The sequence below is a fragment of the Miscanthus floridulus genome, chromosome 14 (genome assembly GCF_019320115.1).
Source record: "Miscanthus floridulus cultivar M001 chromosome 14, ASM1932011v1, whole genome shotgun sequence".
In the NCBI taxonomy this organism is placed as follows: Eukaryota; Viridiplantae; Streptophyta; class Magnoliopsida; order Poales; family Poaceae; genus Miscanthus; species Miscanthus floridulus.
The window spans coordinates 46834504-46898250 of NC_089593.1; the positions used below are offsets into that span (position 1 = coordinate 46834504).

General features: G+C 43.0%; 1 protein-coding gene across 8 annotated transcripts; it reads left to right on the forward strand.

Moving 5' to 3' along the window:
• Positions 1-29622: 29622 nt before the first annotated feature.
• On the forward strand, positions 29623-59840 carry LOC136502607 (SAGA-associated factor 29 homolog A-like). 8 transcript variants are annotated; one of them, XM_066497853.1, is made up of 9 exons: positions 29624-29937; positions 38226-38319; positions 42011-42087; positions 42164-42294; positions 45797-45879; positions 47563-47622; positions 51208-51358; positions 59043-59056; positions 59516-59840. In XM_066497853.1, the coding sequence occupies exons 1-9, from the start codon at positions 29787-29789 to the stop codon at positions 59616-59618; spliced, it is 864 nt and encodes a 287-aa protein (XP_066353950.1). In that variant the 5' UTR covers positions 29624-29786; the 3' UTR covers positions 59619-59840. The 8 variants fall into 8 exon arrangements, with proteins under 8 accessions (XP_066353951.1, XP_066353950.1, XP_066353952.1 ...); XM_066497855.1 differs by having other exon boundaries at positions 47563-47613; XM_066497859.1 differs by having other exon boundaries at positions 42185-42294; positions 47563-47613.
• The last annotated feature ends 3907 nt before the right edge of the window (positions 59841-63747 follow it).

Consider the following 63747-nt stretch of genomic DNA (forward strand, 5'->3'; position numbering starts at 1 on the left):
GGGAGCTCTTCTGGCATCTGCTCCTCTTCTTCAGGAGCTACATCTTGAGGAGTCTCCTTCTGATCCCCTTCCTCTTCTTCGTTGAATTCCAGCAATGTTATCTCCTCGGTCGATCCTATATGCATGAATATGGCATAAGATATCACGAATGCATGTATGACGACACGTATAATATGGTGAAATGGAATGAATGCATCCTAGTAAGTATTTTCAATAGCATGGTGTCAAAGTAATAACAAGTGCATCCAATTTTACTGAGTAGGTGCATCTCTCTTTTCTATTACTTAAGCAAATACTTCAGCAAATTATTTATCGAACTACAAAATAGCAGCTACTTGTTTTAACCATAACTGGAGTTATATACATCAAAATCATATGGTTGTTGACATTCTGGAAATCTTATAAAATTGTCTACAACTTTCTTTTAATACTCTTAAGGTGATTCAATAGTTATCTAGGTGAAACAATTGAGTCAATCAAATCTGTCCAGAAAGTAAATATTTTGGACAGTAACTTCTAACAACCAAAATGCCTAAACCCTAAGGTCTATGACCTATGAAAATTTAACACAAGGTAGATTAGTAAGTTATCTACAACTTTGTTATTAACAAGTTTTACAGCAAAGATCATTATCAACATGGAATCATCCACAGAACCGAAATTATACATGCTACCATCTATTTGAATTCAAAATAACAATTAATTAGTTGCATACAACCAATTGCTTATAAGCCTTACTATGAACATCAACAGTTACAATGCATCACAAGAACCATAGAAAACATCATGGTCAAGCACAATTTAATTATCTAAACGCCTTTATTAATTTAATTAGATAATCAGGGAAATAACAAACCTATACCAAATTTGCACAATAAATTCTCATAAAATTATAGTAGCTTCCTAGTGCTTACAGTAGGCTACTATGAAAATTTCATACCATTTGGACATGTATAACATCCTATGCAAAAATGACAAGCTAGCAAGGGTTATTTTAGTGAAAATAGTAAACCCTATAGAAAAGTGTCAAACAATAGATTATATAATTTTTCTAGCTTCATACTAGTGCCATACCACTGTACAAATATGTGCATATCAATATGTTACATATTTTTATCCCTACAATTTTCCTCAGAAAATGCCATTTATTAATAAATAAATAGAAAGATCATATTTCAATCAAGTTTACTGCAAATTTAATATTTTTGATAGCTAGAGCATGTCAACACAAGACCAACAAAATTGGAATCACAATTTTATCATTTTTCTAGCTCAAGATATCTAATTTACAAGTTTACTAACATTCAAAAAGCACTTATATAAATACATTTTAATCACCAAGAAAAATATGATAAACTATACATCTCATATTTTTACAAAACACTACACTTCATGAGGATCACAATAAAATTTGGTTCACAAGAATTGGACCTCTAGAACTCCACTTATGATTTTTCCAAGTTGCATACAAATCTGAAAATAAATGAACTAGCTTTTAAAACTGAGCCCCTAATCAGCCACGAATAAGATAGGCCCACGTGTTAGCGACACAAAATAGAGCAACGGCGCGGGACGGCTAGAGTTTGCCGACGGCGAGCTTCTCCTGGTGATGGCGCCGGTACTATGGTAATCCCCATGACATCCCTGCACCCACTGAGCTAGCAGTAAGATCTATTGTCGGAGCGAACAACGACGGCGGCGTTCATGGCGGGGCGGCGGAGCGGGTCAATGGCGAGGCGCCGGAGCTGGCCGAGATAGCTCAATTGAGGGTTTAGCCAAGCTTCTATAGTCTATGGCAATGCTAGCGCACCTACTAGCATGACCCACGGTGGTCGGAGATGGCCCGCCCATGGTGATGGGACATGTCGGTAAAACACCAGCGAGGACGAACGTGGCACGGAGGCCTTACCGTGCACGGCTAGCGAGCAATGCGGGCGCGTTGAGACAGTGGGATCATGACGAAGCTGTTATGGTGGCGGAGAAGTGATGCGGTGCAAGCTATGTGCCGGCAAGGGCAATAGTGGCAAGCTCAGCGCTGTGGCAGACGGAGGCGAGAGCGAAGGAGAAGGAAAGCAGGGGAAATGAGAGCGCATGGGAGAGCGGGCGAGTGTGTGGTGTAAAGTCAAGCGATGTGGCCCGACGTGGCCTAGCTGGTCAGGCCATTGGCGACGAGCGGCCTCCACATTGTGGCCAAGACCTAAGCCGGTCAGCCACTGATGGTCAGCCCGATTTGGCCATTAGAAGCCCCGCGCCCGGCCTAACAACGAGTTTTGGCAATGATAAATCTCCTAATCCATAGCCCATCAGTGCAAACAATCTTAACAAAAGGGGTAGACCTACATACCATCTACAATTTCTCTTAAAATACCATAGTCTAATTCTCAATGAGCAAAGAGTAAAATCATCCCAAAGTTGGGCCAATCAAACTATAAATGCACCAAGACTTAGAAAAATTTCTAAGTGTTGAAAAATAGTGAAATGTGGATTTTTGTGAGATAAAAAAGACCAAGCTATGCACTGAATTAGCTCATGACCCAAAAATAAAAGTTGGTGCTCTACTCAAATACTACAACTTTGCTTTAGTGAACACATTCATACAAAGTATCTATGACATAATTCAAACTAGGTCAAACATACTACTTTCAAATGATGGCTTACACTAGAACTATGACTTTGTGGCCAAACTAGCCCTAGTCATGAATACCAAAGTTGTTCATAATGACATTCTAAACATGTTTAATGTATTTCTAAGGTCACACAAGCATTTCATACATTGTTTACATAGTTGACTAGTTTACATTATCTTAGTGATCTATTTCCTAAGTAGTCATTATGCTTTATTCCTATCATTACATTCACCCCTACTTTAGCTGTGCTAGTATGTTGATTAGTAGACATTCCTTTGTTATCCTATAAATCTTAACTCTATTGTTTCCCTATGGTAAAATATAAATAACTGATACCTAGAATACTCCCAGTAAAATGCTACAATGGTTTTCTATGCGCTTGCGGAATCCTTCATATTCTATTTGCATTAATAAATACCAACAAGGACTCTATTCTTGAGTAATATCAGGTTATCCTTTGGTAATTCCATGCTTTCTATTTGACTAAGTTCAAGTCCTACTTCACTTTACTTATGGGAACTCCGCTCAACCGAGTGCTCTAGTTATCACATCAGACTAGAGTTGTAATCGATAGTGTAGACGTGGTGTCTATAGTATAGGTTGCCTAAGTTTGCGCTGAACCCTATGGATAGTTGTGGTAGCCTCGGAGGTGACAGCTTGAACCAGGCCTTTGTAGTCCACCATGTTCGGGTTGGTGTTTCCATAGAGCTTTTTGGTAGCCTGACCCCGATCACCTCTTCCTAGTCTTTTCGAGGATCGGAAAGGTACTATTGCTATGAAGTAAGTGAGTTTAGTAAGCCTGAGTCTTGGTTATCTAGCTTGTCTTGGGAAAACCTTAGAGAACCCCTCTCTGCCCACAAAAACACTTTTTCCTTAGACAACCTTGACCTTTTCTAGTTCACTTCTTGTTCCTCCTGGAAATCAATACCTAGGAATACTCCAGACTGAAAGCTACAACGGTATGCGTGCACTTGTGGATTTATCTGTTAGTAGTTAACAAATACCAACAAGCTTTCTAGTGCCGTTGCTGGGGAATAGTAGCTGTTCTAGAATTGAACCAAGTTGTCCGTGTATCTTTGTTTTTTCTTCTACCACCACAATCATCACCCACCATATGGATTCCACTCCTATTCATAAATTCTTAGCTCCAAAGGGCGAGTTCTTAGAGCCACCACAATCGTCGAAACCAATCATAGCTTCTAGCTTTGAACTCTGTCCTGGCTTTATAGCCCTATTCGGGAGCAATCCTTCTCTAAGCAAGAAGATTGAAAATCCTTATACCCACCTTTAGGAATTTGAGAAACTATGTTCTTGCCAACATATTTCTGTAATGACACATGAGACCATTAAATGAAAATTATTTCTATTCTCCCTTTTGGAAAGAGCAAAACAATGGTATGCTCATACCGTAGGAGGTGTTCATGGAAATTGGGATGAACTTTGAGACAAATTTTGTCTTGCTTTGTTCTCTCTTTCACAGTATTGCTACCCTTCGAATAGAAATTCTTACCTTTCAACAGAAGGAGAAGGAGACTCTAGGAGTAGCCTAGGCTAGGTTCACAAACCTCATCAATGCTGGCCCAAACCTTTCTTTGCCTAACCACATCCTCCTACATCACTTCCATCTTGGTCTTAGCAAGGAATCTGCTCTCCAACTTCACCTATCTTCAAGAGGCTTGTTCACACACAACTCCATTAGTGAGGGGAAAGCCATTCTTGAGAAAATCCTTGAAAACACCCCTTACATTGGCATTTACGATGAGTTTCTAGAAGAAATAATTGAGTCAGGCCCCAACCAACAAAAGGAGGCATATGCAAGCTGAACCCAAAATTTGTTCAAATCCTTCCTATGATTTGGTTGCCAAAGAACCTCCCATTCAGGGGACACATTAGACTTCTAGGGATGATGAATCCCATCCTTTTACATGTCCCTTTGAATTCGAGGATGATCTTTTCCTTGATGCTGATCTTGGGAACACTTTAGAGCCTCCCAATTTGGCACCATCTTATGCCTCGAATTCCTATATGAGACATCAGGAACACTCCAAAGATGGAATATCAAGCGAAACCCATAGAAGAAGAATCAATTCATATAGAAGCCATTTCTATCCTCTCCCCCTCTATGCCTGCATTCAATGTCTCAGCAAAATCTATTCTTAGGGGTGAGCTTATGTCCATCTCCTGTAATAGCCATGAGTCATGAGAAAGAAAATGCTTCCCCTAGAATAGAAGATTTTTTTCTGAGCATGGAAGTTATTTTCTAACCATCCCATCAATTCCATGCTCATATGAAAAATTTCCCAAATCATTCTGTATCTCAGCCATCACCTCCAAAGTCTACAACCCCTACATGCTCCTGGTCCATAAAAACTTTGAAAGGGTTGTTGTAGATGCTTTTGTCTATCATAAATTTTGCAAATTTCGTGGTGTCTTGGCATGAGTTTTACAGATAGGCCAACAAAGGTTTGTGTTGGAGGGGAAACCACATCACCAACATAAGATGCATTTCAAAAAAGGTTTCCCAAGGACGAGCTTTTGTCCTAAAACAAGCTCTTTCAGGAAGATAACCCATCCTTTTGTCATTTCCTTTAATAAAATTATTCTTTTGGTAAAAAAAAGATTAAAATTATAATAATACCTTTTAATAAAAAATAATAATAGTTAATAACATGACTTTTTGAAAATGAGCTTAAGGACATATTTGTGAATTCGCTCCTTCGGGTATTTTTTGTCACTAACCTTTTAGGTTTGAGCAAAAAAACGAAGGGTTGAAATGCAAGGTAAATTCAACCAAACATCGATCAACAATGAAGCACATTCACCAGAGAGTGCTACCATCCAAACTTCATTTTGCATACTACAAAATTCAAGTGTGGGGGAGAACTTCTCTAAAAACATCTCATGACATACTTCACTCACTGATTCTGTTAGGTTGTCTCTACTTTGTTTCACCTTTATGCCTTGCTCATTATGCTAAAGTCACTAAAAAATATTATAAAACATGCTTCTTTGTTTCTTTTTCAGTTACTAGAACTTTTCGATAAAAATAAAAAATAATAATAAAACAAATATATTTTAGTTTTGAATAATAAACTTAGCTTAGTCTTGTTTTCTTTTTAAGAATAGAGCTATGACCTCCCTTTCTCCCATAATAAATTAAAAAAACTAGGTGCTAGACATGTTCCCTTTGGGTATTCTTTGTCACTAATAATTACATAAATGAAGGATGAATGATGTCTAGGAACATGGGTGCTGCAATACACACTAAGGGATGCCCCAACATTCACACATGGCTTTTAGTGTCGAAGGACACAAAAGTCCAAGTGTGGTGGACCCGAACCTACCATACTTTTTCTCGGGCACACTAGGTTTGCACTCCATCTTCCTCACCCATGCTTTGCACCTACAAGTTTGATTGTGTTTGAAAATGCCATACATGTTAATCAAACTTAAAATATGAAGCACCAAACCACATCATGAGCTAGTGGAGAAGCCTGTACACAACTCGGTTTGATTCTTTCCCACTTATTCTTATGCTTGCTCCTGGTTCTACACTCATTTAAACATGCAATTTAAAAAGACCAAGTTTCACACTTAGACTCAAATTTTGAAAGTGAACTTGAATATAGCTCTTTGAGATTGGCCTACATAATCTTTATTCCTTACATACACTCAGTGATTGTGGGAAAATATCTTATAGGAAAAACATATTTACTAAGTTGTTGTGAAGTGAGATATGGCATTGACATGGAAATCCTAGCCTTTTCTATTCAAAGGACTTGGAGAATTTTGTTTTTATAAAATGTCAAATTCCATAGTTTCTCACATACTCCTCAATGGTAAAGAAATTCCTACCAAGGCCAAATATCATGATAAAACCTTCTACATATGCTACTTGTTTTTGTGATGAGCTTTGTCCAACTTTGTTGACTTGTGTTGAGAAAGTTATCATGCTTTTAAAATCAAGATCACATACATGCCACCAAATAAAGCACTACTTCTACACTGGGAGTAGGTGCAAAAACAAGCCTTTCACCTAGACCCATCCAAAAATGTTCTACTCCTACACTGGGAGTGAACAAAAATATGTTTGTTAGGTTCTATCAAAATAAATAATCTAAATTATTGTTGATATCTCTCAAGAGTTTTGTTGCAAAAAGAGGCACGAGGCTATCACCAAAAAGAAAAAAAAAGAGAAAGAAAGAAAAAAGAAGAGAAAGAAAAAATGAATAGAAGAAAAAGAAAAAAAAGATGAAAAGAATAAAAGAAAGATGAGAATATAGATAGCCCATGTTCTCACAAAAATTTCCCAATAAAGAGAGAGATATGTTTTAAAGAGCATAATAGAATTAGATTAGCCACCATATAAATGTTTCATACACATGCACATCTTGATTTGATTGTATGACATCTTTCTCCTTGGATCCATTGTTTGACTTCACAAAATATGCAAATGCAAGTATGCCTTCACACTTTTTCCTACCCAAACTCCATGTAAGCTTTTTAGAAGTAGGAAGAAAAAGACAGCATTGCTATGCTGTGCCTTGGTGAGGAACCAAAACACCATTGAGCAATTCGAGAGTACCATTCGAGGAGTACATGTGAACTATGATTTATTTCAAAAAGTTTACAAAAACCTCCAAGTTACTAAGATAAGAAAATGGGATGAGATGACTTTGTTTCAGAGCCGTTCCACTTTTCAACCACTCAAGAAGATATGTTAGCCACTCCACATAACCCAAAGGTATGAGGTAAAGTTTTTGGAATAAGACTTATTCTAGCTCATATCTTGAATAACTATGTTTATGTTTACCTTATTCAAAAACCTTTGCTCGGGATGAGCAAAGAACTAAGTGTGGGGGAGTTTGTTGGTGGTCCTTAATTGCCTACTTTTAGCCACCAACATTCTAATAAAATAAACACCAAACTTACTAATAGGGTTTATATACTAATAAATTCCACAAGTTTTGGTGATTTATCATGTGTAGGAAAAATAGATGAAAAGCATGGAAATGTAATAAAAATGCACAAACACACAAAAGCGTATTCCATTGTGTGTAGGCACAAGGTGAAAAAGGGCCCATGAAGCATACCCCACCTAGATCAAACAATGGGCCAAAATCAACATAGACACAGTCCAGGCCCAACATGCAACTGCCATATGGAAGGCAGTCATGGGGAGGATATACCTAGGGTGCAGCCACACCCTAGGGTGTGCCCAGTACCCCTACATGGGCCAACCGCCTCCTCCTTCGACTGTGACATCTCCTGGTGGCTCCTCCATGATGGTTGGATGCAGGATCTCTTGGGAATATTCCCCCAAAACCTGACCAACAAGCAGCTATAAATAGATGGGAGAGGCCTCCTCAGTTTCCACACCTACACTTGTGCTCCATTCTTCATCTATATTTAGTAGTAGTGTCCCTCTAGGTGCATGACACTTAGTTGTAAAAGAAAATAGAGAGAGGAGACGAAGGGAGCGGCGGAGGAGCCAAGTCTGTCGGATCCTCATCAACTTTATACCTCTATGGAGCCAACTCTATTCTTGAGTAATATCTAGGTTATACTTTGGTAATTCCAAACATTCTATTTGATTAAGTTCAAGTCTTACTTCACTTTACTTATGGGAAACCCACTCAACTGAGTGCTCTAGTTATCATGTGAGACTATAGTAGTAATCGATAGTGAAGACGTGGTGTCTAGACTATCGGTTGATTGAGTTTGCGCCCAGCCCTATGGATAGTTGTGGTAGTCCTAGAGGTGATAGCTCTGACTAGGCCTTGGTAGTACACCATGTTTGGGTTGGTGTTTCCATAGAGCTTTTTGGCAGCCCAACCCCGATCACCGCTTCCCAGTCTTTTCGAGGATCAGAAAGGTACTGTTGCTCCAAAGTGAGTTAAGTAAGTTTGAGTCTTGGTTATCTTGCTTGTCTTGGGAAAACCTTAGAGAACACCTCTCTACCCACAAAAACACTTTTTCCTTGGACGACCTTGATCTTTTCTAGTTCACTTCTCGTACCTCGTGGAAATTGATACCTAGGAATACTCCGAGTAAAGCTACAGCGGTATCCGTACGCTTGTAGATTTATTTGTTAGCATTAACAAATACCAACAAGGTCCCACAGGTACAAGTCAGATATAGAATGGTCACATAGGTACACTGTCGGATAGAGAAAGGACTGAGCGGGCCACTTTATGACGAATTACAAGCATCACGGATGAGTAACTTCCGGTCCCACAGGCACACGTCGGATGGAGAAAGGACCATGTGGAGATTTATGATGAGGTTCTATTCCTTATAGATCGAAAACTTCATCACTAGATGTGTAATTAGTTCAATGACGAAGCCCTGGTCATCACAGTTCTAAAGAGGATCATCATAGATAAGCAGGAACAGTCGCGTGAGGGTTTTTGGTGATGAACCTCATGCTGCTCTATGACATTTTCATGTGATGTGCCTAATTTCATCATAAATAGGGAGTGTTGGAGGATTGTCACCATTGATCTATGATGAAACATAAATATTCATCATAAAAAGCGATATTCTATGATATTTCTGGATTCGTTATTAAGATTTTCGTCATAGAAGCGGATATTTCAAGTAGTGTTCCTGAGAGTGTGTCCACCATAGGCCATGGGCCCAAGTCTCCTAGGGTGGAGGACCTAGTCTATTGCTGAACACGGATGTGGGCGCTGGCCCTTCAGCGCTAATGAACTCGGAGTCCCCATGGCAAATGCGACTACTGTGTGTAATGACCCGAGTTTGTTACACCCTAGGCTCTCATGTTTGGTTACCCTAGGTACGACCAGCCGAGCTTCAAGGAAATTCCTAGTGACCCAAACCAAAGGAATGCCACACCTTATCAAATTACTATATGATGATCGGCCAGGTTAACTACCAGTCAACTAGAGTCAACCGGAACGACCATCGAATAAAAATATCACTTAAAGAACCCAACTCAAGGTCTTTGTATTCACTAAAGGGTTAGTAAGGCCATTGAAAACTCTAATATGAATTCAAAGTTAGAGAGATCAGATTTTAAGCTTGGATAGTCAAAATCAGAATCTACTAGACAGTCCGCCACTTCTACCTGGACCATCCAATAAGTATGTAGAGATAACAGATTGGATGGGAAATAAGCTATCATCCATTAAGGGCTATGGCCCACATGTCAGCATAAAGTAGAGGCACTTCTCAACAACTGACCCTTATCTCCACTCACTCTCCCACTCTCCTCATTTCCCTCATCCTCTCTCTCTCTCTAGAATGAAGAGCAATAGGGAGAAAGCAAGAACTAGAGTGAGAAAGTGAAGAAAAGAAGATAGATCAAGCTTACCAAGGGCAACAAGATCAGCTATGGACCAAGATCAAGGACCTCAATCACATCATATCCCATGGTTAGCTTAAGGAACCTTCTCTTCTAATTAATTGATCAATCCCCAAACCCTAACTCAAGTCTCCTCTTTGCATGGATGGATCATGAGGATTACTTGGTGGGAAGCAATCCAAGGGTAAGGATCAAGTATGCTACCACTCAATCCTCTTAAGATTTGGTTTAGATTTCCTCCCATATGGATTATTGGATATTTTTGCAAGACAAGATGAAATCCCTCTGTTTAGCTTGGAAGCAAGGATGACAAGTGTTGGATCTCCAACCTCATCAAAAGCCCAAGCTAAGCTGCCTTGCTCAATCTCTCTTTATCTTTAGGATTTTCTCTTGATTTAGTAAGTCACTAAGTTACACTAGTTAACCAAAGCCAAACCATAAGTAACCTAAGCCTAGTTACCTACCTAAGTTACACTAGGAATATCTGGCACATGTATGAAGGCCTCAACCCAAGATCTAGGCATGAACCCTAAGACTTTCACCTAAGAACCTAAGAGCATAGGTTCTGTCGCCAATCTGATGGAGTGTTCGGCACTTGGATGGAGTGTTCGTCAATCCCGAGTCTAGTCACCAATAGCCTAAGTTCTCTTCTGAGCGACACAACAGAGTGTTCACCACTCATGGTAGAACGTCCGTTGAACTGTAGAGGTGCACAGCTAAAGAACCTGAGAGCACTCACCCCACATTGGAGCATCCGTCACTCATGGCGGAGTGTCCTAGTGAATTATAAAGAATAGTCACCTAGTTACCCAAGAGTACCCTATTCATACTGGAGTGTCCTGCTAGCTGGTTGGACCATCTGATGTTAATAGTGAACCATAGGAATGATAGTCCTAACCTACCAGAGTCTCTGTGACCTCACACAGGAGTATCCACCACCCTCAATAGAGCCAAAACAGAGGCACTACACCTCAGAGCCCTGCATAGCGGAGCATCCATCACATAGGATGGAGTATCTTCCTAGTCACTGAGAATGTGAACTTGCTTAGGTAACCTACCTAAGGGGACAACCAGCTACCTGAGGAGCCTAGCTAATAATAATGCAATAGTAGAGCCATAGTTAGATGTCTCTTCCCAAGTTCCTAATCAACTCTGAATCCCTCCATCTATCATGCAACCGTCTCCAATCCTTGGATCCTCTCTTTCTAGGTTCGCTTATCTCGACTAGTGAGGATCGTGTGCGAGTCATCACCGCTAACTTGGAATCGTCGAGACTGATAGCATTATCAGGCAGGAACTCCAATACAAGTTATGCATTCCATGTAGATTTGGTTAATCAACTTAATGATGTTTCATTAAGTTAGAACTACTCACTAATTAATTAGAGCCTTCATTTAATCAATGGCTTGGCAACACTTAATTGCTTATTGCTTATGTAACACCCTAGGTGTTAAGCATGCATTTAACCTTGACCTTGCAAGAGCACAAGCATCATTGAGCATTCATGAGCCTAAGCATCTCAAATAGTATCTCTATGTTGGCTTATATTGCATGTGTTGTCACTTAATTGCCTTACATATGCTAGGGTTTACTTGTAACCAATGTATAAATGATTATGGAACCCTAGGAGTACCTTAAACATGTTTATAATATCACATGGAATAACTTTGGTATTCATGACTAAGGCTAGTTTGGTCTCTAAGTCAGTTATAGTGTAAGTCATCATTTTCAAGTGGTATGTTCGACCTAGGTTGAACTATGTCATAGAGTGTTTACTTGGTAGTGCACCCTTACACAAAGTTGTAGTATTTGATTAGAGCAACAACTTTTATTTTTGGGTCTTGAGCTAATTCAGTGCCTAGCTTGGTCATTTTGAGCTCACAAAAATTAGCAAAACACTATTTTGGCACTTAGGAAAATTTCTAAGTCCTAACAGGTTTTTCATTTCGATGTACCTGACTTGGTGATGTTGTAACTTGCTATACGTTGTGAATTATCCTTGATCATTTAAGAAATGTTGGAGCTGGTACGTAGATCTACAACTTTTGTTAAAGAGTTTTAGCTAATTAGACGTGGATTAGGAGCTTGAGCATCGTCTTTTGGCGTAGTCAGACACGAACATGGGGCTCCGATGACACCATCACCTCGCCATGGGTGGACGACTACATCAGGCCGTTGATGCCGCGTGGCGGCCGTACAACACCGATGGCCCGACTGGTCAGGCCATGATGGGCAAAAATGTGCCCCTGTGCTCGCCCATTCATGCCCATGCTCTCATTTCCTCTCTGTGCCTCCTCCTTCGCTCGCTAGCACATTCGCCCGTAGCAACGCCCTCACCACCAACACCATTGCCAGCCGCTCGGCACCTCACCACTCTCGCACCGCTCCTTCGTCATAGTCGTAGCTCCGTCGTGTTTCCACCACCTCACAAAACCCTTTGTGCAGCTAGCAGTGCATGGTAAGTCCCCTATGCAGCGCCGCGGCCATCGTTGTCGTTCTTGCCGTCGTGCCACACCACACATGGCCGGGCCGCCTCCGACCACTGTTTCTTGTACTTGTGTGTGCGCTAGGTTCACCGTAGGGTGTAGAAGCTCAGCCGAACCCTAATTTGTGCCATCTCGGCCAACTCTGGCGGCACACCATTGACCCCCCGCCCGCCGTGCCATCACTAGCGCTGTCGTCGCCCTTAGCTTCAGTAATTGACCCAAGTTGCTACCCTAGTGCGTGCGGAAGGTTGTGGGGAACCTTGTGGTACCAGTGCCATCATCGGAGAGCTCGTCATTGGCGAACTCTGGCCGGTCAGCTCCAATGCTCTATTTTGTGCCACTGACAGCGCGGGCCCGGCTGACTCATGGGCCCCAAGCTGTCAGCGGTTGTAGATCTAAATTCTAATGCATTTATTTCTGAAATGTATGCCAACTTTGAAAAATCATAAGTTGAGTTGTAGATGTCCAATTTTGGTGAACCAAATTTTGTTGTATTCCACATGAAGTGTAGTATTTTATAAAAATATGAAATGTATAGTTTCTAGTATTTTTATAAGTGAATAAAATATGTCTAGATAAGTGCTTTTTGAATGTTTGTTATATTGTAAAATGTATATCTTGAGCTAGAAAAGTGATAAAATTGTGATTCCAATTTTTCTAGTCTTGTGTTGACATGCTCTATCTAGAAAAAATAATAAACTTGCTATAAACTTGTTTGGAGTAAGGTTTTTCTATTTATCTATTAATAAATGGTAATTTCTAAGGAAAATTATAGGGATAAAAATAAGTAACATATGGCCATGCAAATTTTTGTACAGCATTATGGCACTAGGATGAAGCTAAGAAAAATATATAATCGGTTGTTTGACACCTTTCTATAGGGTTAACTATTTTCACTAAAATAGACCTTGCTAGCTTGTCATTTCTATAGAGGTTATTATACATGTTAAAATGGTATCAAATTTTTATAGTAGTCTATTAGGAGCACTTAGAAGCCACTATAATTTTCTGAGAATTTATTGTGCATATTTGTTATATGTTTGTTATTTCACCTAATTATCTAATTAAATTAATAAAGGTGTTTAAATAGATTGGGCTTGACCATTATGTTTTCTTGAGTGTATTTGATATTCCTAAACTGTTGGTATACTTGGTGATGTCCAATTTTGAATGCTTATATGCAATGAAAATATTATTACTCTATAATTCAATTTAGAGTTTCTTCTGGACAGATTCTGTTGTTGGGTGTGTTGCATAGCTAAAATGAAGTTTACTGTAGAAATGGTTAATAAGAAAGTTGTATAAAAATTCTTCATCTATCTTGTGTCAAAATTTTAGGGCAATAGGCCAAATGGTTTAGGAGTTATAGCGCTTTAAAGTTGGTCTCCCGAAATGCTTGTTCTTTGGAATTTCTGGATAGAACTGGAAAGATTGCCTATTTTGGTTAAGATAGAGTTTGAATTAGCTTTTGGTGATTAAATAAGAGTTGTAGGACATTTTATAATATTTCCATAAAGTCCAAGATCATGGAATTTGGATAAGTAGAACTACAGTTATGATGTAAACTTGTAGCTGTTATGTGTAGCTCTGAAATTGTCTTGTGTAGAATATCAGAAATCAATAGAGAAGAGATATGCACCAACTCAATAAACAAGGAGTTAGCATTGTTATAATTGTGTAACTTAACATCATTATGCACAGCATGTGCATTCCCCTATCACATCATCCATGATCCTTCTTATGCATTCATGGGACTTACTTATCCATATGCATGCAATAGGTGCAACCGAGGAGATCACATTGGTGGAACTTGACGTCGATCCATAGGAGGAGAACAAAGAGGTGCACCACCAGGTGGTTCCTGGAGAAGGAGAGCCTGAAAGCCAATCACCTTCCTGAGTGCCCGGATCACTATCCTAAAACGTTCGTGAAAGGCAAGCCCCTAGAGCATTATAAGTCTCCCTACTTTATTAATGTCACCTAAAGTTATTCGTATTGATCCATTACGTGATAGGAGTTGTTTGGAAACACTTGCTATATATTACCTTTCCTTGTCCAAAAATATCTACCATGAATCCTATTTAAGTTTAGGAATGCTTATTATGCTTAGCTATGCTTAGACCAGTAGAAGTCAGGTGATTTCCTGTCACCTACGCGCTATAGGTGATAACTGGATAACGGTTGGCTATATTGTGCTATCATGGAACATAATCTGATGTGTTGAATAATTGGAGACCGGGCAGAGTCATATGTTGTGGTAACTATAGTGATTCTGTCTATGTCATTTAAGGATCGGTCGTTGGAGGTCATCTTGTCATGTTGAATGCATACCTCTCACATAGTTGGCCAGAATAAGTCGTTCTGACCGCGAAGCCATGTAGCTCAACTCAGGCCGGGGACACGAGCAGTTAAAGTGCACACCCTAGAGGTTGTAAGGATGTATAGAGAGTTAATGGCGTAAGCCCAAGGGCGGGTTAGAGTCCTGAGCCTCCTTGTAGATTTGTTATATCATTGAGGGTGCGGCGCTGGTCTTACCCGCGATTGTACTTGAGTTGTCCTAGAGGTGACCTGATGCAACCCCGATGGGGAAGTATGGATGTGTGTTAGAAATAATTCCCCAGCTAGGTAGGAATCGATTCGAATCGTCGTCTCTCCCGGATAGTAAGAACTTGATAGGAGTATGCTTCATCGTAGTAATTGATGGAGGTGTTGGTTATGAGATTATGCAAGAACTCAACTGGATATGGTTATTATTATGATGACTTAATGGTACCAATATGTTTGGCATAGGATAGTTGCTAATGTAGTATGAGATTGGATTAATAACTGGTGATTCATAGTTTGAAAGATATTGGACAACTTATGCTTTTATGCAAATAAAGTCTACTAGCTCTACTGATAAAGCCTTGCATACTCCTTGGTGTCTTAGTATTTTAGTTGGACAGGTAAGTCTAGCTGAGTACCTTCTCATACTTAGGGTTTTATTCCCATTATTGTAGATAATATTATGTACCACAGCTACTGCAAGAACTGCTTTGCTCCTGCAGTGGATGAGGAATAGGACCATGGGCATGGTCATTCTGTATATCATCTCACCCTTATTCTTTTGGTTGGAGATGACTATGAAACGGGCTTTGTATTAAACTATGTGTGATGTTGATGTTAAACTACTTCGCTTCCACTACTTTAAATTTGGTTTGTAATGACTATGGGAACTCTAATGTATGTGAGACATTTGTGAACTGTGATGTAACATGTGACTGGTTATGTTGAATCATGTATGATCTTGGCTTGTATGTTGGTTGAATTGAGATCCTTCATGATACTCGATGGACTACCGGATTTATATTGGCTCAAGTGTGATGGTTTGACTACCTTGGTGGTTGCTATTGTACTTGTGATCTTATAAATTGTATGGTTCTATGACAGCTGGCATCAGAGCAAGGTTCAACTTTAAACTTGTCATATGTGTATTTAAAACAATGGTTTTATGTTATAAAAAAATCTAAAGTGTGCTAGTGGTCATCTCCTTTATGCTCAGTTAAGGACTTTTATGTTGCTATTTAAGTACTAACATGGGGGTTTTGGTTTTGACTTTTGTCGTCCATACGCCGTGCTATTGTATGGATACCATTCACTTGAGTGGTAATGTACGGATCAAATGCCTCTACGCCAAGATAAGAAGGTAAGTTGATGAGTGACATGACCGCAAGAAGTGAGCATGCGGTTATGGTATGTATTTAATTGTGGGTAATAAATTGTCATTGGGTAACTTTGATACGGAAAGTATATGTATGGGTATACATATATGGAAGTATTTAGTTGCAACGTAGAGCCTAGATTTACATTTCTATACTTATAACTGTTGGGTTGGGCTGAAATGCATTTTCTATAGGTACACTAACAACAAAACATGTAGCTCGCTTAGTTACGATTATATTGAGAGAACATATGTATGCCACCACGTATGTCATTAGGATTTATTTTTCTAAGTTTGTGAGGACATACGGAACAAGCATACATCATGATACATCATTTATTCTTGTTATTGCATTGTTTTCCTCCCCTAAAAAGATCTTATTGTTAAGTAACTCGTTTCTATAATCATGTTGTCTCACTTAACTGTAACCTTTTGATATAGATGGCAGCCCTAGGAGCCCCTATTGCTAGCGACACCTTTTTGGCATTGTTTGGGACTCCCACCTTACTATGGAGGGTACTGAACTCTATCGGGTATGCTGAACTACCTCGCTACTTTTGGAGCAAAGTGGTAACTGAGGTACAAAGGTGGTACGACGTGTGGGTCACTGTCGCAGCCCGTGTGGACAATCCTTAGTGGCAAGGATGGAGTGTTGAGTCAGATGGACAGACCCCTTGGGAAGGTGCCCAAGTGGCCGCTTTTGAGGTTCTCAGCGAAATCTGTCAGGAATTCAGTGATGAACTTGTCAATGGGCCTGTTGGATCTTTCCCCCGAGTGGATGCATCATAGACCGCTTGGACCCAGCCCAGCAGTAATGCTTTGGTAAGGGATAGGGATGAAAGAGTAGGAAGTAGTAATGCTGCAATGAGTGACATGTATGCAGTCATGAAGATGTTTTACTCACGCCAAGATTGCTACATCACCTGTATATAAAGAGCTCAAAAGAGCACAGGCTACACAACGTAGGTTGCGAGGACATGTGCGTAGGCACCAAAGGGCAGTTAGGGCAGCCCATAATGAAATAGGTAATTTTATGATAGCCTTAGACGCTCGTCGAGGGCAGTTTGTTCATGTCGTTGTAGAAAGAGATGCAGCTAGGGCTGAATTACAGGGCGTCCATGCTGAGAGGGATGAGGTCATTCATCTTGCTGAAACCAGGGAGGCAGCTAGGATCAGGACTGTGTTTTAGGCTGCTAGGCAGGCAACAGAGTTCGATCGCAGGGAGCAGGAACTCATACGCCAAATTGAGGAGCTTCAGATTGATGTTCATCATCTCAACAACATAGTGAACCCAATTATTCCTCCAGCTCTAGCGGTGAAAGAAGGTCCTAATGTGTTAATTGCTAAGGATGATGGCATGGAGATGGATGCTGAGGAGGAGCCCAAAGATGAAGAGGTGGAGCCTTTTGAGGATGACCACGGTGATGGTGTGTCCGACATCGACAACGACCACCCCGAGGAGTAGCTTAGCTATAGTAGCTAGCTAGATGTAGTAGCTCTTTATCTTCAATCTTCATGTAATGAACTCGTGTTGTAGGTCTCAATTTCATGATGTACCCCTTTCGATGTTATTGGAACTATGCATGTACTACATGTGGTGATGGTACTTTTTAATGAATTTCTAGTTGTTTTTGGCATAAAAAAATTTGGCATGTATGGAACACGTTGCGAGTACGTTAAGTGATCCATTTGGTGATGTTATGTTGTGGAAATGAATTATTGTGCCTCTGTGTTATTGTATGAATTTACGATTCCCTCTAGTAATTATAGTATGGCATGGTTATACAATTCTTCTACAATCTCTTGACATCATCCAATAATCACTTGTTGTTGCAACTTTGTAGATGACTCGCACTTACGGAGGGGCTAGTACTAGTTGGAATGGTGATGACGATCTTCCACCACCACCACATCCTACACCAGCAGAGATGATGGCCCAACTCATGGAGACCCAATGTTCCATGGGAGAAGTGTTGCGCGGTCTCACACAGAATGTTGGCCAGGGACGAGGAAGAGACCAGCACTAAGGATCTGAACCTAACTAGTTCAGCACTTTCAAGGAGTTTCTTAACACCAAGCCTCCTATTTTTAAGAAAGTAGAAGAGCCATTACATGCAGATGAATGGTTGAATACAATCAAACAGAAGTTTCGTTTGCTAAGGTTCACCAAGCAACTAAAGACAGAATATGCGTTGCACCAGTTACATGGACCTGTAGGCATATGGTGGAGTCACCATCGATCCACTTTGCCTGAGAATGCTCAAATCACCTGGAACCAATTTAAGGTTGCATTTAGGGGACATTATATTCCCCCAGGTCTGATGAGTATGAAGCATACATAATTCATGAGGCTGACGCAAGGTACCAAGAGTCTAACTGAGTATTTGCATGCCTTTAACAATTTGTTAAGGTATGCCATAGAGTTTATGGATACTGATGCAAAGAAGATTGCTAGTTTCAAGAGGGGGCTTAGCCCAAAGTTGATGAAGACACTAGCTAACAACAAATGTGCTACTTTCAATGAGTTCGTTAGTGATGCTTTAACTCAAGAGAATCATAATAATATGTATGCTGCATCTAAGAGTCATAAGACAGCTTATGAAGTAGGTGTATCTCAGCCAAAAGCTCCTACTACGGTGAGACCTCAGTTATGCCCTCCCACTCCAAAGTATAGACCACCTTAGAAGAAGGCACATACCAGTCAAAACTAGAAAGTGTACCGCAAGGCCTACTCTATTGCCCTACCAAAGGGTAGTAATGGACAAGGAAGCTCCAACGTTCCACCTAGCAGTATGCCATGCTAGAATTGCAACAAGACTGGCCATTGGTTAAGAAATTGCCCTTATCACAAGAAGAACAACAACTAGAAGCAGGGCAACTCAAATGGACATCTAGGCACACAAGCACTATACCATCATGGAAGAGATTCCCTCTGGTGAGGTTATCATAGCTGGTATGTTTCTTGTGAATCATCAGTCCTACAGTCGTTTTATTTGATTCTAGAGTTTCGCATTCAATCATGAGTCCAACTTTTGCATACAAGTATGATCAGAAAATATTTGTAGTAGACAAAGGTGGTTATTGTATAAGTGCTGCTGGGAGTAACATTTCCACCAATCAGATAGTTAAAGATGTACATATCCAAATAAGTGAACGAGAGTATACTACTAATTTAGTGATATTACTAGGATTGGGTATAGATGTGATCTTGGGTATGAATGGGATGAAGAACCAAGGTGTTCTTATTGATACTTCAACTAGAACCATTATGTTGAGGGACCCCAAGAATAATGATGCTTTTCTAGTACCCCTCCCTAGGGAGTTTGATCTCCATAATGTGGCCAATGCTATCCAGCCTGTGGCCCTTGCTGATATTCCTATAGTATGTGAATTTCCAGATGTCTTTCCTGATGAATTGTCGGGGTTACCACTAGACAGAGAGATAGAGTTCAAGATAGAATTGTTACTGGGTACCGCACCCATTTCCTGAAGATTGTATAGAATGTCGCCTAATGAGTTAGCAAAATTGAAGATCCAGTTGCAAGAACTCTTAGAAAAGGGTCTCATTCACCCCAGTTCATCACCATGGGGTTGTCCAACCATATTTGTGAAGAAGAAGGACAAGTCTCTGTGGATGTGTGTGGACTATCGACCACTCAATGCTATTTCTATCAAGAACAAATATCCTTTGCCTCGCATTGATATCTTGTTTAATCAATTGGTGAAAGCAAAAGTGTTCTGCTGAGATTGATTTGAGGTCAGGTTATCACCAAATCAAGATTAGGCCGGAAGACATACCTAAGATGGCTTTTTCCACTAGGTATGGCCTTTATGAGTACTTAGTCATATCCTTTGGATTGATGAATGCTCATGCCTATTTCATGTATTTGATGAACTCAGTGTTCATGCCCGAACTTGACAAGTTCATGGTTGTGTTCATCGATGATATCTTGATTTATTCTAAGATGGCAGAAGAGCATGAGGAGCACTTGAGAGTGGTATTGTTGAGACTAAGAGAGCATAAATTGTATACAAAGTTTAGTAAATGTGAGTTTTGGTTGAAGAAGGTACCTTTCCTAGGTCAAGTATTATCTGACGATGGAATTTCTGTAGACCCATGCAAAGTGCAAGAAGTGATGGATTGGAAAGCTCCCACCTCAGTGCATGAAGTTCGAAGTTTTCTTGGTCTAGCTGGATACTATCGTTGGTTTATCCTAGATTTCTCCAAGATATCCAAGACTATGATGAGGTTACTTCAGAAGGATGAAAAGTTTGTATGGACACTAGAGTGTGAAGTAGCTTTACACACCTTGCAGACTTTGCTAACTACTGCTCCTATTTTAGCATAGCCTAACATTGAGAAACCGTTTGATGTATTTTGTGATGCCTCAGGTACCTGATTTAGGGTGTGTTTTAATGCAGGAAGGCCGTGTCATTGCTTATGCCTCGTGCCAATTGAGAAAGCATGAAGTCAACTATCCAACGCATGATTGAGAGCTTTGCAGCAGTTGTCCATGCTATAAAAATTTGGTGACATTACCTGCTTGGTAATGTTTGCCACATCTACACTGATCACAAAAGCCTTAAGTACATTTTCACTCAACCTAAGTTGAACATGAGGCAGTGCAGATGGTTAGAATTGATCAAGGATTACAACTTAGAGGTACATTATTATCTGGGAAAGGCCAATGTGGTTGCCGATGCCTTAAGTCAGAAGTATCATGGTATTTCTTTGTTGGAAGATGGTTTTAACTTATTGCATCCAGCAGTCCTACACAATATCACTGTTAGTTGTTCTCTAGAGTCAAAAATCATAGAGCTCCAAAAGACTGATGTTGGTATATTCCATATCAAGAGAAAGATGAAAGAAAAAGAAAGTAAGCATTTTGGATTGGATGAGAATGGTGTTCTGTGGTTTAAAGATCGACTTGTAGTGCTGAAATATAGGGAGTTGAGAAACCAAATTCTAGAGGAAGCTCATTCTTCCAAGCTATCCATTCACCCGGGTAGCAGCAAGATGTACCAAGACTTGAAAACTAGATTTTGGTGGACAAAAATGAAGAAAGAAATTGCAGCATACGTTGCTAGATGTGATAAGTGTTGCCGAGTTAAGGCCATTCATATGAAACCAACAGGGTTACTTTAGCCACTATCTATTCCAAGTTGGAAATGGGAGGACATTAGTATGGATTTTATTGTTGGACTTTGAAACACCCAAAAGGGTCATAATTCTATATGGGTAATTGTTGACCATCTCACCAAGTCTACACATTTTATTCCTATCAATGTCAAGTATCGACCTCATCAATATGCAAAGTTATACATTGAATAAATTGTGAGATTGCATGGAGTACCTAAGAGTATTGTATCAGATCGAGGGCCCTAGTTTGTTAATCATTTTTGGGAACACCTACACAAGTGCTTAGGTACCACATTGATTCGTAGCTCTACTTATCATCACCAGACAGCAGGTCAAACTAAACATGTGAATCAAATATTGGAAGATATGTTCAGAGCATGTGTGATTTCTTCCAAGGGTTCATGGGAGGATTGGTTACCTTTGGTTGAATTCTCCAATAATAATAGCTTTCAAGAGAGCATTAAGATGGCTCCATTTGAAGCTTTATATGGTCGCAAGTGTAGGACCCCTCTAAATTGGATTGAGCCTGGTGAAAGAAGATATTATGGAATTGACTTTGTCAAAGAAGCTGAAGAGCGAGTTCAAATCATTCAACAATATATAGAAGCCGCTCAATCAATACAAAAGAGTTATGCAGATAAAAGGAGAAGTCCTATTATGTTCCAAATTGGAGATTATGTGATTCTGAAGGTATCCCCAATGAAGAAAGTACAAAGGTTTGGAGTGAGATGAAAACTTGCTCCTAGGTATATCGGACCATATCAGATCATTGTACAAAAAGGACCAGTAGCCTACAAACTCCAGTTATCTCCGGAAATGAAAGCTATATTCAATGTTTTCCATGTCACCCAACTCAAGAAATGTCTTTGTGTGTCCGAAGAAGCTATTGAACCCTCTAGTGTCAAAATTCAGTCAGACTTGACCTATGAAGAAAGACCTATTCATGTGCTTGAAGAAATGGAAAGAGTGACCCATAGCAAAGTCATTAAGTTCTACAAGATGATTTGGAATAATCATAGTGAGCAAAATGCAATGTGGAAGCATGAGGACTATCTTCGTGAGGTTTATCCGAGTTTCTACGAGGAAAGGTAGGTCGTACAAGCTCAGGATGAGATTTCTTTAAGGGGGGAATGGCTATAACACCCTAGGTGTTAAGCATGCATTTAACCTTGACCTTGCATGAGCACAAGCATCATTGAGCATTCATGAGCATGAGCATCTCAAATAGTATCTCTATGTTGGCTTATATTGCATGTGTTGTCACTTAATTGCCTTACATATGCTAGGGTTTATATGTAACCAATGTATAAATGATGGTGGAACCCTAGGAGTACCTTAAACATGTTTATAATATCACATGGAACAACTTTGGTATTCATGACTAAGGCTAGTTTGTCTCTAAGTCATAGTTATAGTGTAAGTCATCATTTTCAACTAGTATGTTTGACCTAGGTTGAACTATGTCATAGAGTGTTTACATGCTAGTGCACCCTTATGCAAAGTTGTAGTATTTGATTAGAGCAACAACTTTTATTTTTGTGTCTTGAGCTAATTCAGTGCCTAGTTTGGTCATTTTGAGCTCACAAAAATCAGCAAAACACTATTTTTGGCACTTCAGAAATTTTCTAAGTCCTAACTGGTTTTTTAGTTCGTTGTACCTAACTTGGTGATGTTGTAAATTGCTATCCATTGTGAATTAGACCTTGATCATTTAAGAAATGTTGGAGCTGGTGTGCAGATCTACAACTTTTGTTAAGAGAGTTTTAGCTAATTAGCCATGGATTCGGAGCTTGAGCATCGTCTTTTAGCGCTGTCAAACACGAACACGGGGCTCTGATGACGCCGTCGCCTCACCATGGGTGATCGACCGCGTCAGGCCACTGATGCCACGTGGCGGCTATACAACAGCGATGGCCTAGCCGGTCGGGCCATGACGGGCATAAATGTGCCCCGCGCTCGCCCATTCATGCCCACGCTCTCATTTCCTCTATGTGCCTCCTTCGCTCGCTAGCACATGCACCCGTAGCAACGCCCTTGCCGCCATTGCCATTGCCGGCCGCTCAGCACCTCACCGCGTTCGCACCACTCCTTCGTCATAGTCGTAGCTCCGCCGTGTTCCCACCACCTCACCGAACCCTTCGTGCAGCTAGCAGTGCACGGTAAGGCCCCTTCTGCAGCGCCACAGCCATCGTCGTCGTTCTCGCCGCCTGCCATGTCGTACATGGCCGGACTACCTCTGACCACCGTTTGCTATACTTGTGTGTGCGCTAGGTTCACCGTAGGGTATAGAAGCTCGGTCAAACCCTAATTTGTGCTATCTCGGCCAACTTTGGTGACCATTGGCTCCACCATCACCCTTAGCTTTAGTAATCAACCCAACTTGCTACCCCAGTGCATGCGGAAGGTTATGGGGAACCTTGTGGTGCTGGTGCCATCATCGGAGAGCTCACCATCGGCGAACTCCGACCGGTCAACACCAGTGCTCTATTTTGTGCCACTGGCCCGACTGATTCATGGGCCCCAGCTGTCAGTGGCTGTAGATCTAAATTCTAATGCATTTATTTCTAAAATGTGTGACAAATTTAAAAAATCATAAGTTGAGTTCTAGAAGTCCAATTTTGGTGAACCAAAGTTTGTTGTATCCCTCATGAAGTGTAGCATTTTATAAAAATATGAAATGTATAGTTTCTAGTATTTTTATAGGTGAATAAAATATGGCTAGATAAGTGCTTTTTGAATGTTTGCTATATTGTAAAATGTATATCTTGAGCTAGAAAAGTGATAAAATTGTGATTCTAATTTTGCTGGTCTTGTGTTGATATGCTTTATCTAGGAAACATAATAAACTTGCTGTAAACTTGTTTGGAGTAAGGTTTTTCTATTTATCTATTAATAAATGGTAATTTCTGAGGAAAATTATAGGGATAAAAATAAGTACATATGGCCATGCAAATTTTTATACAGTAGTATGGTACTAGGATGAAGCTAGGAAAAATATATAATCTGTTGTTTGACACTTTTCTATAGGGTTAACTATTTTCTCTAAAATAGACCTTGCTAGCTTGTCATTTTTGTAGATGATGTAATACATGTTCAAATGGTATGAAATTTTTGCAGTAGTCTATTGGGAGCACTTGGAAGCCACAGTAATTTTCTGAGAATTTATTGTGCACATTTGGTATATGTTTGTTATTTCACCTAATTATCTAATTAAATTAATAAAGTCATTTAAATAAATAGATTGGGCTTGACCATTATGTTTTCTTGAGTGTATTTGATATTCTTGAACTGTTGGTATACTTGGTGATGTCCAATTTTGAATGCTTATATGCAATGAAAATATTATTACTCTATAATTCAATTTAGAGATGCTTTTGGACAGATTCTGTCGTTAGGTATGTTGCATAGTTAAAATGATGTTACTGTAGAAATGGTTAGTAACAAAGTTGTATTTAACTTCTTCATCTATCTTGTGTCAAAATTTCAGGGCAATAGGCCAAAGGTTTAGGAGTTATAGTTGTTTAAAGTTTGTCTCCCGAAATGCTTGTTCTCTGTAATTTCTGGACAAAACTGGAAAGATTGCCTATTTTGGTTAGGATAGATTTTGAATTAGCTTTTGGTGATTAAATAAGAGTTGTAGAAAATTTTATAAGATTTCCATAAAGTCTAAGATCATGGAATTTGGATAAGTAGAACTATAGTTATGATGTAAACTTGTAGCTGCTATGTGTAGCTCTGAAATTGTCTTGTGCAGAATATCAGAAATGAATAGAGAAGAGATATGCACCAACTCAATAAATAAGGAGTTAGCATTGTTATAATTGTGTAACTTAACATCATTATCGCAGCATGTGCATTCCCCTATCACATCATCTATGATCCTTATGCATTCATGGGACTTACTTATCCATATGCATTCAATAGGTGCAACCGAGGAGATCACATTGGTGGAACTTGACATCGATCCATAGGAGGAGAACAAAGAGGTGCATCACCAGCCTGCAACGTTCAAGAAAGGCAAGCCCCAGAGTATTATAAGTTTCCCTACTTTATTAATGTCGCCTCAAGTTATTCATCTGATGCATTACGTGATAGGAGTTGTTTGGAAATACTTGCTGCATATTACCTTTCCTTGTCAAAAAATATCTACCATGAATCCAATTTAAGTTTAGGAGCGCTTATTATGCTTAGCTATGCTTAGACCGGTAGAAGTCGGGTGATTTCCTGTCGCCTATGAGCTATTGGTGATAACTTGATCACGGTTGGCTATATTGTGCTATCGTGGAACATAACCTGATGTGTTGAATAATTGGAGACCAGGCAGAGTCTTATGTTATGGTAATCATAGTGATTTCGTCTATGTTGTTTAAGGACTGGTCATTGGAGGTCATCTTGTCATGTTGAATGCATGCCTCTCACATAGTTGTCCAGATAAGTCGTTCCGACCACGAAGCCGAGTAGCTCAACTCAGGCTCGGGACACGAGCAATTAAAGTGCACAACCTGGAGGAAGTAAGGATGTGAGGAGAGCCAATGGCATAAGCCCAAGGGAGGGTTAGAGTCCCGAGCCTCCTGGCAGATTGGTTGTATCTTTGAGGGTGCGGCGCTGGTCTTACCTACGATTGTACTTGAGTTGTTCCAAAGGTGACCTGATGCAACCCCAATGGGGGAAGTATGGGTGTGTGTTAGGAATAATTCCTCAGCTCGGTAGAAATGGATTCGAATCGCTGTCTCTCCTGGATAGTGAGAACTTGACAAGAGTACGCTTCATCATAGTAATTGATGGAAGTGTTGGTTATAAGATTTTGCAAGAACTCAACTAGATATGGTTATTATTGTGATGACTTAATGGTACACACATGTCTGGCATAGTATTGTTGCTAATGTAGTATGAGACATGATTAATAATTGGTGATTCATAGTTTGAAAGACATTGGATAACTTATGCTTTTATGCAAATAAAGTCTACCAGCTCTACTAATGAAGCCTTTCATACTCCTTGGTGTCTTAGTATTTTAGTTGGACGGGTAAGTCTAGCTGAGTACCTTCTTATACTTAGGGTTTTATTCCTATTGTTATAGATAATGTTATGTACCACGACTACTACAAGAACTACTTTGCTCCTGAAGTGGATGAGGAATAGGACCATGGGCATGGTCATTCTGTATATCATCTCACCCTTGTGCTTTTGGTTGGAGATGACTATGAAACTAGCTTTGTATTAAACTATGTGTGATGTTGATGTTAAACTACTTCGCTTCCGCTACTTTAAACTTGGTTTGTAATAACTATGGGAACTCCGATGTATGTGAGATATTTGTGAACTATGATGTAACATGTGACTAGTTATGTTGAATCATGTACGATCTTGGTTTGTATATTGGTTGAATCGAGATCCTTCATGATACTCGACGGACTATCGAATTTATATGGGCTCAAGTGTGATGGTTTAACTACCTTGGTGGTTGCTATTGTACTTGTTCTCTTTTAAATTGGATGGTTCTATGACAGCTTAGTTGCTTAGCAACGGTAGAAGTCGAGCTTGAGAAGGGAACTCATCCTCGCACGTGTAGGATGCTACACTTGGATAATTGATTACTAAAAACAATGAGGGTACAACTTGACTTACTTTACTAATCTAGCTAAGGAATAATATCTCTAAGGGTTATAAATTTGGACACTGTAATAGAACCGACCAATTTATAAGAGCACAAGTACAAAAGCAATCACCGGAGTGATCAAACCATCATACTTGAACCCATATAAACCCAGTAGTCAACTAAAACCACGAGGGATTTCAAACCAACTTGCATACAACCAAGATCATAGTAATTCAACATAACAAGCCACATGTTACATCCATTGCACAAGTAGTTCACGAGTACCTTATACATCAGAGTTCACATAGTTATTACAAAATGAGTTCACAAATAGCGGAAACAAAGTAGTTTGAGACACTCACATACACTTAGTTCAAATACGAGCCAGTTCCATAGTCATATCCAGCAAAAGCAACAAGATAAGATAACATAGAAGATCATGCTCATGATCTAGTCTTTATTCCCCGTAGGGTGGAGACAATACTTGCAGTAGCCGTTATAGAGCATGTCATCTGCAATAAGAAAGAATAAACCCTGAGTACGAGAATGTACTCAGCTAGACTTACCCGTCATAAACCAGAAATAAATGACACCAAGGAGTATGCAAGGCTTTATCAGTGGATCTTGCTGGACAACCTTTTTGCATAAAAGCTTGAGTAACCATTAGCATTATTCACCTGTACTAGCAGTGACTTTTAGCCATTTCCTACCATCTATATTAGCACCTTTACTAATCAATCATTTGATTTAGTTGCAAACAATAATAACCATATCAGGTATTTTATGGCTCATCATCATTCTCATCATCATTATCATCATCATTTAACCATATCTTTATATTTAGTGAATCTACGTTGCCGCTGCTCAAGTCAAGTTCTCACTATCCGAGAGAGACGACGATTTGAATCGATTCCTATCCAGCTAGAGGGGTATTCCTAACACAAACCCTGCTTCCTCCGTCAGGGTCGTAAACAAGTCACCTTTGGTACAACTCAGGAGAAAAATAAAAGAAAGGACACGGGTCCGGGCTGCTCTGCATTCTCAGAGAACCACTCTGCCAGGAAAGTGCAGGATTTTAAGCACCTGACTCCCCTTGGTCTTACGCCAATGGCTCTCCGCACATCCTTACTACCTCCAAAATGGATCCAACTCCCACGGTTCCTGCCCTGAGTTGAGCTACTTGGCTTCATGGTCGGAACGAGTTATCCGGCCAGCTAAGTATTAGGCTACGTTCAACATGACATGAGGACGTACAGTGAATCAGGTCCTTAAATGACACAGACGGGATAGATTCACACCTAAGACCTCCATGCCTTATTGCTGCACTACCGTCATCCTGTCCGGTCTCCATTCATTATTAACACATGGTTCTTTTCCCACGATAGCAAATATAGCCAACCGTGACCAGAGCTCATCCTACATCTCACAGGTGATAGGAAATCACCCGACTTCTACCGGTCTATGCATAGCTAAGCATCATTTGATCCTACACTTAATTAGGATTCATAGGATTTTATCTGGACAAGGTAAGGATATAATGCAACAATTAGTTCCAACCAATTCCTGTACTTAATGCACCATCAACAATAAAAGATACTCAAGATATTTGTAAAAACATGGGAGACTTCAGATGCTCCGGGGCTTGCCTGAGATCCGACACAAGTCAGTTCATTTAGCTTGCATCGTCTTGGTGACATCTCCGATCCTAGCACTTGCTTAGTCCTTCCATCTTCGGGATAGATCTACCAAACCCAATCTTTAAGTTCGGCTCCACATCACATCCTTCACGTGGTTCATCTAGCGTACCTAAATGAGATGCAAGATGCATGTGTATGAATGTGATAAATGATAACACAAGATGCATCACATAAGCATTCAAGATAAACACAAGATTATGCAAGACATAGACACCAATAGCTATTTAACTAACATCCCACAACTAACTATAGAGAGCAAGCACATCAAGCATGGCACAAGTTTAACAAGGTCACAAGTATCATAACTTGACCATCAACAAGGGCATAAGCCACACTTAGCAACACATGGAGTAAACAACCACAACTAGCATATGTCTATTTCTAGACTGGAAACAACAGCTTCATCATTGGATCATAACTATTGCTATATTTCAATAGTGTTGAGGTAAATTAAGAGCTAATCTCTGTTTCAATTTATAGATCATTTTGACTTTTCTATATACATCACTTTATATCTCGGTATATCGTATATCTAGGTCCTATATGCCTATAAAACATAGCTGCATGTAATTAATAAATATAAATATCGCTATGGTGGTAAGAGCATAAGAGTTTCCAAAACCCACTCAATCTAGATTTTTAATAAGATTGGAAAAACTACTTTCAATAACTTTCTATCTTAACTTTCAATCTTTCCGCACTTGGAAAAAATAATCCGCCGAATATCCGCGTGCCTATCGATCTACCAATCTAGAGGTGGAAGAACATTGAAAGAATAAAGAGCAGGATAGAGCTCATTGAAAGAATAAAGAGCAGGATAGAGCTGCTAATGCAAATGAACAAGACAAAGAAAATATAGATGAGGTGGTTTATAAATAGTTGGGGAGTCCTAATGCGAAATTATCTTCTATATTTTAGAACAAGATTTTAAAAACAGTTGCAGACCCAACAAATAAGCTTAGCCACCTGAAAAACTCATTGATTAGTATTGAAGATGCTCTAATTTACCAAACTACCATCACAGCTGAGCTAGGCTTCAAGACCAGTGGATGGATAGCCGGCCTGCCGCAGTCCGCACCTTTACGCCTGCACGAGTCCACCAGGCCCCCGAGCTGCCCACCCACGGGATCCCTACCTCCGCCCGCCATCCCCCTCTCTCTGCCCCTCCCGAGTTGGATCGTTCGCGGAATTGGCGGAGGGGCAGCCGGATATGTCGTCGTCAGTTGGGGGCGGCAGCGCGGGCGGCGGAGGAGCGGACATCGCCAGCCTGCTGGAGAAGGCCAAGGAGCTGGACCAGCTGAAGAAGGACCAGGACGACATCGTTGTCGAGATCAACAAGATTCACAAGAAGGTCCTCGCATGTAAGCTACTCTCGAGCTGCTGTTAACCGCCGCCCCGGGTTCTTGTTCCGCCTCTCAGCGCTGACTTATTCGTTCGTTGTTTGATCTGCTACCTGGATTCGTAGGCTAATTTCCCAATGAGTTTGGTAGCTCCATTGTCAGTTTAGGGCGGTCGAGTAGGAATTCTAGCTCGTGCTGTGCTTAATTACATTACTTTTGCCGGAATGTCCACTGGAAAAGCTTGTTAGGGAATGTTGTTGGAGTGTATGCACCTATGTGTGTAGCTCCTGGATTGCGTGTTGATTGAAGAACTCGTAGGTTTGTGCATTGGCGTAAGGGTGGTTTTCCTCACTCCAGGACGCTGTAAAGGGTCTTTTGTCTTTCAGTATTAGACATCCATTTTATTTTTTTGTACTTTTGTTGATTCGAAAGCCATTCGGCTTGCTTGTGAGCCATGTGGCAAAACATAAATGCAAATAGAACCAAATTAATGTGCCATGTAGGCGAAAATAAAGATGATGTTAGTTTTTTTTTGACATGTGTGATAGAACCAAATTAAAGTGCCATGTAGAGATACTGAATCAACTCCCTCATTATCCTTGGAGCCTGGACTTTATGGGCACACAGCAACAAGTGCGTTTTTGATGGCGCAGCCCCAAATATTGCAGGCAGCACTGGCTGTAGCTGAAGATGAGGGAAAGGTATGGTCGTTGGCAGGGGCTCGAGGTTTATCCCTCCTAGCTGCCATTGCTCCGGGTGGTTAGCGCCCTGTCTTATGGTCGATTGGTCGTCTGTAGTTTCTTTTGCAGGCACGAGTATTCCTAAGGGCAGCAGCAGAGAGTGTGTGTGTGTGTGTTTTTGAGTTTTTGTGTTGTATGGGCATTTGTCCCTTTTTCATCTTCTTAACATAATGATGCGCAGCTATCCTGCGTTTTCGAGAAATTATTTTTGGGAGGGTGGTGGATTAGGAATCTTTAGAATATTCCATTTTATGTTAATTGAATTAGGCAAGTACATATAGGGGCTGTTTGGTTCGCAGCGTGGCCTGGGGGTGCTCGCTCAGGCAAGTCCATCTGACCACCAGGCGCTCAAAATCAACGGCCTGGGGAGCTGCCTGGCCCGGGCACCTGCGCCAGGGTCAGAACCAAACAGCCCCATACTGTCTTAGTTGATGCTCGCTCACCTTGACCTTTGACCTCATCGTAGAAAACACTACAACTGTAGTTAACCATCAGCCAGGCGACGAATCAAACACACACTGAAAGAGATGCTTCTTATGTATGAAGGGGGTGTGATATTATATGTTTCAAACCTGCCTGTTTTCTGTTATGCTACTTTTTTCCTTTTATACTTTCCTCCAGATTAAGCAATCAGAACCTGCTTATTATGCCACACAATCTGCTATTTTTCACTACTGATTACTTGTAGTGGTTCATTGAAAAAACAAAAGAGTACTTATAGTGGTTGCATGTGCGTGATGACCGAGGTACGCAGGTGTTCTATGTGAAGTGTTATATGTCAAAAACTTGTGCTGATGGGAATTGTTATTTTGTTTGAACTGGCCACCTTGACATGTAGTTCTATGATTACGTTGATGGAAAATAAATTCTTTTACCCTTTTCTGAAAAATAAAATTAGGTATCCATTTAAGAAGGAACAGACTTGTGTGTTTCCAGTTGCTTGTTGACTTAAGGAGGTCAAGCCACACATAACTTTTTTGCTGCCTCTGTACATTATTTCTTAGGATAGGTTGCGGTTGAATTGGTGACATGTGTGCTGTGGTGTGGCGAAAGGTGCTGTGGGAGAGGTCTGGTTATTGTTTCAGTTTGAACTTATCTGCTTATTAGGGATGCAAGAATTGAAGATTTCTAATTGCCAAATATTGATCTATTGTTTTGAGAAAGCTTCTAATTTGGTATGATGCCTTGATCTATTATTAAATTTTAAGAAGTCTAATAATTTTGTTGTAAACAGAATAGTTTTGTTGTAAACAGAATATATAGTGATTCTCTTTGTTTACTTGATCCTGTAGTTTTCAAGATTATGTTGGTATGTAAGTTGTAAAATTCACATTGGTCCCGCATAGCATAACTGATCGTCTACGAGTGGCATAATCGAAGAAGGCTAAGACAGGCAAATTGTCCCGTTGCCCTTATAACCAACAATGGAAACCTAGGCGCAACCGAACCCAGCATTTAGAACGTAGTATTCATTTATTCTCATCTAAATAACCTGCTATTGAAAGCCATCTCCCTTAGAGTTTCCAAAGCTTTGCCCATTGGATCTACCCTAGATTTCCAATTGAGTTCTGGTTTACGTTCCCAGGGTAAGGAGAATTGGAGATGCCGCTTGCAGAGGGAGGGGGATTGGGGGTTCTGTGGGAGAAGCTCAACAATCTGGATCAGTTGTGGTCTTGTGGAAAGTGCAGGTGGTTATGATCGCCAAGATCAACATCATGCACAGGGAGATCTGTTGCTGTAAATGAGTTCTGAACCCTAAACCTAACCTTCCATACTTACATTCTGTTTTGCCGGACAATGAGAACTCGACCAGAATTGGAGCACAATAGAAAATCGCCAATTTGGTTTCTTTTCCTATAGGTCTGTTTAGATACTTGTATTAAGATTGCCTAAGCATTGTGTTATTTTTGCAGAAAATAATTGGAATGGCTTAAGCCCTTAGGCTACTGCCTATGTTATTTATATATTCTGTTATGTCTAGGGCCTAGGGGGTGGAGGACCAGGACTCCTTAGGTGGTAGTCATGGTCTGTTTCAGGCCGAGGTTTGACACCCCTGCACCCTATGGTGGAAGAGAAGGATTAGGCAGGAGAGAGGGAGAGGTAGGAGAAGACTTTCATTTCTTGCTCCCCACTGAGTACATCAGCTTGGTTTACAAGGACACCAGCCAATACAAGCAAGTACTAGTCAGGGGCTAGTTCCCCTCTATTAGACCCAATACCTTCCTGGCCTCTATTGCTAATAAGCTAGCTACTTGCCTTTCTCGCCTCTACGCTGATATGGCTTTCCCCACATAACATATTGGGCACAATTGGTACATATCTTGACCCCAAATAGGACTTTGGTACATGACCACGTAGGACTATAGGTCCACTTGGGGTATGATATAAGTTGTACTAGGTCCTGCTGTCACTGAGTCGTTCGCTTATGAAGATGGCTGACAATCAGCGAGTCCAAGCACAATCGAAGCCTTGGTAAGGCAAGTCATTGCGACTTGATTCATGTAGTGCGGCTTAGGCGATGTCAATTGGCTATACGTCTTGGTGGTGGACTAATCCATATGCCAAGTGCTAATATTATGTATTATGTACCTGGGAGGTGTCCTTCCTTCTAGGGGCCTAGAGCAGCCGCCCCTTTGCCCCTATGCCTCACCACCATCATCTTCCTAACAATAGTGATGACACAAATGCTTTGACTCGAATTGTTACCACTGATTTGCTGTAGACACGATCGAGGTAACTGATCATGATGATCTAGTAGTTGTCTTCGATGTAGTCATGGTTGATGTAGCCGCTCATTGCCGAAAAAAATTTGAGATATATTGTAGATAGTAGTTCATAGAAAAGGCATCTTGCATATGTCAGAGGATACCATCGGGGGCATCTTGCATATGTTAGAGGACATCATAGTCTTGCATATGTTAGAGGATGCTGAGCAATATTGTAGATAGAGCTGTAGTTCGTAGAAGAGACATCTTGCTTATGTCAGAGGATGCCATTGGTAGCGTTTGGCATATCTGATTTGGAGTGTCTTGCATATGCCAGAGGACATCATTCTTGCAAATGTGCAGTGTGTTACATATATGGATGAAAACGGATCGGATACGAACAGATATCACTGATATTACATTTGTTTTCATATTTCTGTCCGGATTCGGATTCAAATACGGATATTGTCAACCATGCCGGATAGGATACGATTGGATATAGACATCATAAATATGCAATTTGATTATTCGGATACGGATACGGTATCGGATGTTGAATATCCGGACTCGGACACGGACAGATTTGAACCCCTCTAAACGGATTCGGTCTCGAATACGGTTGGAAAATATCCGTACCGTTTTCAACCCTGGTTACATAAATCAAGGACACATCAGTCTTGCATATGTTAGAGGAAATTGTGTTGATGCAGTCATGCTATTGTAATCTTGTAGACGACGTAGTCCTACTGTCGTATTGTAGACATTGTTAGGGGATATCTATCTTGTGGACAACGTGGAGGTGGTGTGTTGATGAAGACCACACTGACAAAGATCATCGGTGATGAGTGCTGACATATGTGTTGCTGATGTAATCGTAGAGCTGATGGTGGTGGATGAAGTAGCGGTACTTGTAGAGAGATATGATTGTGCCCATGCATGCGTACATGAGCATAGATCTATGTGCCTGGTCTGTTTGATCTTAGTTCTAAATGACGTCCATGCATGTAGGTACGCAAGCGCTTGATGTACACATGCTTTACAATCTTGGAGCATGTCGATGAGCTAACTGTTATATTGGATGATGGTGTGGAAGCTGGAGCAGTGCCATGCTTTGGCATGGCCCATGTAGTGGAAGCAGCTGGTCTTGTAGGTTGCGACAATGGCGTATAGGGGCTCGAGGAGGTAGTTTGTGAGGACATGATCCAACACCATGGCACTCTCGAACTGACAAACACATCGCGCAACGGTGCACCAACAAAGCTGATGTTCTCATGGAGGTTGGCTTAACCAGTGGTTGCCGACATTAGCATGGACACCACATGAGGACAGTCGGATGAAGATGAGGTTGTTGCTGTCGTCCACTTTTGCTGAGATCCTCTTTAGTAGGCGCACCGTCGGAACTGGGTAACGTGTTGTTGTTCTTGTCTTTGGCCACCACAAAGAGAAATAAGGTTAGGGTTTTAATCTAATAGCATGGGAATTTCGAAATTGAGAAAACCTAATCTAATCTATGGATCAATGATGTTGGTTCGTGGCTCTAGATACTTTGTAAAAGATAATAGGAAGTTTGGAACGACTTAAGCCCTTAGGTTGCTCCCTATGATTATTATATAGTCGGCATAGTTGATACATGTCTTGACTACAAATAGGACTTTGGTATATGACCGAGTAGGACTCAAGTCCACTTGGATTACGATACTTGTACTAGGTTTAAACCTATTACATCTCTAGGATTCTGTCTTTATCTCTATAGTTTGTACACAACTTCAGATATCTCTAGCCAAACATATCTATACTCATAACAATCTTTATTAGAGATGGTTGTTTGATATTTCTGTTTTGGTGGAATCTCAATGAAATGGTGGTATTTATCTGAGCTTGTTGAGTTCAAGATTTGCTACTTTGTGATGGTCAGATATGTCAATAGTCAGAATACCATCTATTTGGTCGTCCTGGTGGCATGGTGGATTTGGAAGCATAGAAATTGTTGTCTTTGAGGGATCTCATCCCAATTTTAGTTCCATCATGCAGGATATTAGAGATGAGGCCAAGTTGTGGTGTATGGCGGGTGCCAAAGGGCTCCGTAGCTTATGGCCATGACTGTTTTGTTGGTCCTTGGTGTTACTTAATTTTTGGGGTTTTTTTTTTGTGTTTTCTTCTGCTGTACTGGTCATGCCCTTCTAAGGGGTTATTTGAGTCACCTAGACACCTTATTCTTCTTCATATAATGATACACAGCACTCCTGCGTGTTTGAGAAAAAAATGTGAAACATTATTCCCATAGTTAAAATGATTTATTACTTTTGGTTCAGTTAATAGTTGTGATGTAAACCTTTCGGTTGCTAACACCATTGTGTTGGTTGGACTAGTAGTGAACACTGAGAAATGACATTTACATTACAAATATTTGAGAAAACATTTACGTTCGAAATAAATATGGAATACCACAATCAACGACAACAACAACAACAACAACAAAGCCTTTAAGTCTCAAACAAGTTGGGGTAGGCTAGAGTTGAAACCCAGCAGAAGCAATCAAGGTTCAGGCACGTGAATAGCTGTTTTCCAAGCACTCCTATCTAAGGCTAAGTCTTTGGGTATATTCCATCCTTTCAAGTCTCCTTTTATTGCCTCTGCCCAAGTCAATTTCGGTCTTTCGCTGCCTCTCTTCACGTTACTATCCTGGCTTAGGATTCCACTACGCACCGGTGCCTCTGGAGGTCTCTGTTGGACATGTCCAAACCATCTTAACCGATGTTGGACAAGCTTTTCTTCAATTGGTGCTACCCCTAATCTATCACGTATATCATCGTTGCGAACTCAATCCCTTCTTGTATGACCGCAAATCCAACGCAACATACGCATTTTCGCGATACTTATCTGTTGAACATGTCGTCTTTTCGTAGGCCAACATTCTGCACCATACAACATAGCAGGTCTAATCGCCATCCTATAAAACTTGCCTTTTAACTTCTGTGGTACCTTTTTGTCACATATGACACCAGATGCTTGGCACCACCTCATCCACCCTACTTTGATTCTATGGCTAATATCTTCATCAATATCACCGTCTATCTGTAGCATTGATCCTAAATAACGAAAGGTATCCTTCCTAGACACTACTTGACGTTCCAAACTAATATATTCCTCCTCTCGAGTAGTAGTGCCGAAGTCACATCTTATATACTCAGTTTTAGTTCTACTGAGTCTAAAACCTTTGGACTCCAAAGTCTCCCACCATAACTCCAGTTTCTGATTCACTCATATCCAGCTTTCATCAACTAGCACTACATCGTCCGTGAAAATCATACACCAAGGGATGTCCTCTTGTATGTCCCTTGTGACCTCATCCATCACTAAGGCAAACAGATAAGGGCTCAAAGCTGATCCTTGATGTAGTCCTATCCTAATCGGGAAGTCATCCGTGTCTCCATCACTTGTTCGAACATTAGTCACAACATTGTTGTACATGTCCTTAATGAGTCCGACGTACTTCGTTGGGACTTTATGTTTGTTCAAAGCCCACCACATAACATTCCTTGGTATTTTATTATAAGCTTTCTCCAAGTCAATAAAAACCATGTGTAGGTTCTTCTTCTTCTCCCTATACCGCTTCTTAACTTGTCTTATTAAGAAAATAGCTTCCATGGTTGACCTTTCGGGCATAAAACCAAGTTGGTTCATAGAGACCCGCGTTATTGCTCTCAAGCGATGCTCGATAACTCTCTCCCATAGCTTCATAGTATGGCTCATCAACTTAATTCCCCGGTAATTAGTACAACTTTGAATATCCCCTTTATTCTTGTAGATCGGTACCAATATACTTCTTCTCCACTCGTCAGGCATCTTGTTCGATCGAAAAATATGGTTGAACAGCTTGGTTAGCCATACTATAGCTATGTCCCCGAGGCATCTCCGCACCTCGATTGGGATACCATCCGGTCCCATCGCCTTACCTCCTTTTATCCTTTTCAACGTCTCTCTGACCTCAGATTCTTGGATTCTCCACACAAAGCGTCCATTGGTGTCATCAAAAGAGTCATCCAACTGAAAGGTTGTGTCCGTATTCTCACCATTGAACAATTTGTCAAAATACTCTTGCCATCAATGTCGGATCTCATCCTCCTTCACTAAGAGATGTTCCATTTCATCCTTAATACACTTAACTTGGTTAAAGTCCCTTGTCTTTCTCTCACGAACCCTAGCCATCCTATAAATGTCCTTCTCTCATTCCTTCGTACTCAAATGTTGGTAAAGATCCTCGTACGCTCTATCCTTTGCCACACTTACAGCTCGCTTTGCAGTCTTCTTTGCCACCTTGTACTTCTCTATGTTGTCCAGAAGTATAAGATGGCAAAGAAGACTGCAAAACGAGCTGTAAGTGTGGCAAATGGTAGAGCGTACGAGGATCTTTACCAACATTTGGAATACCACAATGAGTCTTGTTTTTTTTTCATCAGATCGTTGTACATATTGCATACATGAGGTTTGAAAGAATCTTGTATTTGGTTGGAGCTTTGTGTGTGAGGTCCACTGTCCCATGGACCTGCACACCATGATAGAAGTTCTGTTAAACCATACTGATCCAAATATGTATGGTTCAAGTCAAAGCTGGTATTGATGGGCCAAACATTACTTCAAACTGGTTGTCTACAGTTTTTTTTTTCCTAATGCACAGCTAACTAATATAATCCCAATGTAAGGTTTCAGTTGGTTGTCAAAACTATAGCAAACTTACTTGTCATTTGGCTGCAATAAAACAGGACAGTTTCCGTTCTCTTGACCTATTCTTTTTCGTTACTAGTTGATACACATTTGTAAGGATGGAACTATTAACATTGCTCAACTTTACCTTGTTTTATAGCCCCAGAGATGGTTGATAAATCAGTTGATGCCATTTTGCTTAAGCTTCGTGGTTTATATGCACGTGCAAAGGAGCTCTCTGAGAATGAAATCAGGTAAATATATCATGAAGTCCTAGCCCCTGGTTGTCTGGCAGGACAATACTATGATAAATCAGAAAGTATCAATTTGTCTTCTAAGCTGTTTTTTCTTCCAAAAAATTATTGCTGACAGTTTTCTTGTTAAAATACCATTATGTTGAATTGAGGCATTGGGATTCACAGTTGAAATCTATTTTCCTTACTAAGAATGTTGTAGAATATTCATCTCTTCAAAGTAATTTGGTTTATGCCATTTGATTAAAAATATAATTTTTTCTTTGGATAAGTCTGCTTCACCCCGTGTGTTGTGAAATGGGTGCGCAAGTTAGTCTGACATGGCCGTGGGTGTCAGATTCAGCAAGTTCAGAAAATAAGGATTCAGGGATTCGTCTAGCGTATATATTGTAATTGTGAAATAGTTTTTTTGGCTTTCAATCATAAAAAAAAAGCCTATACTTAGAAGATCCACTAAGTGTTGTACTCGAGGGAAAGACTCACCGGTGGCAACAAAAGCCACACTAGCACAGGTTTAGTGCATAGGAAGCCACACTAGCTCAGAAGTGGAGTAAAAAACAGTGGTCAGAAGACCCTCTCTCTCTCTACTGCTACACACGTTCCCAGGCCAATCATCATCCTCATCTGCCTTTTGCCATCATGCCCCTTCTCTCCCAAAGTCTCTCTGATGTCTATTAGCTGCTTCTCTCCCTCCGCCGATAGGACTCCTGAATGAGTCAAACGCGTGTCTGTTCTTATCAAACATGACTACATGAGCTGACAACACGATATGCATCGATGTGGCAAAAAAAGCAAAGAAAAGAAATCAGATACACATATTCCTTTAGCACTAGTTTCTCCTCATGACTAATTCTGAACTATTCTAGTATAGATCATCTGTTAAATTTTGTTATTATTTTTTACCTATTAACTTAGTGGATTTTTTAGATTAGGATATACAGTTCATACAATGTGTTAAGGTACTAATCAAGACAAAAGGTACATGTGTGATTGAACCTTGAATTCTGGATACTCTTGGAAAACCAACTTCTGTGTTGTATGAAAATGGCATTTGTATCAGTTTCTGTGCCCATGTTACTGATTTTTAATTGGCCTTCTTAGTCAAGTCAATAAGATATCCTAATGTCCTGTTTGTTTTAGCTAGCTGAAAAACAACTGGTGGGACATTTTGTGAAGAGTTGGATTGTGAAGCTGAGGGTCCAAAAGCTGAAACAAACATGCCCTACCCGGATTCTTGGTGGGGCTGGATTGTTGTATGAAGGCTGCTTTAAGGCAGCTTAGATCGAAAGCTAACTGTTTGTTTTAGCTCGGGCCTAGGGATTATAAAAGCTAGAATCAACAATCTGTAACTGGAACAAACAGGACCAAAATGCCCACTAACCATGATACTTGGTAGTAGATGTATCTACTATGTATGTATTTTGTCACTAGTGTAGGGTGTTGTCTGCACTTTGTACATTTTCATATCTAGCCGTTTGGGCAATGAAATACATCTAAGTTGCTTTTCCTAACATTGTATCGAAGCTCTGGGGTTAGACCCGATCCTCAACGGCGGCAAGCAACTCCATTTCCCCCACTCCCCTTCCTTCCCTTTCCCCGCCTTCAACGGCGCGCAGGCTCTAACCGCGTCCGCTGCCTCCGCCAGCCACGCGTGCCCCCCCGCCCCCTGGAAGATAATTCGCTACTCCCTCTTGTTTGATTGCTACAGATTAGGATTAGCAGCTGGTCATCTCTTGCTGTCGTCTCTAGTCGCTGTAGCAGTATGGCAATAGGTCATTGTTGTAGTAGCTTACATCAGCCATGTAGAGTAGTTGGGGCTGAGCTAAGCCATGCAGTCATAGTACTAGGAGTTGGTGTACTCACCATACCTTATTGTACCTGGTAGAGGTACAAGCACTTGTATACTTACTAGAGCAAAGGCAATGGAAACAGTTCAGTTGCCACATTTGAGCTGCTGCTCGTGCGGTGTGTGTGTGCTGTGCTCAACCCCTTCTTCAACCTCTAGCCGTTTGAGTTTGTGTGAGTGTTGGTGAGCTAGCTGCTCACCTGTGCAGAGAGATCGAGGGCCAACAAGTGGTATTGGAGCCAGGTTGCTACTGAGGCTGATCGCCGGCGATGGCAGGCGAGGACGTTGCATCGGCGACGCAGCATGGTGGAGCAGGAGGTCATCGTGTAGAGGACCGTGTGGGAGGTTAGCGGGGCTAATTGGCCGGCCCTCACCCGCACAAACTACGGCGGGTGGGCGGTGCTGATGAAGGTCAAGCTTAGGGCGTGGAAGCTCTGGAAGGCCGTCAAGGAAGGCACTGAGGATGAGGAGGACTGTTCGGCCATGGACACGATCCTCTCCGCCGTGCCTCATGAGTACGTGGAGTCGCTGGGCACTCTGCCAAGGCTGCCTGGGACGCCCTCAAGGCTATGGGGGTCGGGTCTGACCGCGCAAAGAAGGCGAAGGCGCAGCAGCTGCGGCTGGAGTACGAGGTGCTGGCGTTACGCGACGGCGAGGCAGTGGAGGACTTCTCGCTCTGTTTGCAGTTGCTCGTCAGCCAACTGATGGCGCTGGCAGTCGCCATCACTAACGAGAAGGCCGTCGCCAAGTACCTGCGCTTGGTGCCGCCCAAGTACACACAGATCGCGCTCTCTATGGAAATGTTGATCGACCTGTCCACCCTCACGCTCGTGGATGTGATAGTGCGTTTGAGGGCGGTGGACAAGTGCGTGGAGATGGCGATGACAGTGGCCGGCGGCAAGCTGCTGATGACCGAGGAGTGGACGGCCCGGATGCAGGAGAAGTGGTCTGGGGAAGGCTCCTCCAGCCGCGGCGGCGATGGCAAGCGTCGCGGTAAGGCCCCGTAGAAGAAGAAGAAGGACGGTGAGCCTCTCCACATGGATACTTGTCGGCGCTGTGGGAAGACTGGCCATTGGGCCCAGAATTGCAGGAATCCCAAGAAGGAGGAGGCGCACCTCGCGCAGGTGGACAGCGAGGAGCCTGCCCTTCTGATGGCTGTGTTCTGCGCGCTACACGACGTCAAGCTAGAGCTGGAGGCGAGGAAGGAGATAGCGGCTGCGGAGCAGGGGAAGGCGACGTAGGGCATCTTCCTTGATGAGTCGCGCGCCCAAGTCCACCTCGGACGAGTGGGCGGTGGCATGGAGCAGAGGTGGTACCTGCACTCGGGCGCCAGCAACCACATGACCGGCTCATAAGTGCATGATCATATTGTGACTCCACCATGTGCCTTCTGAGGTTCAGTTAGCTTATTTTTTCACGAAGGCGCAAACTAGGGCGTAACATGGCTGTTTGCGCCCCAAACAAAGTGTTGTTGACCCACCAGGAGTATGAGGGGAGGTGTTAGATGTATATACTGTGTATGTATTTAGTCACTAGTGTTGGGTGCTATCTGCACTTTGTACATCTTCATATCTAGCTCTTTGGGCATTGGAATATATCTAAGATGCTTTTTCCTAACAACTGAGACCTCTCTCACCTATCTCGAATGTCAATAGGATTTGACTACAGTAAATATTCCAATGCAGTCACTCTAATATTTGCTTTGAATTCTGGGAACTAATATATCAATTGGACATCGCTCTTTGTGCTTCCATTTTTGCTATTGCTGCATGCGAATTTTAACAGTTCGAACTTTGAAGAGTCTGGTGCAGCAGTGGAAAATTTCACAATTATGCCTTCTTGCAGTGCCTCAAACGCTTTGATTGGATTACTAGATGGTTTGTTGCAATCTGGAGCGTCAACTGCACAAAAGAAAAAGATAGGTGAGTATTGGAATTTAGAACCAAGATTTTGCAAGCTAGGAACATGCTTTTTAACTCAGAGCATGCAGTACCATAGTTGCTTTCTATATTTCAGAAGTTGGTGAGCAGAAAAAGAAGAGGATCAAGTCTGATACAGATTCTGCACGATTTTCTGCTGCATCTATGAGGAATCAACTTGACCAAGCTGCAAGCCTGAAAGGAGAGCAGGTTTCAACTTCAGCTTTATTTAATAACATCAGTTAGTTTTTATATTTCTTGTATTCATCAGTGCATGCTTTACTAGGCAAGCTTCTACCTTCCATGTTGGAAAATATAGGAGCTTCCCTGTGTTTTGAAGTACTCCCTTCATCTTGAAATATAATTATCCTAGGATTTCTAGAACATGTTATGGGGTAAAGCAATTATGCACGTAAAGCCCCCTCCCTTAATCGTGGGGACATATTGTGCTTACCATATTTTGAGCTTGGTGGTTCGGTTGATAATCAACATTGTGTTGGGTTCTATAGGTAGGCATGTGATTGGGCGCCTAGGGAAATTAATTCATCTAGAATCCCTTATAATATGGGACTAATTGTAAATGCTTCAATGCCTTATATTTCAGGATAGACGGAGTAGTACTGTAGGACTTGCTGCAATTTGTTGGAGGCACTGATTTTGCATATGTCCCTTCCTCAAAACATCCATAATGGCAACCACGCGTTCAGGAGAGCTAACAGGACTGTACAGCAGACCCTCTCAAATAATTTGTGGGTCTTGATATCCAAGGCGCTCTAATTGTGGGAGTCATCTTAGAATTTCTATCTCTTTGGGATCTTGTCAGGGATGTCATCCTGCAGCCTGGTGTCGAAGATTCTCGTATTTGGCATTTATCTTCAAGTGGCCAATATTTGGCAAAGTCGGCTTACAAAAACCTCATCCAGGGAATGACTTAGTTTTGGTTTCTAGAATTTGGAGAACCTGGGCTCCATTCTTTTAGCACTGGCGAGTCTTTAACCTTTTAAACCAAGTGTACTTCGGGTTCTTTTCCTGTCTTTTATCTTCTATAATATAATGATACGCAGCCCTCCTGCGTGTTTGAGAAAAAAAGAGAACCTAGGCTCCAGGAATATGTAAATTCTTCTTGTGGTTGGTAGCTCATGATTGGTGTTGGACAGAAGACTGTTTGTCAAGAAGAGGGCTTCCTCATCCTGAAGATCTCACTGTGATCAAGCTGAAGAATCTATCAACCACTCGCCCTTGTCTTGTGTTTTTGCAAGAGAGTTCTGGTTCAAACTTGCAGCCTGCAGTTATTTTCCCCGCAGATCAGTGATGAGTGTCACTAACCTTGGGATTTGAGAGTCTAATCATTCCATTAGTGGAGATTACTATATATAGGAGCCTCATGGGCCATATGGGCCTATATTAGATGGGCCTTCATATACTTAACACGTTCTTTGATGATTGGTGTGCAAGAATCAATTTGCAGGCTGGGCATCAATTTTAGAAAGGTCTCAATTCCCTTGTTTTTGGCACTTGGACCTGTGGATTCATCCTAATAAATGTGGTTGATGGTGCTTCTCCAAGCTTGGCATAGCCTTACCACTCATTGGCAAGGAGTTATTTTTTTGGGGTTTGGCCGGGGCTCGAGGTATCTCCTACCTTATCGCCCTTTAGCTGGTGTAGTGTGGTTGCTTTGATCGGGGTTATTTGATCTGTCACATGCGGGTCTGGTTTTTTATAACTTGGTTTTGTCATGTGGGTGTGTGTGTTTGTAAGGGCTCTCCCCCTTTTTTCTTAATATAATGATATGCAACTCTCCTACTTGTTAGAGAGAAAAAAACCATGTGTTTGTAAGTGTTTGAATTTGGATATTGTTAGAATGACACAATTTTGACTTCTGGAGTACAGAAAACTAATATATTAGGATGGTATTACATGTGATTTGCTGAGGCTTGCCTTGAAAATGGGAGGTCCACCAATTCTTCCATTCTCTTTATTTGAACGAGAATTACTTTTTGCCTTTCTAGAAATGGTTTCTAGAGACAGGTTTTTTATCGGTTAGCTAGAGTTATCGAAGCTTATGAGGCTTGTAATCACTGGCATTTAATGGGATCTAAATTGCTACTTTAAGTAAATTTTTATCACTTAGCTAGAATTATCGAAGCTTATGAGACTTGGATTATATTTCAGCAACTCTGTTTGCTAGGCATAGTTTATATCCTACAAAAATCCAAAGGCAAAATTGTAAACCTTGATAAATTTTTGCTTATAAGAAAGTGTAGTTTGATCATATAAATATGCACATTGCAATCCATCTTTGTGATAAGATCTTTAATATATCGAAATCCATGTTTAAATTGATCAAATTTTGTTGTATTATCTCCAATAGTGTCAAGGGCGTCGTGGTCTAGGGTAGTTGGACCTCGGCTACGTAGTTCGTAGCCTTGATCCGTGAGGTGGAGCGACTCCTAGTATGTCAAGAGCTCTCAGCGTCACTAGTGATGAACGGCGTCTTTGGGAGATAGCAGGCGCGCGGAGCCTCTCTTCTTTGACTGGTTCGGCACATGAAGAGTAGTAGGTTGGTGTCTGGGGGTGTCGGTCGCTTGTCTCAGTTCTAACGGGTGCGCTTGTAATCACAAAATATATTAGAGTGGCGTGTGTAGTGTGTGTTGGTGTTGGTGTTTATGTTTGTTTGTGGTTGTGTTGCCCCTTTTTCTTCTTAATATAATGATACGCAGCTCTCCTGCGTGTTCGAGAAAAAGAGGTTGGGGCGAGGTTTTACCCCTCGGCACCCTATTGTTGAAGGGGATGAGATTAAGACGAGGAAGGTAGATTAGGAGATAGGAATATTGTTCTTGCTTAATCCTTCACCAGGAGCCATTCGGCTTACATATAGGCACTAGGCTGCCAATCACTTCTCTAATCTCTCTCTCAATCACTCATTAATATGTTTCTTAGCCCCAGCTAATGGTGCGCCTCTAATTAACAGCAAATTAGCCACTTTCCTGGCCAGCTGTTCCTGCCTTCTTAGCTCTGCGGCTAAACTGCTCTCCCCACATGACAAATAGTCCAAACAAGAACTTTTGTTTGTTTTAAACTATAACTTGGTTTTGGTTGAAACTGAATTTGTGTTGCAGGAAACAAGTCATTAGTGTACTTCAAGAAAAATACTTGTATAAATATTCAACTTAGCCTACTTTGTTATTGTTATATATATATATATATATATATATATATATATATATATATATATATATAAGAATTCAGCTTGGTGTTAATTCCTTATGAAATTTTTGTGATATTCTCATCGTAAAACATCCCATTAAGTGATAATAGGGTAGATTGACTCTAAGGCAACTAAGGTAGCCCTATTGCACAATATAAATTATACATTGCAATATTATTAAATATTAAATCAAACTGACTGTCTGGAACATGGTTTGTAGATAATATGTTTGCTATGGATATTATTACGTCATAAAATCTCCTTATCATTGATTTGACATTTATACAATTAATCAGACTATCAGGCAGTCTCAAGTTAAAACTAATTATAAACATCATATTATAGGACAATGACTAAGTTTGGTTACTCAGATTTTGAGCTCTAGCAATGCAATGCCTAGTACATAGCTTTAGCTCTTTCCTTCTGTTGGTGCACATGCATGCTTTATGTATATTTGTTTAATTATTTAATAGTTACAACTTACTTTCATCTCTGCCATTTCAGGTTGCTGCTAGGGTAAAATCAGATGATGAAAAAGATGAGTGGTTTGTCGTGAAGGTCATACATTTCGATAAGGAAACAAAAGAGTATGTATCTATTTTATTTTTTTCTAAGCGTTTCTACCCCTGTTTTAAAGCGAGATTTTGCCCTCGTTTTTTTTTAACTTTGTGATTTTACCCCTGCGATTTTCAAAACGAAGGCAGAGTTTACCCCTGCTCTGTGAAGTCCTTCTAACGGTGTTGACTTTTGGACCAAAGGACAACTTTGCCCAAGCGTTTTTACCCCTGTTTTATTTTGATATTTGTGTTTTTACCCCATTTTAGAATAAGACAACTATATTGTATTTTGACAAAATTTAATAGATTTGGTCAAATATATATGGCACAATTTGCAGTTATTTCAAATTTGATTCCGGTTTGACTTTTCTAAATTTGTAAAATAAAAATGTCGGACAAACAATTTATTTTTCCAGTTACATCACAACCATTATATGCTCATATACATTACTGTATTATTTAATTTGCCAACTCCACGCCCCAAAAGAGAAATACATGGCACAACGTTAGCAGCAGATTCAGAGTGATCAAACTCGAGCACCAATCGAATCCAAGCAGTAGCGACAATGCGCTTGGTGCAAAAGCCTGCTCTCCAGATGCAGCAGTGGGCCCATGCTCATGGCCACGGACGTCAGCATGCTCTGCCGGAGCTTCAATGAGAGGAGCAGAGCGCACCTATGATGCTCGTGCTAGAGAAAGCGAGCGCCATTGTGCCAGACTGTGCTGCCGCCTGCGCGTCACCCTCGCCACCGCCCCTCAGCCGCGCCGGCTAAAGCCTGCCCGCCTCCTGCTCACGCACATCTGGCCGCCAGTGACGCCCGCACGCGCCCAACGCCCAGCCCCCCCCCCCCCCCCCCCGGCATCCGGCTGCCGCGCTCGGCTACCGCTCGCGCGTGTCCACCCGCTCGCGAGTCCTACGTGCACCCGGCCTCCAAATCGCGCTGCCGCCGCCTCCAAATATTGCTAGGGTTTCACAGTCTGGGAGCAAGAACGAGTGAACGACTGAGTGTGGGGAAGAGATAAGAGGAGGGTAGTTTGGTCATTTTGTGTGGTCCGATTTTGTTTTTTTATTTTTTCCATCGTTTAATTCAGGGACATCTAACACCGTTAAAAAAAAATGAGGGCAAAATCACAAAGTTAAAAAAAAGGGGTACAATCACCATTGTATTATAGAGCAAGGGTAGAAACACCAAATTCTCTTTTTTCTATCTGTAGGGCAAACATTTGTTTGTGATATAAAAGTTTACTCGAGGGAAAAAATACCTTTTAATGGAGGTAATGTTAACCTTTGTTACAAGATCCTGGGTAGGTAAGGCACCACATTATTGATGGGAAAATAGGAAATTTTAAGGTATCCGCTGTATTGCTAAAAATTGCCCTGCAGAAACTGAGACAGCTATGGGGATGACATCTCCAGCACTGAATCTCACTATAATAAATAAGAAAAAGAGGAAAAGTGGGCATTGCATTTTATCATGTAGAGAGGAGGTAATGACAAGCTGTTACTGGCTTGGCATGCAATATAGTTTGATGAGATTTATATCATGTTTGTGATAACCCTTTGTTAGTGGTTTCTCCTTACTAAACAATTTGTGCTAGTTGCCCCTGGACAACGTATCAGCGACCATAACATTTTAGTGTGCCTGTTGCTGTTGCCTTATATGTGACCATCGTTCTGTAAGTATCACTCATTTAATATTGATGCATGTGCAGGTATGAAGTACTTGATGAAGAACCAGGTGATGACGAAGAGAGCACCCAAAAGTATGAGAGGTTTAAGTTCCTAACTATCTGTCCTTTTTTAGTTCCTTGTATGTGAACAATTAATGACATCACCTCCAATATTTTTCTCCGAATATTCGACTTTGAGTTTTGAGTTTTTTTCCTCAAATATGAATGAGACCTGTGATCATATCATTAAAGATGAAAAGATACACAAATAACACACGGGGAAATGGAATGCCCCTCCACTACCACAAGGCAAACAGCCTAAGCTTAGAAGACACTACATAGCGGCCTCCTTTGAAATTGCCCTAAGGACAACATCAACACTAGCAGACTTCCCATTAAACACACACCTGTGGCTGACTAGTGAAGTGAGAAATCATAGGAGATAATTGGAGGGGGATCTCGATAATGAGGAAGATCGTCTTCTGTGCTTGAGTCGACAGGTTTTTGGTTTTTCTCTTCTTCCCTCTCCTGTTGGCTGGGCAATGTAGTGACTTGGTCTTGTCTTCCACATGGGTCCCACGGCTGGTGGACACACTTGTCAAACTACTAGACTCCTTGCTCTCCATCATGGGTGTGAGACTCCTTGTTCAGAGTTCTGGAGCCGTTGGGATTCCAGACATGTTTACTTAGTGCTGAGCCAACTTTCGCAGGTTGGTGGCATAAGTTTATCAAGCGTGCTATGAAGGAGAATAGGAAGGGCATCAACATGGTGAGTGTTTTGGGTGCTTGGCGACTTTGGAAACATAGAAACTCAGTTGTTTTTGAAAGAGCCAGCCCAAATTTGGGTGTTCTTCTCCAGTCCTTCAGGGACAAACCTCACCTTTGGTGCTTTGTGGGAGCGCAAGGTCTCCGATCTTTAGGTCAAAGTGTTGTGGTAACTTAGCTATCAGGGTGTGTGGTATTCTCGAGAGAGTAGTCCTCTAGTGGAGCTCTTTGACTTTATGATTTTTCCCTCCTTATTGAGCTTCTATTTCATGTTTAAACTCACTCTTCTCCTCTATGCCGGGTAGAACTCCTGCTGGTCCTTTCAGAAAGAAGGGCGTACCCAGTGCAGAGAGCTCCCGCTCTGTGCGGGGTCTGGGGAAGGGTGTCAGTGGCAAGCCTTACCCTCGCCTGTGCAATGCGAGGAGACCGCGACTCGAAAAAAGGAAATTTGGCCAACCATCGCAGTTCACAGCAATAGATATGTGCACATAAAAAAAAAACATGTTTCCTTACAGCTCGGTCCAGAGTAAGGAGGTTAATTTTGTAAGGGACCGTTTTTTCCTCTCTTAATACAAAGATACACAGCTCTTCTGTGTATTAAAGAAAAAAAGACATTACTGCCCCATGGAAACCCTTCTTGTCCCCAAGCAAAGGCATGTAATCGAGAGCAAGTTTCCTTCATCAGTAAATGTTAGCAAGTTTCTATGCTATTTAATGTATGGCCGGCTGCCTCCTGGGAGTCTCCCAGGCTGCTGCTTTAGTTCTCAGCTGCCACCTGGGATTCCCCCCAGCATGTTGCCTCGGTTCTTCCCATCCTTTATTCTCTATAGCTTAGTCTCCTCTTCTATATATATCTTGTAACCAATCTTCAGTTGAATTAAGCAGTACATGTTCATCCACTCTCATGGTACCAAGAGACTGTCACTCACGGTACCAAGAGACTGTCACGATCCTGTGACTTCCTGCTTCCGCTACCTCCTCTAGCGAGCCATTGCCCCTCCAGCCATGGCTCCACCTTCTACCTCTGCTGCCACTGCTGCCCAGGCTGAGCTTGAGCAGACCGCCCCCCGAGAGCGCACGGCCGCCGCTTGTGACCGTGCCGCCGCCATGGAGAAGGCTGCCCTAGACGACGCTGCTGTGGCTGCCTCCCACGTTGCCACTGATGCCCACAAGCGCGTTCGCACTGCCCTTGCCGCCCTTGAGCAGGAGCACTGCACCGCTGCAGCTCTTGAACGCGAGGCCTCCATGGCCCGTGCTCGTGCAGCTCTGTCCACAATGTGGCCTGGTCTTGTCACCGGAGGCCAGCAGCCGCATCAACCACACCAGTGTGGCACTCAAGGCGTGCGCTTTGGGTCGGCTCCCTCTCCCGCACTCCAGCAGGCGTTCTTGGCGGCTCCCCACAGCATAAGACCCCCACTGCCTGGCTTTCTCCCCCTCTGATCACCACATCAATCACAGTACCAGATACCGCATTAGCCACAGTACTCGGTGCCGCATCCACAGCTGTACCAGGTGCCTCCACAGGGTGACGGCGCATGGGATTAGCAGTCATTGGCGACTTTTTTCAGCACCATGACTCTCCCTCCCCCTGCCATCACCGATTGGGTAATTGACTTCGGCGCCTCCAATCACATGGCAATATTTGGCACTTGTACAGGGAGACCAGCCCATGGCCTAGATGCATCAGTTTCTGCAGCCAAAGACACCTAATACATAAAGCCCAACCAAGGATCTCAAGGTTGTGTGTGCCAAGCCCCCCATACTCAAGTGGTTGAAGGAATCGACCCCAGGCAACCAGACAGTTACCACCATTAGCCTTTTTCTGGTCCTTCCAAAGAAAGCCCCTCCGGCGTTTGTCAATTGCCTTAATAACCCATTTTGGTAAGTCCATAGCAATCATCAGATAGATTGGTATGGCAGAGAATACCACCTTAACTTAAATTAGGCAACCTGCTCGGTTCATTAGGGAAGCTTTCCATCCCGAGAGATTATTCGCCACTTTGTCAACGAGAGGAAGCAGCTCCGCTTTATTGGGTTTCATGGTATTATTTTCTCATCATATTCTCTAAATCAAATGCTATTATTTCCAAATTAAGAAAACTGCAAGTAAAGTGTTCGACTAAAAACTGTTATGGCTCGTTTGGATTTCATTTTGGAAGAATTGGAATCTACTTTATGGACTAGGCTATTTGGCTTGGAATTTGACATTCCACCACTTTCCAAAGTTTAGATATAAGCTTGTCTTAAATTCATGGGGTGAGAGATAGAAATTGATTCCATAGATCCTCATGCTATATTTCTGCTATGTAACTTATAGCACGCTTTTTGGCAAGCAGAACTGCAGTAAATAAGTATCTCTCCCATATGGCCAACAACAGTATACAAGTATATTCCCCCATGTGGCCATATTAACTTAATTTATCTGTGTCTAAATTGTGATTATTAGAATGGATTTCAATTCAAGGATCCAAACAGGACCTTAGTGTCCTTTTGCTTTATGTATGAAGTTCGCTGTGTGTTTGATGGGATTCAACCGAGCCTAAATAGTGTTGTGGTTTCAGTAAAAGATGAGTTTCTCCTGTGGAGTTTGGCTGGAGCTTGGGGAATATCCAATCTCCTTGCTCTAGAGCCAGCCAATGTGTGAGTTCCTCTCTAGTGGTCTTGGGTCAAGTTTGAATTTGAGAGAGAGGTACAATATTAGATGTAAAAGGGTGTGTGTAGGTGTGTGGCTGTATGGGGTTTCTAAACCCACTCCTTTATTCTTCTTAATATAATGATACGAAGCTCTCCTGCGTGTTCGAGAAGAAAAAAAAGTTCGATGTAAAGCAACGCTATTTGAAATTAAGTAAACTGTGGGTATTCATTGACCCTATTCTTAAAGTTTGGCTCGAACTGATGGTGCCCCTTTTCTATGCTTTTCAGGAAGTACAAGTTGCCTATGTCTTACATTATTCCATTTCCAAAGAAGGGGGATCCTTCGAGTGCCCCAGATTTTGGGCAGGGTCGACAAGTTTTAGCGGTTTATCCTGGCACAACAGCATTATACAGAGCTACCGTAGCTTCTCATCGTAAGGTAACATCTTAAAATGCACACTAAAACTATGGATAGTTGGTCATAATAATGATGCAAAAATTTCCTTGCGTACTTCAATTTTGAAATATGATGCATTTATGCATTATTGTCATGTTTAACTTCGTCAGTGTTATGTGGCTGGAATGTCAGCTATTGGTAGAGGAAGTAGTTGTGAGATGACTCTAGTGGCGTGCCCGTGCCATGGTTTCAGGATGCTTATGTGGAACAAGTTTAAGCCCTTGCCCTTGGCAGCAAGGCTAGGAGAGATGCCACTTTGCCCATGCACTACAGGACTTTATAGGGTCCACTGTAGTGTGGCCCTTAGGGATGGCAACAGGGCGGGTCGGGGGCTGGGTGAAGCCCTGAAACCCGAAATGAAAACACAACCTGGCTCCGGACTCGATCTGGGTGGAAATCAGCACCCACCCCCAACCTGACAGGCCCCTTGAACCCGACGGGCCCTTGAAACCCGAGTAACCATAGCATGACAGTAGTAGACGATATATCTTCACATGTACTTTATAAAAAGAAAGACACATGTGGGCATAGAGCAATTTAACAATCACCACACCACACCACATGACCACAACTACTTTGCAACCAGAAGTCTAGAACCAACCTAGCACATATGCTTTACAGTGGTTTACCACAACCACAAGTCCACAATCACAATTCACAAGGACACATTCACTATCTAGCCAATAAGGGCAGTCCCAATGGGATGACTAGGATGCTTTCCATGGCATTAATTAGGTGGCAAGTAAGCAAAATGGTGACGTCACATTGGAATTAAGGTGGAGAGAGAAGGAAATGGTTTCTAGTACATGAAACTGTCTACATGGGCACCAAGATAGAGTGTGATAGGTAGATGATAGGAGAGAGAAGATAGTGGATTGGCTGAAAAGTATTTTGTAAAAATAATCCATTGGGAATATAGTTTCTATGTGTAGTGTCTACATGATATGGCAAGTAAGGAAACTATCCCATAGTTTTTGCCTTTTTGGGTTGTGACTGCTCTAATGTCGGTGTACAAGTAGCTCAGGCGTTTACATTTGATGCACTAGCCGCTTGAGATCCACTGCTGCTAGGAGTTGATATCGCTGAAAATGCAGAAGATGTGCTATACGGTTGGTAACATATGTAACAGAAATTACATGAGAAACACCGTAAAAAAATGCAGAGGAAAATATATGCCATCTTTGGTACACTAACAAATGGGATTTGTTGGCCAACAATTGAGTCCCTGAGGATAACATGTCAATAGTAGTACTAGTTACCAGGTGAAAGAAAAATCTCTGTTTAGGGGCCTGTTTGGGACTGCGCCACTCCACCTTTTTTAGCCAAATAGATGCAGCTCCCAAACTCTGCTCTAGGAAAAAAAGTGGAGTTGTGAGAGCACCTAAAGAGGGGCTTTAGAAACTCTGCTCCAAGGTGGAGTTTGTTGAGAAGTCACGAACAGGCCCTTAATGTCAAACTCGTTTGCAACTGCTGCTGTGAAAATACAGTTCGAGATCACAAGTATGCCAGGGTCGACATCATTGCATCAGGAATAAAGAATGCCAAATCCATTTGAGCATTTCTTTGGTCGCTGGTTGTCTCAAAACTAAACTAACTCACTAAAGCAGCACTATGTAGCACAATTCATCTAGAACTCCATTAACTAGTGAACTACCTCCCTGATTTGCTACTACAAAGTGTGGGCATATGGCTCAGCTTTGGAGGACCGTGGATCAGAGGACTGGAGGGGGAGTTTCCTTGCTAGAGGTAAAGATAGCGGCCATGCCGGGGATGCGTGACCTGCCGTATGGCTTGAGAGGAAGAGCCAGCATAGGAGTTCGCTGCCCCGCCACCTATCTATGAGGTTTGGGGTTAGGCTCCTCGCCTCCTTGTTCCCACAACAGGACTTGTTGCCTCATGGAGTCAGAGTAGCGTGTTGGTGGCGTGGTGTTGGTGCCAGACTACCACAGCTACGATCGCGTCATTGGGATGCCGGAGTAGGGATGGGAGAGAAGCCAGGTGAGATGGTGGAGGCATTGGTGCTGTCGTGGACTCTCTCGCATGCGGCGGCGGCGGCACTGGGGGCTTGGGTGCTAGGTTAGGTATGTTGTATGTGGCACGCTGCTATTGAGTTGTTAGTTGGGTCCTCACGGGGCAACAGCCAGATCCGGCCCAACACCTGCCCTAGTTTGGGTCTCTCAACCTATGGACCTGCTGGAAAAAAATAGGACCTGGTCCTGCACCCGCTGGGTCTAAAACCCATGGGAACGGGACGTGACCCTGACCTGCTGCCATTCCTACTCTCGATTCTCGCTAACATTCTTCCCTCAACCCCATACTGGTACGCTTGTTCTAGACGATCTCTTAATTCAGCTGATGCTCCTTTGCCAACAGTGGCTAAGCTAGAGCTAATTGAAGAGGGTTATGCCTGGCTTGAGGTTGCATTGACTTATCTCTGTTAGACAACAAACCACAACTTGGAATTGGGAATTCGGCTGGCACTGTTACTGCAGCTGCTTGTGATTCCATTTAAAGAGCTAAAGATGTACTTTACAGCTAAAAGCAAAACAAACTTAACAACTAAAGCACAAGAAGTTGAAATAGCTGTGATCAGCCCTAATAGACTCAATAGCTAAAGAGCTCTAATAGCTTTAACACACACATACACGCGCGCGCTTGTCCTTTCAATTCTCCCCGTAAGCCTTGTGTGTCGTCTTCGAATTGATGTGGATCAGCCCAATTCGCTGCCCTCATCTCCTGGAACTTTGCTCGCCCAAGAGACTTGGTGAGAATGTCAGCAAGTTGATCTGCCTTGATGTGGTTGGCCTTCACACTCCTGTCCTCCAGGAGCTTTTGATGAAGTGATACTTGATCTTGATGTGCTTGCTCCTTTCATGGAAGACGGGGTTCTTGGCAAGTGCCAGGGTGACTTGCTGTCCACCCTGAGCTCGACTGCTTTGGCCTCCCTGCCGAGCAGTTTGCCCAGTAGCCAAGCCAACCAAAGTGCCTGCATTGTGGTAGAAGTGGCGGCAATGTACTCAGCTTTGCAGCTTCACAGCGCCACCACCCGCTGCTTGAGGGACTGCTAGCTGACGTGGCGGTTGCCAAGGAAGACAAGCGTGCCGCTTGTGCTCTTGTGTCAATGTCGCCGGCGAGGTCAATGTCGCAGTACCCGACGACGCACGTCGCGATGGGGCTCCTCGTGTAGTGCAGACTGTAGTCGAGGGTGCCCTCTACGTAGTGCAGGATCCGATTGACTGCCTGCTGGTGCTCCACCGTTGGTCGCTCCATGAACCGGCTCACGTACCCAACGGTGAACGCCAAGTTCAGCCGGGTGTGCACCAGGTAGCGCAGGCTGTCGACAATGTGCCGGTACTATGTGGCATCAACTTCTTCTGCCGTGCTGTGGTGGCTCAGCTTTAGCCTCCCATCAATGTGGGCTGAATTGCATCCATCCAGGCCACCCAACTCCACGATGTGCTTGGCGTAGTGTGCTTGATGGAGGGTGATGCCGGTGTCGTCCTAGCGCACCTCGACACCGAGGTAGAAATAGAGGCCAAGGTCACTCATCTAGAAGGTGGCCTTCATCTGTGCCTTGAACGCCTCAATCTCCGCTTCTATGTCGGTGATGACAAGGTCGTCAATGTAGACGCCCACCAGCAGGATGGAGCGACAGCTGCCCCGCGGGTACACCGGAGCCTCATGCGTGCTCTGCTGGAAGCCGTCCTTGAGCATGCCATGCTGTCTAGCTTGGCGTTCCACACCTGCAGTGCTTGTTGCATGCCATAGAGTGCCTTCTGTAGCTGTAGCACCTTGCCTTCCTTGCCGGCGGTGACGACGAACCGGGGGGGGGGGGGGGGGGCTGCCACACGTACACCTTCAAGTCACCGTTGAGGAACGCTGACTTTATGTCCATGTGATGGACGCACCACCCCACCTGGCCGGCAGTGCAAGGACCAGATGGACTCGATACGAGCCACGGGTACAAATGCGTCGTCGTAGTCGATCCCTTCTTGCTGGACGAAGCCGTGTGCGACAAGCCTTGCCTTGTGCTTGACCACCTCCCCTGCCTCGTTCTTCTTCAGCTTGAACACCCATTTCAAGGTGATCGGGCAGTGGGCATCGAGCAGGTCGACGAGCTCCCAAGTCCAGTTATGCTCGACGGAATCCATCTGCTGCATTGCAGCGCGCCAGGCTACATCACCCTCGGCCTGAGCAAAAACACAAGATTCCCCAGTGTGCGTCCGGTGGAGCTCGACGTCGATGTCGTGCTGCACAATCGCCGGCTCCGTCTGGTCACCGAGGATGTCGTCCATGGTGCGGTAGCGCAGCGGGGTGTCGTCGTGCACAGCGTTGAGGTGGTCCTTGTCGTTATCCAGTGGTGTGGCAAACGTTGCTGCTCGTTGTCTGTTGGAAGCTGGTGTAGCTGCCGGCATAGCTAGCGGAGTGGCGACTGTAGGCGGTGTGCCCGCTGGTACACCCTAGTCTGGAGATGGTGATCTTGATAGAGCCGACGATGTCTGGGGTGTCAGGGCAGGTGAACTGGACATATATGCAGATTCACTTGCTCCCTTGGCGCCTCCGAGATGCACGTAGTCGATGACGAAGTCGCTCGTCATTGTCGCCATGCCGCTGCTGGTATCCTTGTCCTGCAGCCGTGCCCTTCATCGAAGACGACTTCGCGCGCCACGTGCACGTGCTGGGTTGTCGGGTCAAGGACACGGTACGCCTTGATGCCCTCGGCGTAGCCGATGAAGACTCTTGGCGTGCTCCAGCTTGCCGAGGTGGTTCAGCTCCTTGACATATGCCAGGCAGCCGAACGCATGAAGGTATCCGACCGCCCGCGTGCGCCCATGCCAAGCTTCGTAGGGGGTCTTGCCTTCGCTCTTGGCCGACGATCGGTTGAGCAGGTGAACGGTGGTCATCACTGCCTCTCCCCAGAAGGTCACCAGCATGCCTCTCTCCTTGAGCAGGGCACTCGCGGTTGCCACCACAGTTTGGTTCCGGCGCTTGACCACACCATTCTGCTGTTGCGTGTATGGGTGGCGAACTCCGCCACGGTGAACTCCTGTCCATTGTCGGTGCGCAGCACCTTGAGCTTGTGGCCTCATTCCTCCACGGTGGACATGCTTGATGGCGTCTGCTGCTGCTGCTGCTTTTGTTGGGAGGACCGCCCACATGAATCAGGACACGTCGTCCACCAGAGCAGGAAGTAGCGCCGGCCTCCAGGAATTGCTGGTGTGATAGGGCCACACAGGTCGCCGTGGATGAGCTCGAGTTGCTTCTGCGCGCGTTACGAAGCCTGACGAGGAGCTTCTGCTTTGTCGTGTCGGACAGCTGCTCGACGTGGTCGGTTTGGGGTACCCCTCGTGCCTTCTCCTTGCGCCCCAGCTTCTGCAGGGCCTCGAAGTGGAGGTGCCCGAAGCGCTCATGCTAGCCTTGTGCCAAGTATACTAATCTGAATGTCACCAACTTTTGCAACTGATCTAATCTGAATGTCGCCACTTTTAACTCTGAAATTACGTTGGCCGATGGGCTGGCCTTGTGCCAAGTATACTGACGATCCCACATCATCTAGAACTTAATTCAGTGTTAACCATTGAGATTATTGAGCTTTTTGTGAAAGCCAAAAGTATCAACATGTGAAGTTGGTAGAATCATTCATATTAAAGGGTATTATGGAGTTGGAAGAAGATTGAAAAGAGTTTATAAGGTGTTGGGGAATGTGTAAGTGGGAAAATATGTAGAACAATAGATATTATGTTGAGTACAAGGTATGTATGTATTGATGCATGTATAGGTTGGCCGGTTGGGCTAGGGCTGCACGGCCAGCCCAAGCCCATATGTCTAATAGGGATGTTTGCAGTGCAGGGTGGGGTGGGGTGGGGTTTGTGGAGTAAATGCAGAAAAGCGAGTAACGTAGTCTGACATAACTGTTTAAGGAGAAATATTGTTGTACATCCTTTTATGACAACCAAGGGCAGAGACAGGGCTGGTGCTGCAGCACCGGTCCAGGCAACAAAAACTCGTACAAAATGCTGGTCCAGCTGGTTGGACCACAGCATCTTATACTTAGAATCAAGACATGATCAGACTGCAGTGTAGTTAGCACCTTCCCTTGCCTGTGTTTTGGCTCCGCCCTTGAAAACTGTTATGAACCTTTGGTATCAGAGTCAGGATGGAAACGGATCGAATACGCATGGAATCGGATTCGGATGTCACCTTTTACCACATTTTAAATCGAATTCAGATACGAATATGAATATTATCGGATACGGATACGAATGCAAAACAGATGGTTCGAATTCCGATTCGAAATTGGATATTTACTCAGTACACCGCGAAGTGAATGTCTAAATTCAACCTAGATGATTACAATTTCAGGTTTGGCGATAATAAAAGTGAACTAAATTGAAGCACGCAACTAATAATCTCCTAGATAGAAGTGACAAAAACAGATAGCCATTATCAATATTTTTGGAATTACAAAATTACTACACAAGTAGAGGTTAACTTATTTGTGTATAGAACATAGACAAGGACAGCTCATAAAAATAATATAGTTATTAATAAGTATTTATATTAATTAAAAATATCAATTATTTAATCAATATTATATTTATATAAATATATAATATATAATTATTAATCATAAATATAAATTATATAAATAATTTATATCAACAAATAAATAAACTAAAGTATTAGAAAATACTACAATTAATTTAATCTTTATGTATCCTTAATAATTTTAAATTAATACTAAAAGTTATTTCTAGATATACTATTAAATGGTTCTAATGCATCATTAGTAACAATAAAATTAAATAACTGGTTACTCATTATGAAGAGAAAACTTTTAAATAGGTTCATGCTACTTTGTTTTCTTTGCGGATACGGATACTATCAAATATTGTCGAATACGGATCTGGAATCGGATAGAGAAAAACACTGAAAAATGAATTTGGATATATCCATTTAGTTACCACATTAGAAACGGATACGAATACGGATATCCATATTACAAGTTTTAGCAGATACAGATATCGGATAATTCGGATATCCATTTGCATTTTCCATCCTTATATAAGAGAGCATAACCATGGCCCACACGAAGAAGAAAGACTGGCGCGATGACGGACGCGCAGATCAGAGGAAAGCCGCGGCGACACCACGCGAAATAGAGGAAGGATCCCAAGAAAAAAAAATGGATCGTTGGGGAATTAGAATAGTCTAATCCTAACCCCCAATCCATGGCTTTGGTACCATGTTACAAACCTTTGGTACCAGAGAGCATAACCACTCAAGTGGAGATGACTATACATAGAGAGCCTCATGGACCATATGGGTCTATAGTATAAGGGCCTTCGTACACTTGAGAAAAACAACTATCATGTAAGAAATATTATGTCATGAAAGACAGCGGGTATACTACGTGTTGCCATGTATAAACTGATATGCTTATATGCATTGTACAGACATGGTACATCCACATTGATGTTGCGCAGGTAATTGCTGGACATTTGTTAATTTTCTTAAATTCACCTGTGGTTCTTTTTATGACCACCACAAAAATTGGTGCTAGTAGTTCTTAATTGGCTCCCCCTTTTTGTTGGCTTGCTTAGTCATTAATGCTCTTGTCTTTCTGTCATCATGTTGATGTGAAACCGGGCTACAAAAAATCCAGAGGAAGTCTGATGAGTAAGTTGTTTGTGCATTTACAATCTCATACTAGTTCATTGTTTACGGTTTGTTTTAGGTTCAATTTCATATACTAGTCTGCCTTCGGAAAACTGCAGTCTGCCCCTACAACACTGTGGTCATGGCATTTGATTCAAACAATGGAGTGTTTACATTTGGCTGGAATTTCCATTTAGGGTTACTGTCATGCTTTTGTAGCTTTGGCAAAGTTTATGCAAAAGATTTATTTATTAACATCTACAATGCCAAATAAATACCATCAAGACATTCCATGGTTGATTTAATGAAACTGATTTGATGTTGTTGCATTTTCGATAAACTTAGGCGAAGTCAGAGAAGTTTGACATAGGACAAAATTAAAACACATAACATTTTGATAGTGGGGGTACTATGTAATCGAAAGTAGTATTATTATGTCTTCCTGAAACTATTTTGTGACTATTACTTCTCTTTTGACAGTTATATTCTGGAGTTTGATGATGATGAGGAGGACGGGTCTCTACCGCAAAGAGCTGTACCGTTCTATAGGGTGGTTGCCCTCCCGGAGGGCCACCGGCAGTGAAGATCTTTGACGCTGTTGCGCATTTGTAGTGCAACAGATAACGCAAGATAGGATGTCTTGAGTGTGACAATGTGGTGGTCATATCTCTGCAGCTCGGCTCACGTTGAAGTGTAGGCTATAGCGCCTGCGATTTGAGATGAAATAACTGGTATAGCCAGCTTATATCCTGTAAATAGATATGGATGTAGTGTTTTCTGTAATAAAAAAATGTTTGCCTCCAAACGCTTATCCCAAATTATTTTTGGTAGAGTTAGATCAGCTCAGCAAAGATGAATTTTACAGATACGTAAGTAGAGCCACTTTTCTACCAAAAAAAAAACAAAAAAAAACAGGGTATCTTATGTGTTGTAATTAATCTGCTGAATTTCCTTAGGGGCAGTGCATTGCTACACCTAGACAGTTTCATAGGTCATCTAGAGAAACACCTAGGATTAGGATTTTTAATGGTGTGGAGGAGAAAGTTGTTTCGTAGAGAAAAAAACATTGTGAGCAAAAATTTAGGACTCACATTATGGCACTGTAGCATGTGAATAATATCGAATTATATTAGATTAGATTGGTTTAGTTTGTTAGGAAAGAGATAAGTTAGATTGGATCGGTTAGGATATTTCCTTAAGAGTGAGTCAGTTATTTCTATAAAAGAGAACCTAGTATCGATTGCAATCAAGCAAGAAAAACTTAAGTAGTGGTACGGACCAAAAGGTTTCTTTCTGCTACCTAGCTGATGAGATCCTAATATAGGTCATGTTGAGCCTCAGGATCAAAGGTTCCTAGCCAAGAAATCCCCCGACCGACCCCTCTAGGATTGTTCGGGGGCTATACCCATTGAGTACGCTTGCGCGTACCTCAGGCCAAGGAATTCGGCCAAGCTCGAGCACGTTTGCCGCCGCTACTCAGTGCTTGGTGGCTTGACCAAGCCTTTGAACCCAATCCTTGGCTCACTCCTGGTCGTCGGCGCTAGCAAAGGCCCGAGCACGAGAAGGTATGCCTTGAGCTCCGAGGCTTGGAGGGCTCCCTAGCGCTACCCCGCAGGCACAGCTCCGTCAACCACTCCTCCGACAAGGTCACGTATGGGGCATGACAAAAGAAGACAAACTCCTTCGCTGGCTCCAGGGGCTCGGGCGCTCCTAGGCCTGCGCGTTGGCCCCTCGAGCTGGCCTCCTTTGCCACCAAGAAGCCTCCAGAAGGTGCACCCAAAGGAGGCTGGTCCAAGGCAACAAAGCCTGACACTCAGCGTGTCAGAACAGGGCAGCCGGACGACGCCCAGGACTTCTTCGGCTCCATGACATCGCCACAGTCCATAGCGCGCCGCTTCAATACCCTCCTGGACTCTGGAACATGTAGACCGTAGACACAACTCCCCCAAACCGCCATGTACCGATATATAAGGGGGAAGTCGGATCCTAAGAGGGAGGAGGACAATTCCACGCAGATCATTCGAGTCCTCACCGTTCCATTCGGGCTCTACACCGAGAGCAGAGCAATCCTGAGAGGGGCATCGAGAGTTCCTCCATCGCACCCATCGTCTTCCTCCACTCTAGCGAGGTGTCCCTAGGACCAGCACTGAGTGATTCCCTACCAAATCTCTCTCTTTCTCTCTTACACTCTGTTGTAACCCCCAGATTTTGGGTGCTCTTGAGTATAAGGATAACCAACTGCTGGACATAGGGCACCGATTGGCCCGAACCAGGACAAAACGTTGCGTCCCCTCTATGATTCTTGTGCTCTTGAGTCCACCCGAGCCACCGGAGACACGCACTCTGACACTACCACGAACAACAATTCTTGCCGCCGTTTTGACCCCGCGACAGCTGGCGCGCCAAGTAGGGGAGCACGTCAAGTGTGACTCAGGCTCTATGATGGCTAGAGCCACCTACCTCGTCATTGGAGCAAGCGGCGCCGCCCTAGACGATGGCGTTCGTTTCCTCGGTGAGTTCTTCGTCACAGCCGGTGCCTTCGCTCCCGGTTAGGTCCTCAACTTTGGGAGCCTAGCCTACATCGCCGACTGCTATGGCTCGCTCCACCCGCTCAACAAGGCAGCGCCCGTGGGCAACGAGCCTCGGCGCCGCCCACTCTGCAGAGCCTCTTGGGAGCAGATCTTGAGATGGCCCGGTAGATCCGGCACAGTCTGGGTCCAAACCCCACTGTGTCGGACCGACGCTAGATGTTACATGCTGGCCAACGTCTATCACTAGATCATCACCGGCGAGGTGCTCCTAGACTTGCCTTTCAAGATCCAGAATGCGGCGGCATCCTTCTAGCTAGAGCTAGAGCACCTCGTCAGCCGTGAGGCGCCACAGAGCGCCATCCGCTCGGCACGGCGGGGACCAACGTCTCCTTGCTGTGCACCTTCCTTGAGGTCCTCTCAGGGAACGGCCCAAAGTACGACTTCGACGACATCAACTACAACACCCCGCCTCGTATGTGCTTCCACATCGACGACGAGGACCTCGTCGAGGAGGCTCCCGAGCTCACGCCACAGGAGCAGAGTCCCTGCAGCCACGCGAACTACCTTCACGATAATGTAGCTCACCTGTAGGCTCGACAGGCGGACCTAGAGGCCACCAAGGCGAAGCTCGAGCGCCAAAGGAAGTAGCTTGCATAGAAGCAAGCCATGTAGCCCCCTGCTGACGACGATGACACCTGCACAAGGGCTCCTAGCCTGCTACGCTTCTCCCGCGTGTTATACAACATGGTGGCTGCCGCCTGCCGCTTGGAGGACATCTTCGACACGCTGGACCTAAAGACAAACAAGCAACTACATGAGGCAAGGTGGCTGCTTCGTGTTGCCCTCGAGCAGTAGGCTGAGAGTTCGCCCTCATGGCGCCATGCCGCACCCTCTAGACCATCCTAGCTGACAAACATAGTCAACGGGGACCGCTCTGATGCACACGCCCCATCGACGGGAGGGAGCAGCGATGACACCTCTAGTAGTGGCTCTGACCATTCACGGACCAGGGGAACCAAGCCCCCATAGGAGCAAAGGTGTGACCCTCCAAGAGTGCATTCAGTGTTTCACTAAGAAGCACAATGAGCTCCCCAACATTAGCGACACTGACATGATCAACGCCTTCACCTATGGCACGACCCGCGAGACTCTCATCCACACGCTTGGCCGTGAAACCCTGCACATGACGTGGGAGCTCCTAGATGTTGCCACCATGTACGCCATGGGCGAGGAGGCCATCTAAGCCAACTTCAACGACAAGGACAAGACCGCCGCCCACCATAGCGGTGGAGACGGTGGTGACAACCTTGCCTTGGCCCAACTTTGCCATGACAAGAGGGCTAGAAAAAGGAAGCACCGCATGGAGGGATGGTGGCCGCGGTCGACCGCGCCGCTAGGCCTCAACCCCATGAGTGGGGTGCACACCTCGAGCACTTCGAGAAGGCACTCGAGGCCCCCTGCCCATTCCATGGGGGCAGGCAAAGCACCTCCTCAAGGATTGCACCACCATCAAGGGCTACATCCGTAGCACCCTTAGCCAATAGGGCAAGGCCCAGAAGCTGGCTTCGAAGGCCGGCGAACCGACGGACGGCGCCTAGGAGGACACTGAGTTCACCGAGGTTGAGCGATGCCTCATGATCTTCGGTGGCTCCTAGGCGCATGAGTCCCGCCGTCAACGCTACATCAGCGAGTAGAAGGTGGACACCGTCCACACCCTTGCCGCCCCGATGCAGCTTCGGTGGTCATAGACGGCCATCACCTTCGATCAGGGAGACCACCCTAACCATGTTCCTCATCTAGGACGCTACCTGCTCGTGGTTAGCCGGATCATGGGCACCACACGCCTCTCCAAGGTGCTGATGGATGGAGGCTACAACCTCAACATCCTCTATGCCAGCACCCTCGACAGGATGGGCATCTCGTGGAGTAGCATGCGCCCTAGCAAGGTGCCGTTCTACAGGATTGTCTCGAGGAAAGGAAGCCATGCCCCTAGGGCGCATCTGGCTCAACGTCACCTTTAGCCAACCGTACAACTTCTGGAAGGAGCCGTGCACCTTTGAGGTGGTGGACTTCCCTGGCATCTACCATGCTCTCCTCGGCTAGCCATACTTCACCAAGTTCATGGCCGTTCCCAACTACATATACCTAAAGCTGAAGATGCCTAGCCCAAATGGGGTCATC

Bases quoted from the DNA above. Each gene is read 5' to 3' on its own strand.
- LOC136502607 (XM_066497854.1), top strand. From the start codon at position 29,787: ATGTCGTCGTCAGTTGGGGGCGGCAGCGCGGGCGGCGGAGGAGCGGAC. The intron at 38,320-42,010 runs GTAAATATATCA...GCCTTCTTGCAG, and splicing joins CTCTCTGAGAATGAAATCAG to TGCCTCAAACGCTTTGATTG. The intron at 42,295-45,796 runs GTTTCAACTTCA...CTGCCATTTCAG, and splicing joins CAAGCCTGAAAGGAGAGCAG to GTTGCTGCTAGGGTAAAATC.